This window comes from Epinephelus lanceolatus, chromosome 18 (genome assembly GCF_041903045.1).
Source record: "Epinephelus lanceolatus isolate andai-2023 chromosome 18, ASM4190304v1, whole genome shotgun sequence".
Lineage (NCBI taxonomy): Eukaryota > Metazoa > Chordata > Actinopteri > Perciformes > Serranidae > Epinephelus > Epinephelus lanceolatus.
Genome location: NC_135751.1, coordinates 28,989,559 through 29,061,647, shown reverse-complemented (window position 1 = coordinate 29,061,647; position 72,089 = coordinate 28,989,559). Strand labels below are relative to the sequence as shown.

General features: G+C 41.6%; 3 protein-coding genes across 5 annotated transcripts; 2 read left to right on the top strand and 1 right to left on the bottom strand.

The window, feature by feature from the left end:
- Positions 1-15,821: 15,821 nt before the first annotated feature.
- Positions 15,822-32,792, top strand: sgsm3 (small G protein signaling modulator 3). Of its 2 annotated transcripts, none has more exons than XM_033643945.2 (21): positions 15,822-16,021; positions 21,880-21,969; positions 22,247-22,332; positions 22,640-22,703; positions 23,377-23,588; positions 23,805-23,912; positions 26,700-26,843; positions 27,019-27,214; positions 27,459-27,604; positions 27,832-28,065; positions 28,194-28,400; positions 28,559-28,714; positions 28,852-28,906; positions 29,017-29,066; positions 29,265-29,417; positions 29,517-29,587; positions 29,907-29,955; positions 30,166-30,251; positions 30,428-30,550; positions 31,002-31,062; positions 31,706-32,792. In XM_033643945.2, the coding sequence occupies exons 2-21, from the start codon at positions 21,963-21,965 to the stop codon at positions 31,787-31,789; spliced, it is 2,292 nt and encodes a 763-aa protein (XP_033499836.1). In that variant the 5' UTR covers positions 15,822-16,021; positions 21,880-21,962; the 3' UTR covers positions 31,790-32,792. The 2 variants fall into 2 exon arrangements, with proteins under 2 accessions (XP_033499836.1, XP_033499837.1); XM_033643946.2 differs by having other exon boundaries at positions 15,824-16,021; positions 28,194-28,376.
- A 1,271-nt stretch (positions 32,793-34,063) lies between these two features.
- Positions 34,064-45,263, bottom strand: gtpbp1 (GTP binding protein 1). 2 transcript variants are annotated; one of them, XM_033645230.2, is made up of 14 exons: positions 44,831-45,263; positions 41,500-41,611; positions 41,180-41,360; positions 40,805-40,988; positions 39,604-39,768; positions 39,346-39,469; positions 38,978-39,092; positions 38,430-38,574; positions 38,131-38,313; positions 37,658-37,793; positions 37,205-37,383; positions 36,645-36,806; positions 35,346-35,396; positions 34,064-35,176 (listed from the first exon to the last, which is right to left on the bottom strand). In XM_033645230.2, exons 1-14 carry the CDS (start codon positions 45,023-45,025, stop codon positions 35,060-35,062), a joined length of 2,049 nt encoding a protein of 682 aa, XP_033501121.1. In that variant the 5' UTR covers positions 45,026-45,263; the 3' UTR covers positions 34,064-35,059. The 2 variants fall into 2 exon arrangements, with proteins under 2 accessions (XP_033501121.1, XP_033501122.1); XM_033645231.2 differs by lacking the exon at positions 35,346-35,396 and having other exon boundaries at positions 44,831-45,262.
- An 8,097-nt stretch (positions 45,264-53,360) lies between these two features.
- lgals2a (lectin, galactoside-binding, soluble, 2a) lies at positions 53,361-59,257 on the top strand. The gene is made up of 4 exons (XM_033643812.2): positions 53,361-53,458; positions 57,586-57,665; positions 58,282-58,453; positions 58,634-59,257. Exons 1-4 carry the CDS (start codon positions 53,450-53,452, stop codon positions 58,778-58,780), a joined length of 408 nt encoding a protein of 135 aa, XP_033499703.1. The 5' UTR covers positions 53,361-53,449; the 3' UTR covers positions 58,781-59,257.
- Positions 59,258-72,089: the final 12,832 nt, after the last annotated feature.

Here is a 72,089-nt window from a genome sequence, read left to right as displayed (position 1 = left end):
CATACAGACAGCTGTCATTTGAGCTTATAAGTAACAATTCGCTATTAGCTGAACTAGCGTGCGTAGTGTGCACCGTGGATGACAGACTGCGTACACAGCATATTGAATATCATTGTCTACAAGCGTACATGTTCATGTTTGCAGAACACATGTATTGATTCATTTTTGGCTTCTTACTCGCTAAAGTTTAATTGCTTTTACAGTGACATGTTTAGTTGCCGTCAACTTGAGTAATTTTCTAGTTATCTTCACTGCGTTTCCCCTGCGGCCTCTCTATTGTTCACCGACGACTCCATCTGTGTGTGTTTGTGTGTGTATGTGTGTATGTGGAGGAGGTCAGCCCCAGCACAGAGCGCAGGTGAGAGGCTGCAGGATGATGATGAATTAAGCCAAAATGTGTGAAAGAACCGATAACGTCACAGCTTTTTGATCATTTAGCCCGGGGGCTCTTTTAATACCAGGTTTCGGCACCCATCCCTGATTAGCAACACATGCATATAACGAACACTCTCCCAAATAGCCTACACAACAGTGGCAGCAGCAGCCAGCCAAAATAATAAAAGCAACTTGGCTTGACTGGTGATTTTTAAAGAAAACATGCTGAACGAAGCTGCAGGCTGGGTTTGGGGTCCAGTGGGTCTTTAAAATATATATAAAATACAAACATTTAAAGTCCCTCTTCAGTGCTTAAAATCTATTTGACATGCCTCCCCCATTTTGCACCACTTCCCTCCCCCCTCATAAATGATGAACAGTCCCTAATGCATATGAACATATATCTGGCAACACAAATATTGTGTACAAGGGTAAATATGAGGGGGAAATGCACTGAAATATGCATAAATCTCACAAAAACTCCCTTTAACAGCAGTCTTTAACAGCGCCTTTAAACAAAGTCGGAAGATTTTCAGTGAGGTTCATGTAGAGGACAAGTTATTCAAGTGTCCAACAGCTCTGAAATTGCTCCAGACAAAAGGCTGAACTGCTGGGAAGCAGAACAGTTTAGACTTCAACTGTCTGCAGTAATCGTATCACAGTATATATACTTAACTGCTAAACTGAATATGTGTCCCATCTTTACTGTCCAGTGTCCAGGAGCAGTCAGCTGCAGTCATGCCACATGTGCTTTTAATGTACATCAGTGCCAAGAGTGCATGTGTCATCCCAGTGCTGCGACTGCATATGATACATACACAATGTTTTCCCTATCTTTTCACACACGCTTACACATGCAGTGTAGACGCACACATACGCATGTCAGCACGTATCAAAAGGAAGAAGAAGAAGAGGGGTTGTATCCCCCTGATGTTCTAATCCCTGTAGGCTCCATGTTTATACAGTGCTTAGGAGGGAAAGGGATAACAAGGCGACATGCTGAGCCACAAATGTAATCAGGTCCATGTAAGACTTTAAGTTGACCGCTTGTTGATCAAATTCTTCACAGTCATAGAATTGGCCAAGGGACATTCTATCTGCTCACAAAGAAAAATGTGTAGGCTATCTCAAAAGCATTTTTCATCGTCTTTTATTCAGTGTGTGTGTGTGTAAGAGAGTGAGTGTGCATTTTTGTGTTGAGGTTTTGCATGCATGGCTGCGCTCATGTTTCCGTGTGTAACATGTGTGTGCAGCATGCTAAACTTATTTATTAAAACACAGACTTTCAATATTTGATTTCCTGTGCTGAAGCGCCAAGGCTGAATGAGGTGAAAGGAGTGCCTTAAATATTTCATCAAACCCAGGTAGCACATACTGCTGTGAAAAAGCACTGCTCGAAAAGCAGAGCTATGGCCTAATGTTTCACCAGCTAGGAAGTCAAGACATTAAACCTTATTTTCAACTTGGCTTCTTGCATTTATTGACATTACATTTTGTTAATTGTCAGATTATCCACATTCCACCAGATAAAAGGAGTGTATTTTTATCCATATTCCAGTGGCAGTGTGACAAAAACATTTCCACACTTTACACTATACACTTTAAAATGTGTTCTTAAATCATCTCAGCACCCTGCCAAGCTTTAAATTGAAAATACAGGCAAATGCAGAGGTGACCATCTCAAGAGAAAATGCAGTGCAATGATTACATTCACTACATGAGCACTAGCAACCACTGTAAGCTCTTGAGTTGGTAAACTAATCATATCCACCCCAATGTGATGCAGGTTATGGAAAGCTATTTGAGCCAGCCTCAGTGATTTGATGTGCTGCGCACTTCAGTGCCGAGAGTTCACCAACTGAGTAAGCAATGAAAAATAAAGTAAAATAAACCCTATGCTCATAAAGCTCATCGCAAACTTTGACGCTGTGAAAGATTTTAAAATAAAAGTGACTTTACACACTGTTTTCTCAAGCTGATGACCAGCTGATGACCAGTATGTACTCAATTGTACACATGACAGGACTAACGACATGTGCACAGCAATATGCACTTAATCATATTCCTGAGAGGCAGGTCGCATCTGGAGAATGAATAAATAAAACCCTTCAGCATTCATTAGTTAGCATGTAGAGCTTGTGCAAATCTGCTTTCTGAATGGAGAGAAAATCTCAGCTCATGAAGCGGAGATGTGTCACTCTTCTTAATTCGAGGTGGCTGAGGGAGAAAAGTATTAATCTAGAAATGGAATTTAACTCCAGCTGAAAACAGTGTCTCGACTTCAGACTTTGCCGCGGTGATATCTAGGTGTATACTATGGCATGTCAGAACACCGTGGCATCACTGATAGGGGTGATTACAGGTGTAACACAATTGAAAGTCTTGACAAGAGACCTCAGTGAAACAATGCAGACAAGATAAATAGTCTCACACAGGCTCCGCCCTCTATGGGATTCTATGGGTAATACTCTCCTCCAATCAGGAGCACAATCAGGACATGCCTACCTGAATACATGAGGAACCCACAGCATATAAGGCAACACATAACACTATCAGTCATCCTGTTCTCCTGAGTGACACAACCATACAATATAGTATGCCAGATAAATATTAAGTATGTCCCAATATATAGTATGTCAAATACAGTATGCCAAAAATACCAGGATGTACTACTCCATCCGGTCCAATTTTGCAGTATGCAGGTAAGCATGCTTCTCTGGCTATTCTGACCCACAATCCTCTGCACAGTAGACGATACTTCACATCAACTGAGCCCCAAACTTGACAGCTCATTGCCACTGTTTGACAGCTGATTGACAGCAAAAATGATAGATGACAGCGCATTCAAATAAATGATAACCAGTTGAACAGTAATAATAGTGTACATGAACAAAATAATCAGCAATATTACAAACAGACATAGAACTGCAGATGTAATTTAATTGTTGCTAATACAATATGTTAGAGTCTACAATCATTGCTAAGTAACAACAGCAGATCTCCAGGTTGATCTCCGTCTCTGGCGAAACTGGTAAGTGGTGTTTGTTTATCTCCAAGGTAACAGATATAAAAGCAAGAGGTTCAGAGTTGGGGGCATAATGTTATGAGAAAGTAGTATGTCCTGATTGTGTGCATGCTGCATGCAACAGAACCTACTTTTTGAGGGCAGCTGCAGTGCCTGCGAAAAGTAAACAGAGAAAGTATGTGATTTGAAACACACCCTGTGATCTGCCCACTGTTCAGCTGTGTTGCACCTGACTCCCCTCTGGACATCTTCCTGTGCTCCGTAATAACTCGGGGAATGTGGTTTGCAAGGTATGTATTGCTTGTCTCTCGACCCCTGCAAGATTAGACCATGGCTCCACCCAGTTTGGCTGCATACTACCTGGGTCTGCTGGGACCTCCTAATTCTTCATAGTGGCAACCTAGGTAATAAAGAAGTTAGCGGGCTAGGGGGACCAACCTTTAGCTAGTCAGAATCAGTTGTTGATGGGTCGTTGATATATCGCAACAAGGCGTTCATTCCTCTGGCTTCACCCACTGTATCCATAGAGTCCAGTAGAGGGCGGAGCCTGTGTGAGAAAGAACAAAGGTTACAATATTGTAACCCTAGTTCTATTAGCATAGGTGGAGTTCTCTAACTAGGGGCCCTGTTGCTCCTATGGTACTCGCTGAGGAGGGTGTAAAATGGTCGACAGCATCATGTGCTGCCTTATGTCAGACTCATTAATGCTGGAGCTAGCTTGGGTGCTTGACCCATGTTTATTATTTATTTATGGACATTCTGAAGCATTTTTTTTAGGCGGACATCTTAAAGGATAACTTCAGTATTTTTGAAGAAAAGAAAAGAAGAAGAGAAGACATCCAAACCCTGAAATACACCTCTTCCTCAAGAAAACGGCTGCCCCACGAGTAGAGAGAGCTACAGACAGAGTGGAACAAAGCTCTCACGAGATGACGTCACACAGCCCAGAGGTAAGGGAAACGCTTAGTATGCTATTTACAGAGATAGCACTGGCGATCTGAACCGGTCAGTGGCAAAAAATAAAGAACTTTTAATGTGCAGACTTATACGGGACGCATTTGCCCCCGTTACCGTTTAGCTCGTCTCACGGCTCCCGGTTGCATCCGCCTCCCTCAATACTGAACCAATTTTAGAACGAGTTGAATCATACGCACACATACACATGGGGAAATAGGGCCCAGGTTGAAAAATACCTAAGTTATCCTTTAAAATGTTTAAGGCTGCACTCTGCACTGTATGTCAAATTACGTTTTGTCATTTTTCCAATAGTATGTGTTGTGTATGCACTGATGTTTCTACACAGATGAAGTTCCTAATGGATTAATAGTTATTTTGATTGTGTGATTTGATTTTAATATACGGCGGGATCCATATGTGTTCAGGAAGGCATGTCTTGATTGGCAAGCTACTGTACGTTTATATAAATTTAAGTGTGCAGATGCCCTCTACTGGACTTGTACCCATAGAGTCCAGTAGAGGGCTCTGTCTGTACTAATAGAACTAGGGTTACATATGGTAACATACCAGTCATTTTCACTGAGTGGACACTTAAGACCTTGGCTCCCAGGGTATACAAATTATGGCATTACATCATCATCATCATCACATAAACAAATGTACACACACTGACACATGTATTAATTTGAAGACGCATACTGTAACACTATATTTACCTTTAAAATCAGGGCTTGTCTGCAGTGTCGGGACTTTGTGTTGATATTATATAATTTGCAACCACTCAGAGAGACACTGATGGAGAGTTGCAGAGCTTGTAGGGCCATTTCACAGCAATAAATAAACCATTTGCTCAAAGCTCATTGCCATGTCTCTTTCCCACACATGCACAAATACAAATGGACACACACACACCAACAGATTCTAAAGAGGAAGGATGGTTTTGTAAGAACCTGAAGAATGAGGAAGATGTTGTAGCCTACCGCAGAATTGAGCCAATGCCACTAAAATGGGGCTTGAAAAGGTCTGTTTTCATGTTACGCTTGGTCGCTTCAGTCATTGCATAACATCATGAATACATGATGAATGAGTATTATTTTATATTTGTGTCCTTCTGCTTGATCTCAACCCTCTTCTTCCTCTTCTCCTGCCTCCTCGTCTTCCTGTGATTTGCATGGGAATTGAACGTAGCTGCTCACAGATCGCCCCAGCTCACTTTGACCAATTGAGCAAATCTACCAAGAAAAATTGGCAAATCTGAATCCCAAGATTCTGATGAGCCCAGCTGTTACAGACATATCCAACAAGATTGGAAGCTACAACACTGCCAAATGTGCCAAAACAAAGTGATGACTCAGGAAATGAAACGGCTATTTCAGCAGAAATCTCAATTTGCACGATTGTTTTTCCACTTGCCATTAATTTGGAGAGTAATTAATTCATTAACACTTCATCTGTGATCCAGTTAAAAAGACACAAAGAAATAGATGTTATGACTTTACTCTGTGATTCAGGAAGTGTGTGCATGTGTGCTGAGGGATATTTGGAAGGCCACATGTGCAGCTATGCACATATTCATGAGCGTGCCCTCAAGCATACATATGTTTGCACATATTTGTGGTAACCTGTCAGTGAATATTTCTGTGTGCCCCGAAATCCATGAGTTTAAATCTGTGTGTTTATCTGTTTTCGTGCATGGTTGTGTTTCTTTAACTACTGATGGAGTTATTGAAAACTTGGAGGCATTAGCTCGTACCCACCGGGCTCTGTTGACGCAAAACAGGTTTTAATGAAGTCTCAGCGGTAACATTTCAGGTTGTAGTTGCCTCCAAATTGCACCCAGCGTTTCAACCAAATCTTATGTAGCACAATTTTAGAGTCTCTTTGTTTCTTTTTGATGATGTAGTATTGTTTCTTTATGCTGTTAGTGTTTCCATAATACATGCCTGTGATCTATGAGCTGCTGTCTGTGCTTTGTAGTGCTTGGACTGTTGAAGGCTGTTTGCTTGGTCTCTTACAGGAGCAAGATAAGAAGTACCCTTTTTACTGCGGGTCATGATCCTTGTTCCTGTATACTCCCACTCCCACTAACACATACGCATGACCATGACCTCTTATACACAGACATAACTGTATACAGGAAGACACACGCTTATATTGTCTTCATCTCCTGGCACACACTCTAAAATACCTCCATTTCCTCTCTGCTACACAAACTCTTTCTTTCATTCTTTGAAATATAATACACGCAAACACACTCATACACACACACACACACAAGGACCCAACAGCATTTATCAGCAGCCAGTGTTGACAGAAAGTAAACAGCACTGTCTCTATCAGCCAATGTGTATCAGGGCTACAGGGACCCCATTCATTCCTATTATCAGTGATTACCATCACTGAGTGCTCCTCCTGCTCCTGATTTTTATCTGCACTCGCAGGCCAAAAGATCTCTATCACAGACACTACAGTAACTACTACTAAAAGTATGAGCATTTATTTTCCAATCATCTATCATTGTCTATTAATTAGATGATTAGTTGCAGTAAGAGGATGAGGTGAATTGGGTGGGTGATGATGTCAGTGAATTGGGATATTATTGTCCTTGTGAGAACTTGCTTAAAAAATATATTCAGTTTTGCATGTGTTGTTCCCATTAGTGTCTGAATTAGTTCACAGTTTAAATACATTCATGAAAAAATATTAGAAAGAATATTTTATGGCCTCCACATCTGACGCCATGGTCCTCTGCCAGAAACCGGTGGATTGCCTTCTCTGGGTTGGGAGAGAGTTACTGCCCCAAGCGAGGGAGTTCAAGTATCTCGGGGTCTTGTTCATGAGTGAGAGTAGAATGGAGCGTGAGATGGATCGGCGATTTGGTGCGGCTTCTGCAGTGATGCGGGTGCTATGCCGGGACCATCGTGGTGAAGAGGGAGCTGAGCCAGAAGGCAAAGGTTTCGATTTACTGGTCCATCTATGTCCCAACCCTCACCTACGTTCCTGAGCTCTGGGTAGTGACTGAAAGAATGAGATCGTGGATACAAGCTACCAAAATGAGTTTCCTCAGAGGGGTGGCTGCGATTGGTTTGTTGCGGCTTCTGCAGCGATGCAGGTACTGTGCCGAAACGTTGTGGTGAAGAAGGAGCTGAGCCGGAAGGCAAAGCTTTCAATTTACTGGTCCATCTACATCCCAACCCTCACCTGTGGTCATGAGCTACGGGTAGTGACCAAAAGAATAAGATCGCTCAGCCTTAGAGATAGGGTAAGGAGCTTCGGCATCTTGGAGGGAGCTCGGAGTAGAGCCGCTACTCCTTCATGTTGAAAGGCGTCAGTTGAGGTGGTTCAGGCATTTGATCGGGATGCCTCCCGGGCGCCCCCAGTTAGAGGTGTGCCTGGCACATCCCACTGGTAGGAGGCCCTGGGGCAGACCCAGAACACGCTGGAGGGATTATCTGGCCTGGGAACGCCTCAGGGTCCCCCAGGAGGAGCTGGAAAGTTGCTGGGGAGAGGGACGTCTGGGGTGCTTTGCTTGGCCTGCTGCCCCCACGACGCAGCAATGGATAAGCGGATGAAAATGGATGGATGTTGTATTGCAAATTAATCTATCAAGCACAAGCATTAGTGGTGTGTACACTGAACATGCAGATGCTTAAGGAAGACTGCTGACCTTTAGGACCATAAATGAGAAAGAGACAGATATTCATGCCTGTCAGTTCAATGCTCCCTCCAATCACCCCACAATATTGCATATACGTAAATCAATCAATAGACAGAGTTTGCGCATATCCTGGCAAACACGTAACTGTTTTGGTTTTTATGCATGAATGATTTAATCAGGTTCTTACTCGTCTCAAGTCAATAAATATTATTTTGTTTGACGCAACAATTGGCAACATCAGACATCATTCAGAGCCATCTCAGAGGGGATCAGGTAGATTAGGCAGACTGACACAGTGATTATCCCTGGCAGAGTGTGATAAAGAGAAAAAAGGCTCGGCAACAAATAAAAAAATGAGAAAATGTAGATTAAAAAAAAGAAACAGCGGGAGAGGTGTTTGTGTGTATGGTAGGTATACGTACAGAGAAAGGGTCTCTATATATAACAGTGTATTATATAAGTATACTCTTATTTACAGTACATAATATTCAGAACTGACATGAACCAAAAACCTGAATGTAAATTGTTTTCGCTGAGACATCAGCAGCAAGAACACTGTGACAAAAGACCATCTGTTGTTTACAACTGCATTACCACACACACACACACACACACACACACAAACACACTCACACAAAGATATGCATTTAGCAGTTTAACATATAACCACTTAATTGACTGATAGTCTTTCTTTTGCATTTTCATGATCGTCCTGCTTTTTACCCATTAGCGCTTTGTATCGAGCTCTCTTTGCAAAGTGAGTGTATTGTCAAGGCAGAGGAGCCCATGTGTACTCATTATTATTATAACTGGGATATAAGTCAGCATATGGATCAAGGGCACACTGCTCTTTTATCCTCTTAGCCAGCACTTAGTGACAAATATAAACCACATAGATGTGCACACACACACATGTACACACTCACAGAGATGTGGAGACATAAGTCATGCTCTCTATTCCACCCTTATTTTTTTCCCAGAGACCTTTGCTGTCCCCTGAGTCTGTTACTCTTGCTTCCTTTTTTCCTTTCTTTAACAGAGACTAATGGGGGAGATAAAGACAACCTACAGAGGGGCCCTTTCAATGTGTCTCAGTAAATGATGTAATTAGCATACATGTCTTTTTCCGCTACTTTAGAGGGGGCTGTCCCATTCCCTCCCTACTTTGCTGTCTATCTCCAGCTGTTGTATAAATAAAGACAAAATATGCCCCCAAAAAATCATGTTTAAAATAGCTTTATAAAATCTAAACAATGAATTATTTTGCATTGTTTCTGAATTATGGAAAAGAAAAGAGCAGAAAAGACAAAGAAACAGTGTCACCAGGTCCAAACCTGGTGTTAGTATTCAACATGCATACACCAACCTCAGCACAAAGATTAGGTTGAACTTGGAGTGATAATAACAGCCTCTGTGTGGCCTTTGCCATGCTGCACACCTCCATCCATAATACACCATCCAGTGAACTGAGGTGGATAAATCTAAACCTAAGACATGCTGCTACACATCAGAAAATTAGTAACTTTAGCATAACCAGAGGACCTTTTTTTTTGTTTTTGTTTTTTTTACTAAAATCTTCTTTTCTTATTAAGTGTGGCTGAGTGTGGCAGCAGTGTAAACAGCAGAGCAGGAGCTCAGCAGTTTGTGAAATGAAAAATAGTAAAGCACGCTGTCACATAAACCCACTGTATTTAATGCTTAGCTGAATATGAAGTCTGCGGAGAAAATGGAAATTTGATGACCTATCCTATAAGACAAAAGTTTCCCAGGATGCCAATATCACAGGGTAATAATTGTGGGCTGTGTGCAACACAAATCCCTGAAGCCAATGTACAATATTATCCTCTGCTAGAATCATGGTTTACATTAAGGGAAGGGAGGCGTCCCCACCCCAAAACAACTGCAGCTTGCAGGGAGGTATGCTACAAACCCAGCTCAGCCTATAACACTCTTAATACTCAGACATGAGCTCTTACTGCATTCTCATTTCAACACTACATAAATGAGCAGCATGAATGCATCGAAATTGAATATCCAGAGAGCAGCAGACAAGCTGAGCCACAACATATGAATACAGGAGGTGCACTGTTACTCCACATGATGTACATTAGTACTTTTCAACATCATGTGCAATATTATTCTTCAATATCATGATCACTTGTGTAGTGCATATCATTCAATCATGTGCAATACTACTTCTCATTGTTATATTATATCCAATATAACATTATCGGGCGCAGTTTTGTTCTGTTTTTCGACCATTTTAGTTTATTTTTAGTACCTCTTGTACTTACCATACTCCTGTTGTTACTCGATTAGGCACTGGTTTATGCTTTTGCTCCTTGAGAACACCTCTATCTTGTATATTTGTATATTTCGCATGATATTTTCATGCATGAATTATGACTACTTCGGTCAGGATTTTTATTCCTCTTTAGGCATGAGAAACAAAAATTTGAATTTCATTTTTCATTTTTTTCACATGTGCATTTGGGTGGACAGCATGCATTTAAGTTTTCAACAAAAGAAATATAAACTAATAAAAAAAAAGGTATTATGTGAAACTATAAAAATGTGTTTTCAATGCTGTTAAACTAGAGTGTATATTTTGTATTTATTCTGATAAAATTCAATACTGTTCAATGCCTGAGCAAAAGCGCTGAACCTTGCCTCTGACTCCTCAGCCTCTCTCTCTCTCTTTCTGCACCTCCCCCTCCCTCATTCAGCTCCTTCCTCTTGACTCCTCACCCCCCCCCCCCCCCCACACACACACACACCTCCTCCATTAAACTATATATTTTTTTTCAATGACAATTTTTACAAAATTACAAACATCTTATCAAAATATTATTTTTGTCACAAACACATTGCAAGTTGCAGTCTGATAACATAAATTAATTTATTAGGGCCTATAAAGTCACTGCAGATGAGGTACTTTGTTGCAATAATGGTATTAATTGTAGTTAAAATATAGCCAGTGCTGCATGATGTCCAGTTTAGAGGACAGATGATTAATTGTAATTTCCTCCCAACATAAAATAAGTACTCGAAAAATTTAACAACTGGATTTCTTCTTAAATGTTACTTGATGTTTACAAATTGTATTTACCTGCAAGGGTCTCCTATTATAGTAGGATTGGTGATAAATTCCTGAGCTGCACAACATTTCTTGCGTTCCATCGGCCATCTTGGTTTTTAGAGATTTGTGTTGCACTTACAACACCTGGCCAAAGGGTGGCAGTGTGTGGCAAGACCCACTGGGATCCACTGATGCTATAGTTGCTACTCTCTAGTGGCAACTATAGCATCAAAACCCATGCATACACAAGAAAATGGTTTTAAATAACTGTGTCCTGTCATGACAACTATGTGTGAGAGGGTCTGTTGTTATAAAACTGGGCCCAGTGAGTGACTCGGGGGACCCACTGGTTGTTCTGGTTGTGAATTGTTAAAATTGTGGGTGCTAGTGTTACTGTAATTTGGAGCATTCTCTGGCGCAAGAATTTCCTTCGGTATAAATAAAGTTCTACTGAACTGAATTGAATTGAGTGAAAATATATTAATAGTTTAAGGTTTTCTAATATCTATATACACATTCTTAGCTCTCACTGCAGTCTGACATAGAATGAAACACTAATCTGCTAGTTTATGATGGATTGTGATCCACACTATTTTTAGACATGGCTGTCTGAGATAATCTGAGCAGGTCACACACACAGACACTATAACACACTGAGCAAGGGGTCCTAGGGTTAACAAACATTACATCCATGGTCATAAATACAAGAGGGGAGGGCCGAGGTTAGAGGGATTTATGAAGCCATAACATCCATCCATCTGTGTCTATCACTAAGACAAATAATGACTGGCCTCCCACCCAACAAATGGCCGCAGCAGATGGATAGAATGAAGTGGCATAATTGCTGTGCAAACAACATATTACTAGAACAATATCTGAGGGTTGGTGGCAGTGTCTGTTGTAGTTGTAAACACTGGTTACAAAACTTTGAAGTTTTACAAATTGCTAAACGAGTGATTGCGATAATAGAAACCACACTGTAGTTCTGTTGTTACACTGCAAAACGCAGACTTCCTGGTGTAGCAACAGCCCAGTGTTTGTGGTTTCTTGTAACACTTTGTTAAAGTAGAAATACAAACGTTTTATTACAGTGATGCATTAATGCAGCTCTTTTATATGCTCCAGAGAAAATAGCATCTACAAATTCTGCTGTGGCTTTATGATTACGATCTCTTCCTCTTTGGCTCCGCATTTTATACCTCACATTGTAAATCCATGCTCCCCTGCTCCCCTCTCCTTCATTCCAGCATTCACTACATTGGTCCCTCTTGACCTTCGCCATCATCATCACACTCACCTCCTTTACATCAACCTCCGGAGTGTGTGTGTTTGTTTAGATGCTCAGTGCATCATTTCCCAAATGACTTGACCTCAGAAAATGATAAAACAAGCTCAGACGGAGAGAATGTAGGATTTGTATACAAGTGCATTAAAGATGTCATGATACTCTTGAGACTCTTGAGATTCTTTTTATCCTTCTCTTTTCCTCCTTGCCCTTGCCACGACCCAGAAGTAAGTTACAGGAAACATGGTATTCAAATATCTTTGACTTTGCCCCATTTTGTCAAACTGGTAACACAGGTAAACATGTTTGCCCTCCTTTTTCTCTCTCGGCCCCACACACTATAGATTTAACACAGAATCATAAATAAAAAAGAGCAGCCACTCCCATCACAGCACCCAAGAGAAATCACTTGCCATTGCGATGCGTAGCCTCAGAGCCCTTGCCCTTTACCTTCAATCCTCCTCATCACAGGAGAGATCCTCTGAGACTGGGGGGGGACAGCTGCGTGAAAGCCCCGTGATCCAGCCCGAGAGACCCAGCCTGGCTTAGCCTACCCTGGCCTTATATGCATAAATGATCCCAACGGCAGAGTCCACATCATGCAGGTTACATAAACCTGTGTGCTCCGTGTTGCTTAAAGGGTGGCCCTGTGCGTCTCTGTATGACACTGGAGACGTGCAGACTTAATCATGTGCGGCTCAATGATTTCAATTTAGCTCAAATTGGGCCCATGGAAGTATTAGAAGGAGGGCTCACTCGATTTGCACCTCATTGTGATTTTATTATGCATGCTGGGAAAACATAGCACGTACATATGACATAGTACAGATAAATATGCATGCATAAACTAATACGCATGAACAGCACTGATACATGTGGGCACACAGGCCTGTTTTAGTACCCATCAGTGCACGCCTGCATGCATGCGCACATGTGGGCACACATTTACATTTATAATATAATCTACTCAAATATGGCCCACATAGAGGGTTAATTGTAAACTGACTGGTGTGATGCAACAGCGCTATCTCCTGTCCTGATGGAACACTGCAGCACTGCAGCAAATTGGCTCAATGTGAACAAGTGGTCCTCTCTCTGTCTTTCGTTCTGTCTCTCATCTATCTGATGGCAAGCTGCTGATTCATCTGGATCAATAATCCCTTTCATCTGATCCAATGAACATGTCAATAGCACTTGTGCATGTGTGCTCGTATCTGTGTGCTTGCGAGCTTTTGAGCTGACTAAAAAAACCACCCACATACACACCAAGACTGTGAGCCTGAGGTTTCTCTTGCCTCATACGAACAATATAGCAGAAAAATGCTTCTTTCAGCCCACGTCTTCTCTCCTCCCTCTCCCTCTACTTTTCCACTCTGTTTTCCACTGCTTTCTCTTTATTCCTCACCTTACGCTTGCCCTTAATTTTCTTGTGCTTCAGCCACACTCACACACACACACACACACACACACAAACACACACACACACACACACACACACACACACACACACACCTGCGTTGAGTCTCTTGCTCATTCTCCTATATTTTTTTGCTCACCCTTATCGCAGCTTTATTCCTCTCCCCTCCCTCCCTCTTTGTTTCTCGATCTCTGTCTGTCTCCTCATTCCTCCCCTGGCATCTCCCTCCTCCTCCCTCTGCCTCTGTCTGACGTCATAGCAACTGCAGTGTAAGATCCAGGGCTTGCTTGACAGTGCCCATCATTCTATCAAAACTGACGAAGACAGCCAGACAGATGAGCACTAGAGGAGGTGGAGCAGAGGGGGAAAGAGGTGCCAGAAAAGGGACTGAACCACACCCACATCACAGTGAGATGTAGGGCGAATGCACTAGTGGGGCTATTTGGCTGGCAAGCTGTGGGCAAGGTCGGCTTTAGGCTGCAGCATTTTTAATGATGTGACTCACTCTGGCATGGTGCAGCAAACTGAGCATGCAAGCAATGCAAGAGGGTTAGAGTGAACAGAGGAGCATCATGCTGATGTGTCACAGGGCAGAGGAGGAGAGAGACTGAGGGAAGGGTATGTGAGGCGAAAGAGATTTTCAACAAAGGACATACTAACTTTTCACCATATGTCTGTGAGTCAGTGGCAAAGGAGCAAGAAGAAGGTGAAGAAGACTGCAGGAACTGAAGGATAAGGTGTAATAGGTTTAAACAGAGCAACACACTAAGTGATTTGCATTCTAAAGGATTATTGACTCCTCAGTCAGGAGCTCTGCAACATGTGTTTTCGTGCACACACACACGCACAAAGACACACTATCTAATTTTTTCAGAAGAAATTAAAATGCACTCTCTCACTGTGCAAAATTTGCAGCCCCAGCATCAAAGTGCCGGCTCCTGTCACGCATGAATCATCTCATACTTTAAAGAATAGCTGATCACATGGTTCTAATGCCCATTTAGCCTGACTTCTGCTAACTAATGTGAGATAACACAGGGCACTGTCCCCTAAGGTCAGTCTGGACTGCAGGAGCACACCAGACCTCAATTAAAATATCTTATCTTAGGTGTGTTTGTGGGTGAGAGGGTTGGTGGTTGTGTGGAGGTGGAAGATTGAGGCTTGTGGGTGCTGTGATAAGAAACATACTGTGTGCTGTGAGGTCTTACTTTCAGTAGTTGAGCCATGAGTATGCCAATGTGAAAAGGCTTGTGCACTTATTGCACCAGAGACATCTTGTGGAGTAATTGTGTAAAAGCATTATGTTTTAACCATCAGTGGAACCATTTCAGAGGAAATTTGAGGTTTGTCTCAAACTAATTAAAGGAGATACAACTGATCTTCATGTCTTGACTAAAGATTAAATAGCACCTTTTTCCACTTTTGTAAATAATTTTTTTAAAAACAACATATTTTCCTCTTTTTTTTTTTAGTAATTTAATAGGGTAATTGAATTTGTATGGATGGTCTACTAATGCTCAAAATCAAGGATAAGAAAAGAAAGTATGCCACTTTCATGATCTTATTGTTTTAGAAATAATAGGCCTATGTAATAATAATACATTTCAAGTGGAAATCTTTCCAGGAAATGTTTAAGATCATTAAAAAAACACAGATTTAATGGTTAACAGCTGTTTCATCTTATTGTCAGTTCATTAGGGACACGTCCTTTACAAAAAAAACATGATTTAAGGGGTTAAACGTGTCATTCAAAACAGCAAACACACCCAACAACCAGCAAGATGGAGCCAGATTTCCATAAAAATGTGTTGTGATCGCAATAAAGTGTTCCTAATTTCATCTGACATCATCATTAGCACTATTTAAATCGCGAGAGTTTCATTTTCCTGCAGGAGTGAATGAGCAAAAAGGACGAGGAAACTAATGAATGAATGGAACAAGCAAACGTCGTGTGCCTACGTCATCCAGTCCTCCGCGGAAGGATATCTTTCAGCGAGACGTGTAGTTCCGGGATGTGGAACTATTTCTCAGGATGGTCAGGAAAGCCCTTTTAAAGGGTGTAGGGATACCACGGAGCTACACGTCGCTAGCAGGTGCATAACGCAGGGGAAATCATAAATACGAGACGAAAGATGGCATAGCATATGGCGTTTGACTCTTTCCAACGATAGAAGACACGTCCGACACAACACGTAACCTTGTGCTTTCGGTAGAATAATGTCACGGTAAGTTATGCTAGCAGGCTGTTGGCCACCATTGTGTGTAACTGTTAGCTTAAAGCGAGAGGTAGCGTGTTTGGCTAACGTTAACAGCTGACAACTCACAGTGGAATCATTAAGGTCTCTGAGACGGGTGAGTTTTATCAATTTATAGGCATAGCTTATTTTTATAGTGCACGTTTGGTGTAGTTTAGAAGTTAAAGAGAATATAGTCGGCCAAATGTGTTGCCTTTGGAAGGTTTCATTGAAAGTATTGCTCATTTTACAGTCTTTTGACTGCATTTGACGTCAGCTGGGGTTTGACGTAACCACAATTCAGCTAGCTTCATACAGAAAATCACGTTGTGATTTATTATTCTGACGTAATGCACACACACACTTGCATACAAGTACGCAGTATACTTTTCATAGCAGCTCATGTGATATTTTGCTTTGGGTCTAATGCAGTGATGTAGTGATAGGTGATGAAGTGGGTGCACTAAGGTAAATGGGTAGGCTACAGAGGAGGAAGTGGACATACTCTCCAAAAAATTCCAGTTGCTTTTCTGCTGATAGGTTGGGACACTGTAAACGGCCAGAAAAAGAGGTGGGTCATACCCTGTAGACCTGTCCACACCCTCCACTGGTCTAATGAGAAACGTGCACAACAGGAGCTTTTCAGCATACAGATGGTGCACATTAAAAACATGTTTGTGGTACACCTTAACATGCATTACTATGTGGTGTGTGTGTAACCACAAATCCAGATGAGTCACTTGTTGCTTTCTGTAATCTACTGTCCTTTGGCTTGTTACAAATAGGGGTGGGAATCACCAAAGGCCCAATGACACGATATTATCATGATGCTTAAGCCACACTATATTATTGTAATTTTAAACATATTGTGGCATGCTTAGTGTTGTGATAAAATATATTGTGATTTACCACAGCTGCAAGGAAATCTTTGTCAACATCTGTATTATCCAACAAGGTTAGGTTTTCAGTCTGTTCATCTCACTTAAGTCATTTTTACTGCAGCAAAGTATATCTAGTGGATCAAAAAAGCAATCCATTTTATAATTCTCATAGGCTTTCAAAAGTTTAATTTTTATTTGCAATATTAATCATTTCTTTAAGTAAAAAAATCAATACTTGTTGTCCATGCACTGACACAATATTGCCACTTAAAAAATATCATGATACTATGCTGTATCAATTCCCCCCCCCCCCCCCCCCCCCCCCACCTTTAGTTACAAATAAAGCTGTGGTTCTGTGAATTAGACAGCTTGGCATTGATTAGGAATACAGGTGATGTTGTACCTGCTAGGCTTTTTGCCTGCCACACCTCCTTTAGTGCCTTCTGGGTCAGCTGCAGGGTCGTCAGCTGGAATAAACTAAAATTATGAAGAGCTGTACGTTGTTTTAAGTACTTCCCCCTGCAATATTGTTCCCTTAACTTCCTGGAAAGCATTGATTTAGGGGTTTTACAATATCTTCTTATTCCCCTGCTCTTGTAGAAGCCACATTCCTGTTCACCACGGTGCCACATGCCTCTGTGTGTAACCGAGAGTGTGAATTGATAGATGTGACGTGTGGCTGTGTATGTGTGTGTGAAAGAGAGACAGACGGAAAGACACAGTCTGCCAAAGAGTACAAAGAACTGTCTATCATAATTCAGCCAAAGCGAACTTGGCAAGGCACGAGCCGGTCCTGTAATTCTCTGACATACATGGCCGTGTAGGTGGGCGTCTTCACGAGAGGGGAATATGAGTCACCATTGTTGTGGCTACTGTGAGAACAACTGAAGGAGGTGTTTGGGAAGGAAGGGGGGTGGTGTTGGTGGGCCTAACATGGCAACACAAACTCAATTATCAAAGTAGAGTTGAGAACTTACTCTACTGATGTAAAAGGAAGGGTCTTGCTGTGTGTACACATGCACACACACATGCTGTGTCTGCGCAGCAGGATGTTACTCTTTGCTTTACCTGCGGCAGGGAGTTGACCGGTTTGTGCAAACACAGGTGAGCACAGCCGCACCTAAACAATGGAAAAGATCTTGTGTCAGAGTAAGAAAGAGAAACATCCCATTATATAGACGCAGCCAAAAGTGATTTTAGTTTTTTTTTCATGGGTGTTTCAAGTAGTTTTATAATCAGTATAAGGTTGGATGATGTATATTGTAAGATCATATAAATTTGTAACATGTTAGTCCAAATCCAGGTTGCTGTCTCTGCAGTATTTCTGATTGTGTTGGCAATTGTGAAGTGTTGTAAATCAACAATTAGGCCTGCTTTATAGCAATATTGGATTTTTGAGTCAATGTGATAATGTACAGACAGTCCTGTCTGGTCATTTTGTTAATCCATAAACATGTTCTCAATTGACTTTCTACAAAGTTTACTATTGCAATATACTATATATATCTCATTATCATATAAAAAGATCTTGATATTGGTGTTGAAAAATTTACACATTTTGATTTACAGTATATCCATTTATTCTTTTTGACAACACCCCAACTGATAAGTGGATTTTTGAGGTAAAACTAATATTGAACTTTGATAGTGAGGATAATAATACATAATCTAATATTTTATTTTACAGAAACAGTTTTGCTAAGGACCCCTCAAAATTTCTTACAAAAAAAAGTGACTAAGGATGCACTAAGACAGTTAACTTTACAGTTGAACATTAGTAGAATTTAACATGGTAAATATAATAAAAAATATGTAATTATAAAAACACAACAAGTAGGAATGTGCTGCAATTTCCTATATAGGCCTTTATATAGCTAGCATGATGATGCAGTGGTTAGCATTGTCGTTTCACAGCAAGGGCATTCTTGGTTCGCACCTAAGGTGCGGGGTTCGAACCCCGGGGTGGGGGAGCCCCTCCTTGCAGAGTTTGCATGTTCTCCCTGTGTCAGCATGGGTTTTCTCTGGGTACTCCAGCTTCCTCCCACAGTCCAGAGACATGCAGGTTAGGTTGGGGACTCTAAATTGTCCGTAGGTGTGAATGTGAGTGTGAATGGTTGTTTGTCTCTATGTGTCAGCCCTGTGATAGTCTGGTGACCCCACCTCTCACTCAATGTCAGCTGGGATACGCTCCAAAATGAATGAATTCCTAAATATAGCCAATATGAAGTGACTGTGGTAGCCCAGTGGCTGCAATTTATATTGGTTGGCCTCTATTCTTGACATTAAGTTGTTAATGGGCGATTCTGTTTACTCCAGGTTAACCTCAACCACAGTAACAGCTAATGCCTACAGCTAGCTACTTACTATTACATTGTAAACGACCTAGTTGTACACGTTTGCAGTAAGGATCGTATCTTAGTTTAACTCTGAAAATAAGGATTCAAAATTAAATTTTTTCTAGAAATCACTTGGTCTTTATAATGTCAGAAAACTTTAGAAAAGAAAAGAAATACCCTTATCATCTTCAATTTATATGTTTTTGTCAGACTAACAGTATACTATCATGAAAGACAAAGACAAGTAGCACATCCCCACATTTGACACACTGAAACCAGCGTTTGTAGCCTTTTTTTTTTTTTTTTTAAATATTTAAACAATTGACCATCAAAATAGTTGCTGATTATATTCATGTTATTAACCAATCGTGTCTGGTCAAACTTTTGCTTCCTTCTGCAGCAGAAATTTGCAGTTAGGTTCGTCAATATGTGCAACAGTTTGCAGAAGGGGCTCAGTCGTGTTGGTTTTCTTGGCAGGTGATTAAACTGTTTGTGTTCTTGTAAGGGAGTCGCTCCAAAATCCCAGTACTCCCCTGAGCTACACACAGAGCTAGCCTGAAAGTACTTGGCCATCCTCCAAACCTCAAATTGATTTCTCATCTCTCTTAAGTCCTAAATCCCTCTTCAGATGCTGCAAGCCTGCTGCTGGAATAAATCATTTTGGCAGGGTGTTTGCATGCTGGTGAGCCTCTTTTGCAGGTTACGGTTGTTGGGCTGTTGTGTCTGCCTGTGTATTATTGTGTGTGGTGTATCGGTGCTCATGTTCCAAATGGTGTCTCCTCTTAGGATACTTCATATGAGCCTGATAGCAAGATGTCATGACCTTAGAAGCATCCAAATTCCTCTTCCCTTACTTTACTGCTTTATTGACTCAGAATCTGAGTTTTGTGCAAATAATTGGAAGTGACTATCCAATAATCAGGGGATTTGTGATTGTTCTGTGTGCTCAAAACATATTTGGACAGCAGCATATTTGTTGTGGGTATATCAGATTATTTGGCTTGGACCTCCAGTTTTAATGTGTTATATGCAGCATGAAATGGTGATTGGAGTGTATAATAGCCTGTAGACCAATAGGCTGAGCAGAAATTGAACAAAAAGAAAATCCAGTGACACTCTAGTTTTTCACTTGTATTATTATGTTGAAAAACTCTGTCGTGGCATATCTGCTGAACTTTTGCACACAGAAGAAAAAAGATGAAGAGTACAAATCTGCTGTCGCCGGTGTGTTTTATTTTTAGTCATCCGTTTCAGATATTCTCCAAGCATTGGCTGACTGATGCACCTGAGATACTCGTTTTTTTAAAGGTGACATAACTGGAACAAAAGTTGCGAGCGCTCTGGATGGCTGAACAATAGCCAGAGCTGTGATGTCACCATCAGAAGAGATATGGTGATTGGCTCGGCAGTGCTGTAAACGGTTATATTTCCTACTTCCTGTTTGTTCGCTTCATTATTTATGTAATAGAGCTGCAACGATTAGTCGACTAATCGATGACTAATCGACTATTAAATAATCAGTGACTATTTTAGTAGTTGACTAATCAGTTTGAGTCATTTTTCATAGAAAAATACTATTAAAGTACCCCAAAATACTCTTATTGCAGCTTCTTACGTTCAAATATTGGCAGCAGCTTTACACACTCTCCCATGACGGTGAACTAAAACCCTTTGGCGTGAGTACAAAACAAGCCATTAGATGACATAATTTTGGGGTTTGGGCGAGACAGACAGACATTTTTCAACATTTTAACTCATTTTTCAATAAAATGATTAGTCGACTTATCGAAGAAATAATCGAGAGATTAGTCGACAATGAAAATAATCGTTAGTTGCAGCCCTATTATGTAATTGCAGTTCTAATTAGTTTTCCAAATGAGTCATTGGAATACTAAGAGACACTTTTCCATCAGCTTTGTCTACAAGAAAACTAGTTTTTAAAGTAGATGTGACACAATAAAAACATACACACAATAGAAGCAGGCTATCCAATACAGAGCCTAGCAAATTAAAATAACTACCTACCTATTTTCATGATCATCTATTAATAAACTAGCCAGTAGAACAGCATGCAAAGTTGTCAGAGCCCTTGTACGTTTACAGCCATTTTCAGAGCTGCTCCACAGTTGGGCTGAGTAGTTATCTAAGAAAACTACCACATATGTGATGCATAAGACCTTCCCAAGTAAAAGTAGGATAACATCCTCAAAGAGAAAAAGCTGAATTCTCACAGAATGTCTGTTAATTTAGCCTCTGGACCTTTTAACTGTTTAAAAACAGAGCAGCAACACACAAAGTTAAATAAAGCAATTAGCCTCTGGTTAGTGCAGCAGTCATATGGCCATGACAAGAGACACAAGAATGTCCTCCCTTCTCTCTCTCACTTGCGATAATTGTGTCGAGCCTCTGAATCTCTCCCATTAGTAATGCTTGAAGAGGAAATACTGCTGTGTTATGGAATAATTGGACTTGAGCTTGGACTATTGTGGAGGTACTTGCATAATTTTTGAAAAATGGTAATGATGTGTACAGCACAAGGGCAGGTTTAGAGAATATAAACTGTTATAAGTTGAAATCAATGACGGGATTGAACCACCAACCTTTTCTCTTCCTCTGTTTGTCCTTTTTACAGAGTGGGTGCTATCTGCTGACCTCCTTCCTCCAGAGTGACTGTGGTGTTTGCGTGTAGAAGCCTTTCACTCTAATACCAACAAAATGTCAGGTAAAAGACTTGTATGCATTTTATGCAAAAGGCTCTCAATTTAAGGGGATCTTTATACATTTGTTTCTGGTTATCAGAGAAACGTATTCATGTCCACAAATACACGCTGACGTTGGAGTGCTGAAATTACATGGCATTACTCATTACTCTTTACTTTGGATACATCTTGATACCTCATTTGTGGGTTTAACCGTCTTGGTTATTTTCGAAACTCCACGCATCATATTTTCTGTTTAAGGACCAGTTTTTCTGATTTCTGTATCCGTCTCTGTTTTAGGTACTTACACACCAGCCCCTGGTGGGCCGTTCTCTGCTCTCACTCCAAGCATGTGGCCTCAGGACATTTTGGCCAAGTACCATCAGGTAAGATATGACTTCATGTGGTGTTTATGTGCAAACCCTAAGAATCTGTGACATTAAATAGAGACTGAAGACAGCGACTATTCTGGAACGAGGGGAGAAAATAAAATAACAAGCTACGATGACTCATCTGAATTGCGTGACAGAATATAAGAGACCAGAATGCCTCAAGAGCTCCATGTGACACTGACACCTGATGTGTTGTGTTAACTGGTGTTTAAGACGCTATGAAAAGCTGCTGTGGCCATCATCGGCAGGGCCTGTCACAGTCTCCTTTCCTCTGCTAATGACATGCATGTTGTCTCTGCAGAAGGAGCCCTCAGAACAGCCTGAACTCCAATATGACGAGTTTGGCTTCAGAGTGGACATTGAAGGTAATGTGTTCACTCACAATGACACATGCAAACATGCCCACTTCTTCTTGCTTCACTCTATTTTTTCCACACTGGTAAAGTTCCTTCATCCCAGTTATGAAGCATAAATGAAAATCTCCATATCTTTGGACAGCAGCTGCATTATGCACACAGACTAAGGGCATGTGATCTTAGAGTTATGACTTTATTTTTCTTGCTTTAGGCTGGGAAAATATTTTGTGCCACTTTTGTACCACAATGTTTTGTACATTATTAAAGGTCTGTTCTAGCGTAGTGGTTCAGAAGGCTGTTTCCTGTCCTTAAATTATCTTAAATATTGTCTGGCAGCAGTATATTCTCCCCATTCAGCTGGTTGTTGATGTATTCATGTTGGTTGTTGTTTTTGCCTATTAGTAATCATGCACATAATAAACAATCAGCTGGAGTACAGTGTGTCTCCCATTAAGGGAGTTCTATTTTTGGCTTTGTTATTTAACCACTTGTCTCTTATCCAGACACATTTCCCCACACTCCCCTCCTTCCCCTTTCCTACCACGTCACTGTCATGCATGATTCCATTACATTTTATAACACCTCCCCTCAAGAGGTGAAACTGGGGTTTACTTAGGTTAATATTTTGAAAACAAAGAACACGAACCACGTATCTTGACATCTTGACTCTCTTCTCACTCAGACGATGGGAAGCCCACGTCCTGGCTGGGCTCCGAAGGCTCACCCCAGCGTGAAGACCCCCAGCAGCGATTGCGCTGGCAAGCCCACCTGGAGTTCACCCACAACCACACGGTGGGCGATTTGACCTGGGAGCTCATTGATCCCGTCCTCCCACGCTCTGAGCGCCTGCGTTCCCTGGTGCTCGGTGGCATACCTCACAGCATGAGGCCACAGGTAAGCAGACCCGCTCAGCATGAGGGAACATTTTGTGTCATTGAGTAGGAGTGGTACACATAGGGCTGAAATACTGCCCATGATAGCTAGTCAGTTTCTTTTTATAAATAAATAAGTTAAAAAATAAAAGTTAAATTTGTGGCTACGCTTGCATTTGATATTTACATTTTTTTGTTATCTACAAAGTCACAGAACAGCACTTATTTTGTTTGTTAGCTATGGATGCGTCTGGCTGGAGCTCTGCAGAAGAAGAGGACCTCGGAGATCACTTACAGAGAAATCATTAAGAACAGCTCCAATGACGACACCAGCACAGCTAAACAGGTAAAAATCCAACACCACTGTACACATAACCAAACACAGTCCCACAGCAGAATTCCAACCAAGCATTGTACTTCTTGAGAACATGCATCCATAATTGGTTGATTAATCAATTAATAATTAGAAACAGCTATTAAATGGAATCAAAGAATCTCTCCTGGCATATGTATGTATTATACATCTGTGCATTTTGATTCATTAAATGTTGCACAGCCCCAAAATACATGAATGAAGCAGCTATTAATCTGCTGTAGACCTATAGAGGGGTATACACGTGGTGCCACAGTTCAGGGAAGATGAAACAGTCAGCTTTTACCATGCTGCATTCACATCTATCCTGCAGTTGACTGCACAGTCAGGTCTAGTAAGAATTTAGGTGTAAGTTGTGTTTGTTTTGGCAGCCAGTTGTGCTGTCACATGAAGGTGATAGTGGTGCAACTTTATAGTTATTTTTGTCCCTCACTAAGATACAAATAGACAGATGAGGAAGTTGATGGATCAGGTGCTACCATGGTGTTATACAGTTAATACTATAAAGTCGAGGATGATTTTAAGACCCAGTTAATTGAAATAAAAATACCCTAGAGATTCAATCTTAGATAACAGGTTCGCACATTTCTTTTTCCTTCTTTCTTTATTCCGATCTCCATTAGCACCAGCATAAGCTTTCTCTATTCTGCCTGGGGTCCACACACATACAGTCACACACACTATAACCACAAACAGACAAACACATTAAACCAAACGCAAAATTAGTCAGACTGACTAATTTAGACATGAATTAGTCAGTCACAGCTCCTTTTTCTCTGCTTCTTCTTTCAAACAAATATCAATTCCTAATAAACATAAATTCTTGTCTGAATGACATTCTGTGCTTTCACACATTTAATTCCGAGAAAATAGGGAACTAAAATGCATTTCTCATTATCTACCCAGGGGAATTTCCCTTTCACCTTGGTGTACTTTTTATTCCTTAGACCTTTTTCATAGTTTACACACACAATTCAATTATGGTTCCTGAAATGTTTGGAGATAGAGAAAGTTTTGAATGCATATTTAATGTTCTCTAAAACACTATGCACCAGAAATGAATTTCACTTTACTGTGGCTGTGTACACAACAGTTTTCTCTATCATACTTTTTTTTGCTTCAGGGGTCCGTTTCACAAAGCAGGTTTAGTGAAAACTCAGAGTCTGTTAACCCTGAAATGAGGGAAACTCTGAGTTTTCCGTTTCAAAAAGGGAGGTAACTCAAACCAGAGAAAGAGGTGTAACTCTAGCCTGTTTCAGAGAGAGAGGTAACTTAAGCTCTCGGTCAGTTACCGTAGTAACAGACTCTATGAACCTAACCTGGTCGGGACCAGGTTTTTCTCAACGAACCTCGAGTTTCTCTCTGTCTCCGCCCTCTTTCAGAGCCACACACTCCATTTGATTTCCTCATTCATTCAGTCAGCAGGTGAGTTTTGGCGTAGCCTAGTTCTGCCGTCTGTCTTTTAAAAAAATCATTTTAAAAAATCAGAGTCAGTATTAGAAGTCCATTAGGCACAGTAGGTGGCGACTTTTTTCACTAACATGGCATGTCCTTTTGATAACGATCCCGTGGGTGAAGGTGCAGCATTACTGCGCAGAGAATTAAATATTCGTCGGGAGATGTTATCAGACCGCGCATAGATGTTTTAGCATTTCCAGACAATTATCTTTTTGAGCGGTACCGTTTCACGTCACAGTCCATCATCTACATACACAACCTAATCCGTCCTTACATTTGCAACATTACTAATCGTAGTCATGCTCTCACATCCCAGCAGATATTGTGTGTTGCGCTGCGTTTCTTTGCGAATGGAAGTTTTTTGTACAATGTCGGAGATGCTGAGCACTTGAGTAAGGCAACTGTATGCAGGGAGGTCAGAAAAGTGTGCTCATTTTACGGGCATCTGCCTTCTTTCTGTTGGCTGAGTAGAAGTCTGTGTTAGTTTAAATAGGCTTAATTAGCCTATTTAACAGAACATGATATAGATGAGAAGACATTTATGTGTGTGAAAACAGCATTATGTTGGGGATAAAACAACTGCACAGTCAAACAGCCACTTAATATTTACTTTACAATGTATAGCGTGATCAAAATGAGGTACCCCCATGAGATTATGCCGAGGTCTTACATGTTTGAACAATGTTTTTATATTTCATCCTAAGCTGCTGCCAAGTGCGCTTCTCCCCCGCGGGATTGCACCTAAATGAAATAAATTAATAGGCTACCATTCAAGCAGTTTTCCCCTGTAATATTATTGTGATTGCAAAGGACTACATATGAGCGCATTAAGATTTCTAATTCTAGTGGGGTGAAAAATGCAGCCCTCCTCTTCCCTGTTGCCATGGTGACTCATCGAATCGGGGCTCTATTGATGCTGGCTTTTTATAGTTGTGGTGCACGTGCTTAACTCCAGGTGAAACTACTCCGAGTTGATTAAACTGATTCAAATCAGCTGTTCTGGAACCAGAAACTCAGAGTTTCCTATCTCAGAGTAGATCAACTCAGAGTTCAGGATTAGACTCGGAGTTTGTTGAACCTGCTTTGTGAAACGGACCCCTGGTGGCCCTTCTTTCAGTTGTTTGTGTTTGTGGTTACAAACTGAGAGAATAACCTTTCACATAATACCTTTGTTAATCGTGTCACTGGTACATTTCTGAATAATTTAACAAGGCATTAACAGAAGTGATTGTGAGGTCTTTATTGCCTTTTTTTCTGCTACTATGTTTTGTAATCATGATGCGATCATCCTTTGTCCCTCAGATAGAGAAGGACTTGTTACGGACCATGCCAACCAATGCATGTTTCAGCAGTCTGACCAGCGTTGGAGTGCCGAGGCTAAGACGTGTACTGAGAGGCCTGGCCTGGCTCTACCCAGACATTGGGTACTGTCAGGGCACTGGCATGGTGAGAACACGCACATACAGTACCTCATGTTGCCACAAACAACTACATCACACCAGCCAGCTGAATACATGTACATCCATACACATCCTTGTGTTTTGCTTTGTCTTTCTTCTCACCTTTTCCATCTTCACTGCTTCCTGTTTGACTGCCCTCACACCTGCCTTGATCCCTCCAGGTGGTTTCCTGTCTGCTGCTCTTTCTCGAGGAAGAGGATGTGATGTGGATGATGTGTGCCCTGATTGAAGACCTCCTTCCTCCATCCTACTTCTCCTCCACTCTGCTGGGCGTCCAAACTGACCAGAGGGTTCTCCGCCAGCTCATTGTTCAGTACCTGCCAGCCCTCGACCGTCTTCTGCAGGAGCATGACATAGGTAAGGATGGGTGTTATTAGGAAAGATGGTGCGAGTGTGGTGCGTGGCATCAGAGAGGAAACGGGCTTTCAGTTAATACATTTCAACCTTCTGTTGTGCAGTTTATAAACAAACAAATAGAACTGTTCGATGAAACTAGCAAATGTTGTTGGTGACAAATCATCCTCTGATACAGTTAATGTGAAAGTATTTATAACCTGTATGTAGCATACAGCATGTAATCCCCTCCCTGTTCTACATCCAGAGTTGTCGCTGATCACACTGCATTGGTTCCTGACATCATTTGCCAGTGTGGTGGACATCCGTCTGCTCCTCAGGATCTGGGACCTGCTCTTCTACCAGGGCTCATTGGTGCTCTTCCAGGTCACACTGGGCATGCTCAAGATCAAGGTATATTCACTATTCAGTTATTTTATTAGTGTAGTCACTCCATGTGTTTTCTACGTTAGAAGATGATGATAATAGTTTCTGTTTATCCAAAGGTCATGTTACAGCGACTATGCCAACAATTACACACTACTACAGCCAGAAACCATGCCATGCCAACTATTCACCGCCTACTCCTCCTATTGACAAAAACTGTATTAATCCTTGTGAAATTTACTCCCCGACCCCAGGAGGAGGAGCTCGTATCATCAGAGAACTCTGCGTCTATTTTTAATACTCTATCGGACTTGCCAAGTCAGCTGAGAGATGGGCCTGCAGTTCTCGGGGAGGCTATGAGGCTAGCAGGGACGCTATCCCAGGAAACACTGGAAGCCCACCGGCACAAGCACCTAGCCTACATCCTAAATGAACAGGCGCAGCTCAACAATGGAAACAACACAACACTCAACACCAATCTCAACAAGGTCAGTCGTTGTAGCTTTTTCAAAGTCAGTGTGCTGAAATATAACATACTACTATATTACATATATATGTTTTTACTTTAGAAATGTAAAAAATAATAATAATTTATCATGTGTTTGAATGTGTTCAGGTGGTGAGGAGACAATCCCTGCGCAGGAAGTCCACCCTGAGCTCCCTGCTGTTTGGGGAGGATGAGGCAGAGGCCCTGAAATCCAAGAACATTAAGCAGACAGAGCTGGTGGCAGCCTTGCGGGAGGCCATCGCCCGCACTGCAGAGCACTTTCACTGTCTGGACCCACATCACTCCAGCACTGTGAGTTCACACACTGCAGCACAGGTAAAGTGTCATTTATGCCCTGTTGTGGATTATGAATCAACCTCCTTTAATTTCCTGGCGTGTCAGAATTTAATATTGTAATACCATCATAATGTAGCATTCAGTATAGATTCCTCATTGCTTTTCATTCACTCTGTCCCCTCCCATCTTGTCTCTAGGACCTGACTCCTGACTACTCCATGGAGAGCCACCAGCGAGATCATGAAAACTTTCTTGTGGTGTCTCGCAACCGACGGAGGCGGGCGAAGGCTTTGCTGGACTTTGAGCGACATGATGATGATGAATTAGGCTTCAGGAAGAATGACATCATCACTGTGAGTCATGACTTGCACAGAAGTGCACAGACAACACTCGGCTTCTTGTTTCCAACCATGTACCCACACTGTACTTACTCTTTACATACCCCCTTACCTCTGAATCTAACAGCTGTATTTTTCTTTTTCTCTTTCAGATCATCTCACAGAAAGATGAACACTGTTGGGTCGGAGAGCTCAACGGCCTTAGAGGTGTGTCCCTTGTCTCATCAACACCCACTGTTGCCCTCTGAATAATTGATTATGCTATAATCTGTCTGACAGCTCATTTAACATACATTCTCTGCGGCTCTTTGTAACAGGATGGTTTCCAGCAAAGTTTGTGGAGATCCTAGATGAGAGAAGCAAAGAGGTATGGAAGCAGTATAATATCATCATAATTAGGATTAAGTGTCTGTGCTGACTTTGATTTTACAGCAGATGAACCTTTAAATATTTAATTCATGTGACATTTGTCAGTTTATATGTTTGTTTTCTTCCCCTTTCAGTATCTTGGATATTAATTAATGGTATCCTTACCAATGTTTTTTGTTTGTGTGTCTGTCCCCAGTACTCATTAGCAGGTGATGACTCAGTGACAGAGGCAGTCACAGACCTGGCCAGGGGCACGCTGTGTCCGGCCCTAAAGGCCATCTTTCAGCACGGTCTCAAGAAACCATCTATACTGGGAGGGCCTTGTCATCCTTGGTTATTCATAGAAGAGGTAGGAGAGTTTTTCTTTGAATGGCACCTCATTGCACGAAGCCATTGTATCACATTCACCATAGCTTTTATCATTCTTTGTCTTCTTGTTTTCTCTCAGGCAGCCAGTAGAGAAGTAGAGAGGGACTTTAACTCCGTCTATTCCAGACTGGTACTGTGTAAAACTTACAGGTAAAACTGTCCTTATGTTTTCATTTGTTTGTTAAAATGTCTGCTCATGTGATCCTTTAATATGGCTTTGAGGGATTATATTCACATGGAAGTGTTTTTGAGGACTGGATCATCCAGACACTTTCATCAGCAAGAAAGTGTGATGAGGCTTTGAAACACGCCTGGTTTAAAACACAAACAAACTTGGGATCTGAAACAAATGAGATATTTACTCAGTAAGAACTGAAATGTGTTTTGGCAGTGAAGTGAGGATCCACTTTTAAGGTATACGCCTGCAGCATTTTAAGGTAACAAGTCCTCCCTCTCTGATATTTACCAGGTTAGATGAAGATGGGAAAGTTCTAACGCCAGAGGAGCTGCTGTACAGAGTGAGTAAGCATTTACTCAGAGGACTTAAGTAAAACATTTTAGATTATAGTTTGGACATGAGAAGTTTGTTCTAGCTTTCAACAATAAGAAACCATAATAATTCTTGAAAGTAGTGTTGTGTGGTGAGGCCTAGTCATGTCTTTAAAATCAGCCTGCAGGAATGAATGTTAGTAGGAAGTGTGTGAGCGCCCTCTGTCTGCTCTTCCTAGGCGGTGCAGTCAGTCAATATGAGCCACGACACAGCACATGCACAGATGGATGTCAAGTTTAGATCTCTTGTCTGCGTCGGACTAAAGTGAGTTTTCAAGAGTGATACACACACACACACACACACATACACAAGCAGAAAATGAATTGTCACAGTTACTCTGAACATGTTATCAAACAGCAAAGGCTTAAATATGTGCTCATTATGATTTTACACACACACCCTCAGGCAGTTTGATTCTTAATGTGTGTCTGCCCCTCCAGTGAGCAGGTGCTGCACCTGTGGTTGGAGGTGTTGTGTTCCAGCATGGCTGCTGTAGAGAAATGGTATCATCCATGGTCATTCCTTCGCAGTCCTGGATGGGTACAGATCAAGTGTGAGCTCAGGTATGAAACACTGAAAAACTGCAGCCAGTTTTGACTTTATCTTACATTTAGAGAACATTAAAATCTCAGACAGCACATTGAAAGTGGTTAACTGTGGGAACTTTGGGTGCCCTGTAGCTCAGTAGTTAGAGCAGGCACCCCACATACAAAGGCACTGTCCTTGCTGCAGTGACTTTGAGTTCGAATCCAGTCCATAGCTCTCTCTACCTGTTTCATGTTTCAAACTGTCTTGCCATTAAAGGGACAAAGCCACTCCAAAACAAAAGATCTAAAAAAAAAAAAAAAAAGAACTGTGGAAACTTTGACCAAAGAAAGACTAAATTGAATAAGCTGCTGCCTTGATGCTGACTTCCTGATGTTGGCTGGCAATATTAACCCTGTGAATCAATATAGACAGATAATCTGACTAATCAAACAAATAATGACTGTTGTATGTTTGTCGTCTCCTCAGGGTCCTATCAAAGTTTGCCTTCAGCCTCTCCCAAGACTGTGAGCTACCTGACAAGAAAGAGGTGAGTCAAGGAGATAAACCACAGCCTCCTCATATAGAGCAGTAGTAAGCAAGTCTTACTATTCAAAGACAACATGTTAGTATTCAGGGGAGAAAAACTGTATGACTTTATGCTGTTTCAGAAATCTGCAATTCTGAAAGCAGAAGTTATGGATGTGCTGGTTCAGCATCACCTCTTTAGTTGGGACCTCTAGGTAACATGTCACATCTGAGAGTGTACATGCTTTAGTGTAGCCATTAGGGACAAGTTTACTTACCTGCTGGTGTGAGACTGCTACCCTACCACACAAATCAACTCACTCTGTAGTTCCCGTCCTTACCCTAATGTACCTTTTTTTTTATTTGAGCTTTTGAAAAAGTGAAGTTACATTTCTAATGATCGCTTCATGTTGCTTATGTCCCTCCAGTACTTCTCACTGCCTTAGAGTCTCTGCTGTTACAGTTATTAATCTCCATGTATCAGCTCGATCTGTAAATCCCCTCTGGCCAGACTTCAGTCACGTTGTTAGCAGCACTCAAAGTGCACTCTTGAAAGCTGCCAATTGCTGTTTGGTCACATGTCTAATATAATTAAACTGCCCTCTCTGGTGTAGTGTTTACTTTGTATTCAGGTAAAAGCTTTTAACATTTCCTTTCTCTTCCAGGAAAAGGAGCAGAGGCCGCTGAAAGAGGGAGTGCAGGATATGTTGGTGAAACATCACCTCTTCAGCTGGGACATTGATGGATAGACCCAAGCACAACACGGCTGAATCCCTCCCTGTCCCACGTGTCTGTGTATATTTGATGTCTCTACCTGTTTCTTACAGACTGTCAGTTATAAATTAGACACTGTTGTCTGCTACAGTAAGTGACTACTTCACAGACTCCATCTGTCACGTCACCGTTCAGCATTGGACTAAGGTTGACGAGTTTGTATGTGCTGAGGCATGTGTGCATTAAGGTGCATACTTTATTTTAACTCAGCCCCAGTGTAGGAGGCTGCACTATATATATATATATATATATATATATATATATATATATATATATATATATATATATATATATATATGCTGCTGTACAGTCGTCTGTACCCATGGGACTGGAGCACTCAGTGTGTCCTAACAGTGATTATTTCTTCAGTACTTACTGCTCTGGCAGTAGTGAGACGTACAGTCCGTTTCTTTCACACCGACTGTGTGTGTGTGTTTGTGTGTGTGTGTGTGTGTAAAACACAGCAACAGGTCATCACCACGACAAACACTGGGCGTTTAACACGGTCCTAAACGCCACACTACCCTGTATATTCCCAAATATCAAGACCAAAACAGAACATTCCTGAAAACGGAGCTGTAAAGTTACAAATTATTTTTTGAGAGGAATGCTACTTACCTCAATATCATGAACTCCACAAGATATTTCATTAAACACTGATGTTGCACATGCCGAGTAAAGCCTTTTCAAATTGTGATACAAGACCATGGCTTTGTGTGCTACCTAAACACTGGTAGTAAACAGTCTGCACTTGTATGACATAATGTAAATGACGCAGATAAATACTTTTTGTGTTACAAAAATCTATAGTAAATAAATGTTACATATTTGTAATGTTTTTGTATATAAAGTAAACACTTTGCTTGTGACTAAATGTGCCCTGGAGAGTTAAAACGATTCAACATATTCTGACCTGTAACTGATTTCCAAACTGACCTTTAGTTCTGACTTTAAGCTGCAAATACATGAGAAAACACAGCTTTGTCTGTTGATTTATTCAAACTGTTGACCATTCTTGATAATGGTAGACTGTCATTGAGGACTTGAAGGTTAATATGCTAATTTAAGTTGTGAAATATTTTCCTGCGCATCACAAAATATACTTTTCTGATGGCAAATATTTCATTGTATAGGATATGACTGCCAAGCTAAACAGATCTTGCAGGTGTTACACTTCAAACTGTCCTGTAATTTCAGCTGAGAATCTTTTTGGACTTCCATTGTTAACCGTAACTTCCCCGTGTGCAGGAAACACAATCAACTTGGTCTTACATGATGGTAGCTGGTGTAGTCTGTGTAAATCACTTTGTAATGATTGTAAAAAATCACAATTGAAATACACAAGTATATTCTGCTGTCTACTCAAAGACAATCTGGTTAATAGTTGCTGCTTTGCATCTGTAATGTGACACTGATGAGACAAAGACTACTCAACAACACTCTTTAAGCTTAAATGAGTTACAGTATATTGGAGAAAAAGAACACTAAACAAAATACAAACCATCCACTCTCTTGTTAAATTATTTTAAGATATTTTCTTCACTCCTAACAAATACATAGTATAGTATTTAGTATGAATAGTATTTTTTTTTAATAATTTTTACAAGTATTTCACCTGTAAAATGACCATTTGTGTATCAGTTACATTTGCTTGTTCATTTCAATTTGTGAAGTGAACACATGCCTCCACCTTGAACAGAGAATCCAAAAAAAGTAAAGCATTCTTTGTGAATCTAAGTCATTGGGGACCAAGTTTAACAACAGAAAAAACTATATCAAAACATTCATTTACAAACCCTGGTACACCTCGTGCAGTGTTATCAAAATCTCATCTATCCAGTCATATGCTCAGTACTTCCCAAAGACATACATTTCTGCTAAAACCTCACAATTTGAAACACTCCCACATACGAGTTGCATGCCCTGAGCATACCTGAGCACGCTACTTGGCTGTGCATGAGACTGTCTGTACTGATGTGTTTTAAATCATAATCTTCTGATGAAAACACGTGTTTGGGAACCTTTGAGCGTATGACTGGATGAATGAGACTTGGATTATACTGCACGAGTTGTGTGAGTTTGTAAATGGATGTTTTTATATAGTTTTGCTGTTAAACACAGTCCCGTTCAATCCAAAGGTAACTCATGGAAACTGATATACAAATGGTCATTATGCCAGTGAAGTATTCCTTTAAGATGTTTAATATATAATTTCAGAAAAATGCACACATAGACAAAGAGACACTGTTGAAAAGTTCAGTAAAGCCTGTTTATTTATGGTCAGTTTTTCAGCGGCAAAGTGTGTTCAAAATGTCACAACATGTTAACAGCGACAGGCCATAACGCATGGGGTACTAGAGTTACAAGTAGCACTGCAAGTACTGCATGTCTTTATAATCATGAGCAACTATTGGAGTGACGAGATGATGTGCTGTATTTGTTTGTACTACCACTATTTGTATAAGGTTTGTAACATGGCTGACTGACGGTGGAAGCATGATAGATACTACTGAGTCTAAGAGTGCAGGTGAGAGTAGGTTAAAAGACATCCAAGAGTGAACCTTCTGCATGTATGCCAAATAAATAACTGACAATTATAAAAAAGAAATGCAACAGCTTATATTTTCCATATGTAGAATTTGAAATCACTATGTGCCTTCTGCTACATTCATTTATGATTTGCATACATTTTTGTACAATGGCATCAGTCCAATCAGAGCACAACTAACAGCTAATTTACATATGCAGTATAAATAGTACATGAACTGTTTTTCATTGCAAATACACAGGGAATGCATGGGGAGGGGGAGTTTCACGTATAGCTGCTCGTATTGGTAATGGACCCTTGTTTTCAGTTTAAGCCTCCCTCCCTGCCACTGACATCCAGCCAGAGGACTGAACTGTGTATTATACAGACATAAAATATGGATAAAATTAAATAAATCATCCTCCTGAGTGAGGCCAACCTCAAAAACCACACTGCTCTCCATCACCCAAACCATTCAAGACAGTAAAGGCAGCTGACGTTAAAATGCATGAAGGGTGTACGCCTTTAGGTTCAGGCATACCCCTTTGTGTTCCCTTTAAAAATAATAACTATAGGACCTGGTGTAGAAAGGCAAAGAGTAATAAGACTGAGGAGAGTGTCTTGCTCCGAACGTCTGTATCCTTCATGGTTAATGGAATGAAGACACTTGGTGGAGTGATAGCAGAGAGGGAGGTTCACAAGGGACAAGAGGGGCAGTTCAGCAGCCTCCTATTCCTGCTGAGGAGGGAGCTGCTGTGGAGTTGGTGCTGCTGTTCTGGCCTTTTCCTTTGTGCCTCTGGCCACCCCTTCTCCTTCCACCTCCCCCAGACTTTGGCTGCGAGGGGGAGATAACAAAAACACTTGATAAGGCACCTCCATGACCAGAAAATATTATTTACTTAAAATTTATCAAGATCGCCAGGCTATGAACTCAACCGTCTCGCTTAGTAAAGCACAATCTCCTTTTCGGGTTTGTGTTTATTTTTTTTATTTACCCATTTTACCTTGTTCTCTTTGTTGCCCTCCTTTATCTGAGGGTCTTCCTCTCCCTCTCCCTTTAGGAGGCCAGCCACGCAAGCAATGGGGGGAGAAAGAGTGTGAAGGAGTGATGTGGCATGACAAAAGTATAGAATGAAGTGAGACAAAATCAAAGCAGGATGTAGTGAGTGGTAGGTAAGATATGGCAAGAGAAGAAACAAAAGGGAGGACGACAGAGCAGTTAACAAGTTAGAAAAGAGCAGCAACATTAGGGTAAGCACACAGTAACTGTGTTTCCATTAAAGCATCAAGTGAATTTTATGTGAACTTTTGAAATTCGACAAAAAAGAAATGCAAATTAAGCCCCAAAGTTGTTGAAATATAAGGTGTGTTGATGAATTCACGTCATCAACTCGTACATTGAGTAACATTACACGTTAACGATCCACCTTAAAAGTTGCCAGCAGTCTGCCCGGTGAGTTAAGTTTTGCCCTGAGCAGAGTGACAGTCTGCTGTTGACCTATCAGACCTTTTAGTACCAGGTCTGTGTGCTAGGTACCCCAACAGAGGGGGGACCAAAACTGGGGACAGTACGGAACGGTTCCATTGGTACCATCCACAACGCTTCACAGTGGAAACGGAGAAAATGCGTACTGAACTGTACCTCACAGCTCGGTGGAAACAGGGCTTTAGATGCATTTCCATCAGCTGCTTTGGAGCAAATAAACCAGGCTTCACAAAGCATAGTTGGCAGTAGAGGCTACATTTTACACATGGCCGTCGCCACTAAACAGTAGAAGAAGTAACTGTTGACAACTGTAAACAAAACAAGCTGCCTTGTTCTTGTTCTTTCATGTCAGCTAGTACCAGTATGGTTATTAATGATTCTGTAAGATATTTATTCTTAAATTTAGGTTATACTACTGTCGTGGTTCACACTGGTTCAGACTATGGAGTGTCTGTGTTTTTGTTTTACCATCTCTGTAAGTATAGGTGCAGCTTATTATAAACTTTGGCTACAATTCTAACGCACAGGAGGACGCAGTAGAAACAGCTCATCAGTTCTGCATTAAATGTTTTGTACATCGGAACTTATTCAACAAAGGCGTTTCCATAACCCATTTATCCCAATAACTCTTTTTCGAGGCAAAAACCACCAAGCGAGTGTAAATTTTGCCATTTCCATTCTAATGCAATACTTCAAAATGCACAAGTAAATATGTTCATGTGAACACAGCTAGTGACGGGACAGAATCACGAAATCTAAAGACAGTCTTTACCACACCATATAGCATTTTATAAAATAACATCTTTCTGGGTCTCACCGGTTGTGTCGCGTTCGGGCCCGCTGTCTGTGCTATCGTTGCTGCGTCATCGCCGGCTGCTGTTGTGCCGTCCTCTTTTCGCAGCGGTGCCTTCTTTGTGGACTGCATTTTGATTTGTGGAGGTTTCGAGTTTGACGGCAAATTGTTGGTGGATTGCAACAGCTGAAAAGAATGGGAGTCAATATTTGATAAGATTACAAAAAAATCACCTACTCAAGATTTAAAAGCTCATTACAGCAGCAAATTCTACAGATATCAGCCTGATATGTTTCACAAGGGAGTAGGTAAAGTAATTACCAAATTGTGCCCTTAATTTAAATTCTTTCCCACAAGTATAAGTAAGTCTAGAAACTTTTTGATCTTATACGCCAATTTCTATTCTTACTCATCAGCTTTACAGATATTGTCCTGGAAGTTACTCCATTTAATAGAAGTAGATGCTGGCCAAATAAAAATGATACATATCTTTACGTCTGTTGGACAGTACTTTGCCCTCATCACTTATGTTAGTCATTTCCAAGAGTAAATTGACACCTTGATCTTCCACAAGGCTGTGTTACCTTAGTGATGGTGCCCACAGCCTTGGTGCGTCCCTCCCTGAACACCAGCCTCTGGTCACAGTGCAGGTACTCGGGGGTTTTGATGAAGCGGAAGTGGACTGAAGCCTTGTCCCCTGTCCGTAAGCAGTCTCTGTTCATAGACAAGATGGTGGCTGTCTGTCTTATGCTGCCACAGTGGACTGATGGGTGAATGGAGAGAGGAAATGAAAAAAGAGATGAGGGAAAAATGGGTTTATGCGTACTGCAGAGGCAACGGTGAGTCAACGAAATGTTTTCTGAGTGACATCTAATCATTTAAACCAAACGACACTTAAGAAATATTAAATGGTATTTGGAAAGTTGCCCACAAATCTTCAAGGCGCTCAGTCAATAACGTAAAGCTACTGCAAAAACCCACAGAACATTAATTGTTGTTTGAACTCCCTGACACTTTTCTGTGTCACTGTCACCCACCCATGGCCTGGTATCTGGGGGATATCGTAGTGGGATGATGCAGAACCAGGATCTCAGCCTCAAACTCCCAAGTGGCCTGTGGGCACAACCTTGGAGAAACCATCACCATGCCTTTCCTTATGGACGAGCGCTTGATCTATACAAAGACACAGGCAGAGGAACAAAGAAACGTTTCAACAAAGTCGTACTCAATTCACAGACAAAGTCTTGCATACTGTTTAACTTGCCAACAAAACATTTATTGCCAGGTTTCGGTAACTAGACCTTCATCAGTCAGACTTCCTGCTTCTTTGTACTATCATTGATCATTTCTTGAGATTAGATGTATTAGATCAGTAGAGCGTGATAAGAAAAATGGAGGAAACGAGGGAATTAATCATACAGTTTGAGCAAACGGTTAATTAATTCATCACTGACAAAAGTCCCAGTCCTAAACTTTTCGATGCTGCTGTGGGAGATTTTTCCCCTCCTACCTTTTTGAGAGCAAATGATGCAGTCTGGCCACCTCTAACCTCCTTCACGGGCATTCTTTTGCGATGGATTGATTTGACAGCGATGGGGATGAAGCTGCCCAAGGGGTCCGGCCCCAGCAGCATCGTATCATTCAGACGTATGAGTCCACGTAAAGTAGTCCCTGATACGACTGTTCCAACTCCCTGAGACATAAACAAAAAAACAACCAGTGCTTTAGATAGCACTTGTGCTGTTCTGTATGATGTGTGAGGTTTGCATCTGTTGTTCCTGACTTAGAGTTTGTCACTTGTCAGAGTACCGGTACAGAGTAGGTGTCGTCTATCTGGAACTCAGCGGGCTGGTCGTCTCTATAGGAGGTCCTGGAGGAGAGCAGGTTGAGAAACATCTTGAGCAGGTCCATGTTCTCTCCAGTCACATTGGAGATCTGAAAGATGGGACACATCCTGAAGGGAGACAACAAACACACAAAGGTTACCAAGGAAACGTTTTACTCTTAAGCCTCATTTTCACCCAGCAGTCCAGTTCGGTTCAGTTCGTTACACATTAGAACAGCTATTTCTGTGTTGCCATTGTACTAAACACACTGATACAATACTAAAAGGTGGAGCAAGAAACCCTGCAATCCGTTGATTGATCAATAGAGAACAGTCACTCTTGCTTCACTAATGCTAAGAGGAAATACAGTGAGTGCTAGACGGAGTAGTAAAAACCCCGCCTGCATTTAAGAGTACTGTCTATTGTGGAAATGCCAAACAGATCAAAGGCAAGGGAAGATGACCTTACAGGTTGTGTGTATTTGGTGTAAATGCTTCTTTATTCTGAATCTGACTGGAACGGACTTCATACCTCTCCGAACTGAAGTTTGAAGCCGTGACTATGACGTCGTCCTTGTTCTGTACCAGGACAGGGATCTTCCTACAGCCAGGGGACTTCAGTAACCTCTGGAGCAGCTTTAATGTCTCTGTTATGAGCAAAGCAAGACCACAAGAATTATAGCATAAAGCCAGATCCTGGACATTACGTACTGGACCTGCTAACAAAACCTGACATTAATTATTAATGTCAGGTTTTGTTAGCAGGTCCAGTCAGAACTTAACATATTGACAGAGGAAGCCTTTACACATACTAACTTAGCTCTACTGTCATATCATGTTTATACATGTAAGAGAGAAATATAGTAGAAAGGTTTATAAAAGGGACTCTAGAGGACTGACCTTGCAGGATGTTGGCTGGACACATGTCTATCTTGGTTACCACTACAAACACAGGCACATTCAAGGCTAAGGCCAGGCCCAGGTGCTCTTTGGTCATCCCTACGATACCAGCATTACTGCCCACCTGGAGAGGCAGAGACAGAAATTCAGTGTTGAAATGTTTCACTGCATGTGTACAGATATACTAGTGAATAGACATAGACAAAAACAATACATACAATACAGGCATGTTTCTTCCCTAACACCCCCCATTCTCACCATGAGCATGCAGAAGTCAGGCAGGTGTCCAGTCATCCCAAACACAGTGGTCTTGAGGTATTTCTCATGTCCAGCCAGGTCTATGAAGGTAATGACCTTGGAGGACTTCTCACAGATTTTGGTCCAGTCCAGGCTTCCTCCATGACTGTCTGGTTTGTTCACCACCTATGGAAAGATGGTCGGAAATGGCATTATGTCTGCATGATCCAATCTGTCTCCACCTCTATGTGCCGCTTCATAATAAGCTCAGTAAGTAAGCTGTTGCTTCCCAAAGCTCTAAATGTATTTATGGTGCTACTACATGCTGGTGTAATTGGATCACCCTACAATTACTTCTCTTTGTTTTAGATGCCATTCGCTGCATTCCTGTGACCTTTGCTCTTTCATCTCTTGTATGGATTAACCTGCTTCGCTTCCCTAGTTACTGTCAATATTTCATTTAGAATGTCAATGCATTTGAGAACCTCATTGTGTGGCACAAAATTCAATCAGATAAACTGTATTAATTCTATTCTTACAACACTTCTTAACATTGAATTCAAGGACTTATATTTTTGTGTCGAATCAACGCCATAGCCTGATGTGCATCTCTCCAGAAATGTAACTACACTTCGCAGAGACACAGACCTCTTGTCTATTTTGAAAGCTGAAACCATTTCCCTCAGTGGAAATGCAGCTTTTATTTACTTTAATTTCACAGAATAGAAACAATAAATTGTGAAGGCAGTAAAGCCTCCACAGAATAGCATTTTAAGTCTCAATCGCAAGGCTAATTTATACAATGTAAAATGCCATAGGCTCGTGCTAAAACTTTGGCATTTTATATTTGTGGGGAAAATGTGTCCTGATAAAGACAAATGTTTGTTTGTGAATGCTGTGAGTTATAGTGAAGCTGATTTGTGTACTTGTGTTTGAAGCTGTCTTTATTAAGCCATGTTTAATGTGTGTTTTAGGTGTGTTTTGAATCAACTAAACTTCACAGCACTTCCTGACACCGACTATTGTTTTGGAGGTGTAACTGCAGAGTGACAGCCACACCACCACAAAAGTAAAAATGCTCACACACATAGGCCACTTGAGTAGGTTACGGCGTAGGCTCTGTATAGAGCTGACACACAAGTATAAATCCAGCTTTAAATTCATGAACTTTCAAAGGAACCCTGTCTTTCAGAAGCCTCTCTGCTCTGCCACCTCTTCTCACCTGTCCCTCCTGGTCGAACCCCAGGATATCGTTGCCCACGCTGCTGGTCCTCCCACTCTCCATCTCGTGTTTGTGTCTGAAGAGCTTCTGGCGGGCAAAGCCCCTGCCATTGTCCAGTTCTCCGTGTGTTAACACTCCCAGCAGAGTGCTCTTACCGGCATCCACGTTACCCACAACTGCAACCCTGAGGGACAGACAAGCACCAAGATATTAATAAAACTGTAAAACGTAAGTATAACTTTGACTCATTGAAGAAAATGGAACCAATGTAATGAAAAAGGAAGGATCTATCATCATAGCCGCAGGTACTGTGAGTGGGATCTATTACTGTATTGTAACAATGATCTCTTTTTATCCTGATCTCTGACCACTCACCTGACCTCCAGGAAGTCCAGCTCACCCACACGTCTGCGGATCAGATAGTCGCGTACCAAACCAGCAGCCTCATTGCGCTCCCGGAGCGTAATAAGGTCAGCATCCACTTGCTCACACATGGAGCGCACCGTGGCTACTGAGGCCTCCATGTCCTTCTCATCCAGACCCCAGTCACCACCATCTACGACAGAGAGACGGAGGAGGGAGAAGAACAAGAGGTAAGAACACAACAACAATCACCTTACAGTTTGTCCAGGTTTAATAAACTGCTTTGACACAGTCTGAAAAATAGTGTGAAAAAGTGCATGTGTTTTTCTCACCTGAGCCCATCCCAACCACGTAGATGGTCTCTCCGCACCCCTCTTCCATCCTGTCCCGTAACTGGCGAAGTAACGAGTCATACTGCTCTCCGTTTGGGCTAACAAGTGCCAGCTATTGGGTTTGCATGCAAGAAAGACATAACAGAAATTTGTTTTTTGTTGGAGTTCTAACCCTGGCTGGATGTTTTTCTACAATAAATTTAGAACCAAAGCCAATTCTTTTAATAATTGTAATCAGTGACAGTCATTAACTGTTCAAAAGTTGGGTAGTGACTGCCCAAGGTGTGGTTGCTTTCGTAAGAGACAGCGACTGGACTTCAAAGTAAGCATCACTTTGGTCCATTTTTCCCTCAGCTCAGATGACTCTCATATTCAAAATGTAAGCCACAGTTGAAAGCAAACCTAGAGGGAAGTTTGAAAGCTGCTCTTCAAACACAGTCACAGCTGCTGGTCTTCCCATGAAAGACCTCAAGGTTACATGTGAATGCAGCGCTATTGACTGACTAAGTAAAATATAACCAACAGCACTGCTCACACCACTTAATTCAGTACAACTGCATTTTATACTGTTGTCACCATGCATTATTTTATTTCCAGGAGATCCTGGTCAAGACAGGATGGAAAAAGAACAGTGGTAGACAGGCCACACTGGTCACATCCATACACACATTCCACTTAGATTAAAGGTTGTTTAAAGCAGTGACGTGTTTCCTTAATGGCAGTTTTTGCGCAAGCTGTTTTACAAAGCTCCGAGGGCAGCCTGAGGACATTTAAAAGAATCCGTTGTTCAGAACAAGTGCCACAGTTGCTGGTATGGAAGCATAAAAGCCCGGAGATATAAGGAGGTAGTTAACCTAGTAATGCCTTTGCAATAAACTGCAACGTGTGCATTTTCCTCCTCTGATACAGAGAGAAAGCACATGAGCCTATGTTTGTAACAAAACATAATGCGGCATGATAAGAAAGTCCAATTTTTAAGTAGGGATGAGGCTTAATGTATGTAAATCCCATCCCAATGGTCGAATACAGACAGACAGAAATGAGCATTGTACAAATTTCTTTCTGGCCTTTTATGGAAAGCATTTCTTTAAATGAAAAAAAAAAGCTCAGTTTTGGCTGTAAGCTTTTTAATAGATTTTCAAAATGCACATTAAAAGTCAGCTTTTCGAATCACATGCCCAAATATTTGTAGGAAGTGACTCTTGCTATGCACATACATTCTTATGTTGAGATAGTGGGATCAGCTGCCTTGGAGCGAGACTGGGTACAAGGCATATATTTGTTTTGTTTTGTTTTCTTTAAGACCAGTTTTAATTTTAATCATAAAAGCTGCAGAGCTTTACATTACATATTGTAGTCCACTTTGCTAAAACATGTTTTAAATTGCTTCTGGCTGTATGACATTTAAATGGGACAAATTTCAAGAACTTAACTGTCATTATGCAGGCATAACAAAATGGCAAGTGTGTCATCCTCAAATGGTGCATACTGTTTCTGTCTTAATATTTAATGCAAACTGATTTTGGCAGTATGGCTTAAAACTGGACAAATATACCCTTCTATTGTGGAAGTGTGGTTTAGGTTTTGTTAACAACTTCTAACTTAGGATGCACTATACTGAATTTTTCGCCAATGCCTACATATATAACTCATTAAGCCAATAACCAATGCATATATAGACATGTCAACTTTATTCCCCATCTAATTTTAGTGATTATCAACTCTCTTCTGTAGTGGAATAAACATCATATAACACATGCATGCTCTTCTCGTGATGGCCCACCAGCAGATGGAGACATGAAATACAATGCTTTTCAATGTATGCACTATTAGTTCATTGTGCAAAATAAGAAAAAGCACGTTGGCCCATTGTGAGAGCTCATTTGAAAGCCAATATTTGCAGATACCAATGTCTTGCCAATATTACTGTGCATCCCTACTCATGACATTTTATTATGGCTGCAATTAAGACAACTATTTACATGAGAATGGTGCATGTGTTAACTTCTATTTCACTTTTAACATAAATTGTACAGAAATGTCCATGGAAAACCTGGTTATGATTGTGTCATAAATATTCAGGACCGGGCGATATGTCCTGACATTTATATCACGATATTTTTAGGCTCTATCTCGATACACAATATATATCTCTATTTTTAGGCTCTATCTTGATACACAATATATATCTTGATATTTTTAAATCTCCTCAAAAGTACTTAATTGGTGCTAGGACTTGGAGACAAAATCAAACGTAATATTTGTGACAAAATACTCTCTCTGATGCAAGAAGTTGTAAGGATGACTATTTCTTCTTTCATAAAATATTAACACAACGAGATTCTTCAATAATCATCAATAATATGGATGTAACAACTAAGTGGGTTAGGGCAAGTGTTAAAACAAATGAAACGTGTGTAAAGTTGATAAATGTATATCACTTTACTGTAATTCAGACTGTAAAACAAGGGGAAAATAACATTTATGCCATATGAAGATACAATATCCAATATGTAAGACGATATACAGCCTAAATCAGTCAAAATTGTGATGTTGCAAAAACAGTATCTGCATAAGTAAATCAAAGTTTCATGGGGTGGACACAAACAGATGATACTGACAGGAGCCACAGGTGATAAGGACTGCCTCCCTGATGCAATCATATGCAACCTGTCAATGGGAATAATACTGTACCATTGTACTGTGTAATTTGACCCCTCCAGACACAAACCACAGAGTTTATGTCACTGTAAAACTAATTTGGCAGCTCTGCATATCTAATAGCTGGCTTTAATAATTCAAAATAGCTCTGCAGCCTGATCCTCCTTTCTTTTCTATAGCTGTAAGGCATGTCTTACTCATGACCATTTGCTCTGCATTTCATCAGCCTGTGAGTGCTTGTGTTGGGGTTAACGCACCATGCCATGTCAATGTTGTGGTTTCTTTGACAACAGTCTTCCATGTTGCTCTGTCCTGCTTCACACAACACCAGTGTCCAATAGTGGAAAGCTGCACACTCCCAGTATCACCAGATATGGTTAGCCAGAGACATGTTACGGTAGCATATGGTGCAATGTGCACTGGCTGATAAGCAAATAATGTTAGCGACGCGCTCGAGCATCAGCATTAGCATTAGCAACAGCTAGCTATTTTATTCAACGTCCGCAAAGTCAGTCCGGTACGAAGGGTAACTTACTCAGTAGTTACAAAATGGCGCAGCAGGCAATGTTTGGTCATAACATCGTTATAATACACGCAGTACACACGTTAGTTTCATTCATTCATTCCCAGCTAGCGTTAGCTTAGCAGCGCCATTATCACAGAGGCCTACCTTGTTGGTGAAGTCAACCCCGCGGTCCTCGGGCTCGCCGTTGACCATGTCCCCGTCATCGAAGCACTCGTCCCCGGCATCGTCCCCGCATCCTCCCCGGTCCGGAGCGAAGATGCTAGCGGGGACTAAAGCATCAGCCAGCGGTATGGAGCCCGGGGTTATACCTGGCTCATGCGAGGCTGCTATTGATGCCATGTCTATGCCAGCCTTAAAGTAAATAAATTTCAAGCTGCCCCAATTGTTGTGAAGACGGCTGGCGACCAAACACGCATACACGCTCGCCTGTGCACCACAAGCCCTAACGTTACACACTCACCTCCGTCAGCTACAACACAGACAATATAAGTTCAACTGCTTCACCTCACTTTGGTTAACATCACATGAAGGTGCTGCTTATTTATATGCACTCAGCTTGCATTCATTCATTCATTTAAAAATAAAATTGCCACCACTTTATTAATATTAATAAGGAAGGCGTGGCTAAGCTGGTGTACCTGCCTTTTTACCTCCAGCTCACCAATAGCACTGAGTCAATATGAATATGTTGACAGAGGACCAATACCAGAGAGGGGGCTGTTCATATGATTAAAAGGTGAGACAGGCCCTCACACAGCAGCAGGGATGGTGTCTGTGCAATGGTGAAAGCACTGTGTAATACTCCTGTTGTTGTTGATGTAATGATCATGGTAATAAATTAGAAAAGAATAAGAGTGATGCTGTTTTGGTAAAGTTGGTTATCATATTTTATGCCTAAATACATTTCCCTGTACCTGAAACACATATTTGCATGTGAAATAATCACTCCCCTGGCCTTAAAATAGTTTAACATAAGTTTATATCTAAAACTTGTAATGTTTTTTTTATTAGAATCAGTGACAACAGGCTGCACACCTGGTTTGATTTACCCAAATTATCATTAAGACCTGTCAAAAGACTAAAAATTAACAATGATGTAAACCGGCATGAGTTACAGCAATCAGTCTTGTGTTTGGAAGGGTCAAATTACACATAATACAGACATAAACAGATTACACAGGGTTGCATCAGAGAGGCAGCTCCTTTTTCACCTTTGGATCCCATCAATTTCCTCAGTTAGTGTCCACCCCTGATAAGTTGTGTTGTGCAGCTACTTTGATTTACTTGATGTAACATCACTGTTTGCCTTTTAGCACAATGATACCGAGCCATGATAAGCCTCAGTAGCGCCATCAATTTATTTCCAAACAGAGCAGTCAATCTGTGGCTTATGGTGCAATGTGCACAGGGAAAATTGCAGTAGTAGTCATTCAAGGTTTTTTGAAATCTATTGGGACATCCAAATTGTATTAAAACTATACCATTAGATATTTAGTGGATCAAGGTAAACTTAGCATCACACAAAGAAGTGCATATCTCTGCTTCTGAACATGATATTTTCATATAATTTATGCCTAAACAGTAGTTTTCAAGGATGTTCCTTCACATATTACCATCAGATACCAACCATCCAATTTCCCATAATGTTTTCGAGCATTACAAATACAAGTTCCACTATTGCACCATATGTGGTTCCTATCCCATCCCATGTAAGACATGCAGGATGTCTTTTTCTGGTACATCATCACGAGGAACAGTATTTCATATTGCTTTGGCAATTTATGTAAATTTAAATTATTTGTTTTAAGTGACTGAAAAAAATAATAAGACAATGACAATAAGAGTAAAGATGCTCATAAAACCAGTCAGCTCGCACACACTTTGTATCTCCATGTCAGTCCAACCTTTCATCTCCGCTGCACTACAGTCCCCTACATCACTCTCAAACTTACAAGGAATGATGACGTTATAGATAGGAAATATATATATGGAATAATTTATACCCAGTTTAGGTGCAGATACACCCATAGGAGCAGTATGGCACAAACTGTCAGTGGGATATTTGGCAAAAAAATGGGTAGTAGTACCCGAAATATAGGTATAATACATCAGAATATCCTCTTAAAATGTGTTTTATTAAAAAAGACAAATGTGTTGGATAGGTGTACATAGACCCTCCAATATTAACATGATTTCACTAAGACCATGTAACTGTAAAATGTTAAAACTTTGCTTTTGACTTTGATCCATGAAGGTATAACTTTAATACACAATGCAGGAGGGTATCAGAACCAATGCAAACTATGAAACATTACTATTGCAATTTCTCCAAGGTTGGGGCTCATTTTTGAGTCAGACTGACTGGACTAAATGCAGTTTTAGAAGAAGAAGACATACTTTACTAATCCCCGAGGGGAAATTCAATGTTTTTCACTCTGTTGCCATGTACACACAGGCCCGAAATACACATACATGCACAAACAGAACCTAAGCATGCATTAAGTAGAGAGATGTCAGAGTGAGAAAGCTGCTTTGGACAGGTGCCCCGGGCAGTTGGGGGTTTAGTACCTTGCTCAAGGGCGTCTCGGCAGTGCTCAGGAGGCAAACTGGCACCTCTCCACCTACCAGTCCACGCTCCATATTTGGTCCGGGGACTTGGACCAGCAACTCTTCAGTTCCCTAACCAACTGAACTACTGCTGCACCATTATAGCATGCTTTTATAGTAATACCACCGTCATAACCAGGTTTTCCAAGGACACCTCTGTACCATTTATCATACAGTAAAATATAAAGGTCACATGTAAAGTAGTTTCCTTCATTGTAGCCATACTCTAATACCATGAGTGGTTCGCAAAACTTAAACCACACCTCCACAATAGGAGGATACATTTGTACCATTTAAAGGTCATACTGCCAAAACCAATTAAAATTTTGTGCTTGATTTGTAACGTGTGGTAAAAGCAGCATAAAAAGCCCTCACAACAGTTGTAGGTTAAGTGGCATCAACAATGCTGTTGGTTGTATTTTAACATAATCCTAGTATAGTACTTCCTTCTGGTGTTGTCACGCTACCAGGATTTTTAACTGTGACACTAGTATGAAAAGAAACCATAATCTAATCTCATGAGTAGTGAAGAGAAGTTAAACCAGTTCTCCACAATAGGTGAAAAAAACAGTGCCAATGACAGAGTGGGAATTCCCAAATGGTTTGCTTCTCAGTCAGTGTCGTTTCATCATCCTTCTTCACTAACATTGCTCTACAGGTTGAGCTATTTTGTGTGAGGGAAAAACAATGCACACGTGTTGATTATTGCCTCTCCTGTCTGGGACCTTATGGTGTCCAAAACTAGGGGAACACGTTCTATTTGACCTGTACTGGTTGTGATCAGCTAGACAGGTTGTAAATCACCCATCTAACCCAACAAGTTACCCCCAACACCACTAACTAATGTTTAGAGTGTTGATTTTTTTTCTTCTTCTAGTTATTCCCAGTGCTAAGTAAGTGAGAAGGGGTTGTCTGAAAATTCCACTTTTCAGCCAAATATTTACACGAAGGACCCAGCTCTGTTCAGTGAGTACAACATATGTGAAATATTCGATAGTACAAACTCAATAGTCTTAAGAAGTTTTGTTTGCCATAGAGACAGAAAGAATTCAAATTAAAAGTTTTAAACTGTTGCCCACAGGCCCTCTCTGCTGACGCACAAAAACACAGTGATCCTTTATTTCATCTGAGAGATATGGAGGATATCCTCAACAGACAGCAGCACTACACAAGTGCTCTATGGGATCATATTAAATGACAATAAAACAGTGAAGCTGTCAAAAGCCATCGTGTCATAACAGCTGCCTGTTGTTTACGAAGGTCTGGACTTGCTTGTAAGTAGTGAGAGCATTTCTCTGACAATAAACAACAAACACCCTGCAGGTTAGACATGTAGTACACTTTAAAAAGGGCAGATCGGGGGATGGAGGCTGGTGGAGCAGGCTCTTCAGGTATCTGACTGAAATGTGAATGAAAGTGCTCATGTTATGTGTTTTTACCGCAGTAGCAGCACGGCTCCAGACTGGGCATTGTTCATTGGCCAGTTGCAGAGGAGGAAGAAGTGTGGAAATAACCTAATAAAAGTCCTGCATTCAAAATTTTAATTTAATCACTATCTTCTAGAATTGATTTTAAAATCCTTCTATTGGTTTATAAGGCTTTTAATGGCATGGCCCCCTCCTATATAACAGACTCCCTGTCACCATATGTCCCTCCACGAACCCTGAGATCCTCCACAGCTGCTCAAACTGTCCTTAATGTCACTACAAAAACCTTTGGGGATGCTTCCTTTAGCTACTACGCCCCAAAAACATGGAACTACCTGCCTTTGAATATCAGACAATATGGCTCAGTGGACAGTTTTAAAACGACGACCCAAAACATGTCTTTTTAATATAGCCTATAAGCAGTAGCTATCTGTTTTAATAATATCAATCTGTATTTTTTATTATTTAATTGATTAATTAATTGATCGATTAATTTATTCTTCTCTTCTCTTACAACTTTTGCAGAAAAATATTTATATACAAGAATCCATTTCATATGTGGGAGACCCAAAAGAATATTAAAAACATTGGTGCGCTTTATTCTACATCCAGTTCAAGATTCCACTCAAGATTTTTGGTGTCCTCCCATTAGCCTGAGGACTGAAAATGCTGTTAAAAGTAAAGTTGCAAAATACCAGCCATCTGACAGCCTCAAGTCTTGTGGTGTTGCAGCTCCTCACTGTGACCACCGGAGGGCAGTGAACACTCGTGTTTCTAAATACACTTAGGTCAACTGTTGGCTCTGCCTTTACCACCACCAAAGAAGATGTGAAGTGTGTGTGTGTGTGTGTGTGTTTGGGGGGGTAATGTTCCTCCTCTGTTTATGTGAAAGATCTCTGTGTGATTAGATCTGCTGACTGTCTTAAGACTGGCTCTTGGGGTAAGAGGGAACATAAGATCACTGTGCTGCACCGAACTTCTGATGCAACAACCACATCTCCTGGTGAACAACTCATATAAACATAGCTTCCCAGAAACATCATGTACCTAAAGACATCAACCATTCAATTGAGCCATTATGTGGTGAATGATATGATGAGGAATGTACCTGTCTGTTGCGGAGGAGGTAAATGTAGTTAAAGCTTTGGCTCGGACACTGCCAGTTCCTTGGTTTGTTTATAAATGCCGGTTGTTGGACATGAGAACAAACCACACAGTGTTTGTGAGCGAACATTCAGCGAGAACAGCCGAATGAAATTTCACAGATGTACACTTGCAAACTGGAGTGTGATTGTGAATGTGTGCTTGTCTCAGCAGATGTGATGTTGGTAATCAGCAGGCACACAGGTCAACCAAAGGCAACTGCAGCCACATACATTATGTTATCTTTGGGTGTGAGTGTGTGTGAGAGAGAGAGGAAGAGAGAGATACTTTTTTTTTCAACAAGTAGCAAATCCTTGTGGTGACCAACAGTGGTGCCCCCAAATTTTTACATAGGCATGGCCAGATGGGGGCCACAAAAGCCATGACTAATTATCAGATTTTAATGTGTTTTGTATCTGTGTATGTTTGGCGATTCATCGTTCTTCAAATAGGCTGGTTGTCCTTTTCATTAAAAAGACAAATACGCAGCTATAATTTGAAGGAGCACATTGATTGTAAGGGAACAAACATTTATTGGGGGCAAGCCTTCTCAAGTTTAGGGGAGACTCATGGGTAATTGTAGAACCCATTATCATGCAGGTATCTTGAGCTGAGAGTTCAACAGAGCCCTTTGAAAACAGCCATGCCAGTTGTTACCTCACAAAAATTGAGTCTAACTTTGCAGCGTTATTAATGCCCCTTCCTGAAAACTATACCAACATGGTTGGAGGCTGGATGCCCTAGATCAGGAGTGTCAAACATACAACCCAGGGGCCAGAACTGGCCCATCAAAGGGTCCAATCCGGGCCCATGAGATGACTTTGCACACCTGATATTGATGCACTTGTGAAGGTTAAGAGGTGTCAGGTTTCAGGAGCAAGTTAAACAGTGAGTGGATACTTAATTTAAAATGCTGCCTCAGAGGCTTACTTACTTACTGTATTTAAAGATATTGAACATTGTGCAATGTATTGTCAACCAGCAGCATCAGTACAACAGAATCTGAATCAGCCCTCTGTCTTTAAACAATATGGGTGGGGCCCTGTTGCTTAAGCACTGACAAAACTTCAGATTTGTAAATAGGTTGAAAGTCAGGGGATGACTTATCCTGCTTCTTCAACAGCTTCCACTTCAGTGGGAGTGAAACATTCTGAAAAAAATGCACATGCAATGAAAGTGAGTAGTAGTGTGAAGTGGAAAAACTGAGACATACTCTTAGATTCACACATATTTTCTTAGGATATTGTGGGCTGTTCATCATTTGCTTCTTCAATGGATTAATGTTTTCAGAATGTACTAACTAACAAAAGGGGAAAAAATTATTTATAGGTTATTATGCAGTGGTTTTACTAGTCCGGCCCAACCGAGATCAAACTGGGCTGTATGTGGCCCATGAACTAAAATGAGTGTGACACCCCTGTCCTAGCTTGTTAAGTTTAACAAGATAGTGCTTGTGTCCCCCAAACCTTACCCTTCATAACGCTGTAAGATCCCCATCTAAGATCCACCCACAAGAACCACACCTTGAGGACTAAACATACTGTAGGTATGCAAACATATTTTATGCTGCCAGTATGTAGACTTGCAGATGGCATTTTCTCTGTCAAACCACCCCAGGTTTTCCTTTTAGCTCCAGTCAAACATCTACAGTGAGCATATCCTCCTGAGACCCCGTGTCCTCACATGAGGACATTGCATTCTGCGTTTGCTGTACCTTATACTTCTTTCTACTTAACTTAGACCTGTTGTCCTCATTCGCGGACACTTTTTTTGTGCCATCTAGTGGTAGTAAGAGCACAATACATTAATCCATGTAAAAACAAGATGGCGGCCATCTCTGCCAAGTCAGTCTGCAGCTAGTCTGAGTGGGCGGAAGTTCGCTGCATAGATCAGCCTCTCATTGGGCAGAACGAGCCACCCGCTGAAGTCCCGCCCTACCACTTCCGGTTGTCATAATCGACAAACGTCCTTTACTAACTTTTGCGGTGTTTGATCTTGCGGGGATGTAGCCATTTTTCTGCCATGGTTCGTGTCCTGTAGGCGATATTTTTGTGGGCGTGTTAAACCAAAACCTGTTTCCCCCCGCCGATATTTTTGCAAGCGCACCGTTGCTGTGGCACCGCCCAGAACGATTGTGATTGGTTGAAAGAAATACAAGCTGCCGGGGCGTTTTTTTCTCCAATCTTAAAGTGAGAGTCGGCCCAGACTAGTCTGCAGCCAATCCGGACACAACAGTGGAATAGGTCTAAAACCTGATCACACTTTATGGCTGAAACGTGTATTTATGATTAATAATGTTTGTAGTTTGATATGCCAACAAATTTGACCAATTTTAGCAACAGTAACAAGCTTTTATAATCATCTCGTTTGAGGATGTTGGGACTTGGAGTATGGGTCAAGGAAAATTCATGCAGAGTTTCTAAATGAACGAATCACAAGATTTTTAGATTTGTTACAATATTTTTAATTAAATTTTTTATGTTCAGATTATCAGTGTTAAACTTACTCACACATTTGTGACTATTAAGATAAACCCATTGTCCCCATATGAGGACATCTTTTGTCTTGTTTAAAGACACTGTTCAGTTTTTTATACTTATCAAGTCCTACTGATCCCACATAGCTAGGAGACATACCAAACAGAGGCTGAGGTCTCAGGAGGATATTATGGGTTGTTTTTTTTTTTTACTCAAAAGTGAATGGTTTCAGTTATTTTCAAAAAACGAGCCACGTATGCAAACATTTGCACGCAGGCACCATTAACATATAAAGGCTATTATTAACAAAGAATGATTGCAAGACAGATTTTATTGCACACATCCCAAGAGAGATCTAACCCAATCAGATCTCTATCAAGTCCCACCACACAAATTGGAAAATAGTGTAGAAAAGAAAGAACACATATCCTTGACAGTTGCTCCTCGTGATTCTAATCTAAATTACATAAGGGTGTGTTACACAGTAAGTGTGTGGCTCATCCCCTCATTGAGTCACAGCAGCTGTCAGCTGTATGTCAGCAGATGGAAGTTCCTGTTGCTGGCTGGGAGTCAGACATTCAGATCATTTTGAGGATTTGACTCAGTTTCAACATTTCACTTTGGCCTCTTTCTCCCCTAACTGAGGCAGACAGTCTGCTCTCAAATGCTGCCACTTGATCCTACTATAAGCTATATACAGTAAGTGCGCATTAAGGCTATTGGCTGTGCCAAATATTTAGTTGTCTCCCTGGCAACAAAAACATTGCTATTTCTGTCCGGCCCTCTGGCCTGTGTCCCCTCTCGCAGACAGACTCCACAGCAACAGGTTACAATGTAACAGCCTCATGTCAACAAATCACTAATTATCCTCACTTCACTAAGGTCTGCAAACACTTGTTAAGCACTAAATTAGTTATTTACAGTCTGTAACAACACTTTGACTTCATTGGTCGCTGCTGTCTGGTGGCCTGATTGCATTCGCTGCTTACAGTGTCACTCAGGCTGCAGGACCCTCCCACACTGCATATATCTGGCAGGGTGCAGTGAGGCGAGGCCCTGCAGCATTCTCACTTCTCCTCAGCTGGACCTGACTGACTACATCTGCAAAGATGATGAAAGTAAGTGCGTTTTTTTACAACAATATTGTGCTTGTGTTGCTTTTACTGTCTGTATTTTGTGCCTCAGATGGACGAGCAGTGTCAGGTCATATATTTAACAGTGGCACTAACAGCTGGTTGAGTGTCAGCTCACTCTGCCATGCTGATGAACCTGAACAGCTGAGCTCTGCTTTACCTAAACCAGCTTTTAAGTTCAACTGTATTTTGCTTTTAAGAGGTCTTGCCTTCCTAGATTGCCTTTTATGGTCAAAGTATTCACCACAGAGCACACGTACATGCTCATCAGTCACCTAATACACGTTTTTTTCAAGAGCTGCAAATGCACAAAAGATTACTCAGCTGCTTAGGTTATTACATTCTTCCAGCAGTAATTGTATTACACTGGAACAGAAATGCTTGATAACATTTGTCTATTTCATTCATTCTCAGTCTCGATATCCAGAGCCAAACGCTGGCAGAAATGCATTCTGGTCTCTTTGGACTCATAAACTGAGTAGATTACAATAAAGGCCCTGTATCATTCTGGCTTTTTGTTGGCTACAGGGGTAACACATGTTCAGAAAGGACACAGCCAGGTCGGGGCAGCGGGTTTAAATCACATTTAAAGCTAAAATGAAATAAAGGCATCATGTGGAGGCTGGGATAGATGCTGGCTCTGCTGTAAGTCCCAAGTTTTCCTCTTGGAGTGAAGAAGTCAGCAGTGGCACATGTAATTCTATCAGGGAATGTCTCTAACACTGTAAACGCTCAATTTTGTATTGATATCACTCAGATATTCCAGCAAGGTGACATTTATTTTAGATTAAATAACTCATACCTTTAAGTATTTGTAGTTAGCTGGATGCCAGATTCTGTCCCTCAGTCAGTGAGAGGTGTGGTGAAGTGGCATCCCTTCCACAGTACAGTAGGCAGATTCCTTTAGACAGCAGTGTATGGGAGAGATGCAGGGTGACTGCCAGCTTCGCCCTCAGCCCAGCCCCGCACAGCTCAAGCCCCAGTGCCATGTGTTATCCGGGCAATTTACAGTTGGACTCTAACATGGAAAGAATTTCGTACCCTTGTCATTCTATCCCTTTAGCATGCCTTTCTTGTCTGGTTGATGATTCAAATACAATTTTTCTTGGGTGGGTTTTACTCCAGATGTATCTTCTCATGTTCTGCCATAATCAACTAACCGTCACCAACATGGCACCATATCTGCCTGAGGACTATTTATAGAGGTGTTCAGATGAACAATATTACTTAAAGTCACTGGGAAACAATTCCACTTCACTTCCTGTGCAAGTGTGCTGCCTGGCCATGTTAATCATTCTGACCCTGAACTTTATCAGCTAAATAAACTGCCTTTAGTTATTTTTGGTGCGGAAGTTTGCCCTCTTGTTGACTGTCCAGGGCCGTAGCAGCAAATTCTGGGCCATATGAATAAGCAGTTTCTGTGGGTCCCCCGCCCTTCCTCCCTTGATCCATGTTTCGCTTGCACTCTTTTTTTTTAATTCATTCATTTTCTGTAACTGATTATTCTGTTGGGGGTCGCGAGGGGCTGGAGCCTATCCCAGCTGACACTAGGCCCGTTTCCAGTGAAGAAGTTCCTGGAACTATTTGGGGAGCAGGAACTACTACAGGAACGTCCTCTCGTTCGGCCCTCTCAACCGCCATGTCTCCACTGAGCGAAGTACAAGGAAGGTTCCTGTAGAGTTACGGGCTGCTTCTGGATGTGAGGTAATCGTTGTGCGACCATTTTGACCGGGGCGACGTAGGGACGCCGTTAGCTGTTAGCCGATAGCTAACAGCTAACGGCTGTTAGCTATCGGCTAACAGCGGATATCTTTCCAGCGGATATGTTAGTTACAACATGATTGAGCTAACTGGAGTAGTTTCATGTCATATCCGACAATGGGAGGCTTTTAACAGATGACGTCCTGATGTTAGCTTTGCTGCTGCTGTTAGCTGTCCCTGTCAGCTGATGCTTTCTAGACATCGTGATTTCCCAAAACTGAATAAATACCACACATAGCAACACAAAACTGCTTTGCTAGCTCAATCATGTTGTAACTAAGATATCCGCTGGAAAGAATAATTTTTTCACAGGCCATTTTGTGAGGTTTTTTTACATGGCGGTGAAAGCTATATGAACGAGCTAACCCTCGTCTGCTGAGTTTTAAAAATGCCGGCTATTTTGTTGCTTTCTGTTGACGTCACATCCCTCCTTGAGTATATCCAGTCAGCACCAAGTAATCCCCAAGCCCCAGCCAGGAGTCTTTCGGGGCCGTTTTGAGTACCTACTCCGAGGCAGGGACTTGTTTAGCCCCCGTAAAAGTTCCGGAACTCTGTCCTTCGGGGGTGGTTCCTGCAGTGGAGACACGCACCAACGGCCCCGGCCCCGTAAAATTACCCCGAAGTTCCTGCGGTGGAAATGGGCCTATTGGGCGAGAGGCAGGGTACACTCTGGACAGGTCACCAGACTATCACAGGGCTGACACATAGAGACAGACAACCATTCACACTCACATTGACACCTACAGCCAATTTAGAGTCACCAGTTAACCTGCATGTCTTTGGACTGTGGGAGGAAGCTGGAGTACCCGGAGAAAACTGAAGCTGACACGGGGAGAACTCCACACAGAAGGGCTCTCCCACCCTGGGCTTCAAACCCTCCATCCCGGGCTTCGAATTAGCGACCCTCTTGCTGTGATGCGACAATGCCAACCACTGTACCACCGGGCCGTAGCATCGCATTCTGGGCCCTATACATTAGCAGTCTCTGCGGGCCCCCCCGCCCTTCCTCCGTTGATCTGTGTCTCTCTCACGCACCTTTTGAAATTTTTTTTTTTTTCACAAAGCCAATTTGGAACTGCAACTTCCCTTTCTTGATGGCAAAAACATGACATGACAGTTTACACTGGTGCTCCAGCAGCATAAGCAGTCACTCACTCTGCTTTAGCTGTGTTTAGAGACGAATCCTATAGTGCAGGAGTGGACTAAACCATTTTAAGGGGTGAGAGGGGCCTCAGAGAACTTCCATTATTTTTTTAATACAAAGTTCACTTTTTCAGCTGATTTATTCCGCCAATTTTAATTTGGTTATGGCACTGATTACTTAGAAATTACCAGGCTTCTCGAGGGCCCCCCTTGAGACCCACTTTTCCCTCACTACACTGCCACTGACTGTATCTAACATTGAGATTAGCGAGGACTCTCTCCAACAGCTGCAGTGCATAAAACTCACAGGTCATTAAAATTTTTGCTACTGTCCCCTGAAACGTTAGCTAAAATCAACCTCTGAAAGGCAAGTAAAAATCCCAGGTGTTGTTTGTCATATTTTCCTCAAAGGTAGGTGCAAATGATAAAACACTTACAGAAAGACAAATCACAGAAAGCTGTATTTGTGTCAAATCATTTCCTGTTCCCTTGTCACATGCTTGTATCTCGTATTTTAGACGTCTTAGAACCGAGTTTTTTCAGTGTCTCATAACCCTCTACTTCTTCACATGTTTAACTATATGGTGAAAAAATGTAAACCCTCACAGGGCTGCTATATTTGTACTCGTTGCCTTGGTGACAGTCGCAGTTCCCCAGACACATCATTTGACAAAGTGACAGGATGTTAAAACAGCGGTGATCTGTGTTTCACAACCCTATAATAGATTGCTCAAGTATAATTTCCTAATCGTGGCACAGCTCAGTATTCCCCTGCCACATGTACAGTAGCAACCGAGCTGAGGATTTCTGCCGCGCTCAGCCTTTTTTTTTTTCTTTCTCCACCGTGTACTTGACATCCAGCATTGCACTTAGGAAAATATTACTCAGTTGAACATTCGTCCCTCATCATTTTACAACATTTTTAGCCTCTGCCAAAATCTGCGCAGAGAAAAAAGGGTCGTGGCAACGGTGAGACAGGAAAGCGCTGGAATCTCTGACCAGTTGGCCGATGGGAGTGTAATTGAAAACACATGTTGGGTAATTTCAAAGGATAAAGTGAGGATTGGGGAGTTCACTGAGGCTGCTGCTGGTGCTGTTTTTTGCCTGGAGCTGCAATAATAGTTAGATCTAGTAAAATCCCATGCTGTTTCCACACATCCACACAATAATGCACTGTATCACCATCCCACCCCTCTTTCTCTTTACAGGGTATGATCGTCAAGAATATGTCCTTCAAGGTCGGACAGAAAATGACCATAGTTGGAGTCCCCAAGCCTGACGCTACAAAGTAAGTAGTAATCAGAGAAGTAAGAGAGGGTGGCTGAGGCTAATAAAACATGGTGGTCTGTAAGAGCATTTGCTTGGTTTCAACATTTGGGGGGCACAATTGAAACTGGGGATTTGGGCGTCCTCCCCCACAAAGTTCTTGCAGCGTCCAACTTTTAATTTCCTGCATTCTGGTGAAGTTTTGATGCATCATTTTTTGCATTTTCTGCATAAATAAATGCTGTAAGTTTAATTTCATCAAAATCAAGCAACGACAAACACACACTCTAAATGTTGAGGCGAAAATCCCCCCAAAATCTGCACTACTCCTCTACTACTTTCTGCACTCATTCATTTTCCCCATGTGGAACACCATGACTGAGCTCATCACGTCAGCCACTCTTTATAAACACAGAGATGGAGGTGGAATCTGTAATCAGTTACAGTCAGTGACCACCTATTAACTTCCCCTCAGTAATGTGGGGGTGATGAAGCTGATGGTTACCAGGTGAAAAGAGCAACCACACAACCGCTGTGGTTGTCTCAATAGTTTGTGCACTTTGTGTCCTCTCGCCCGTTTCAAATGTAAGCACCTACATTAAAAAGTAATGATATCTTTTTGTTTCTTTGTGTCGCAGTTTTGCGGTGAACATTGGGCCCAATGAGCAGGAGATTACTATGCATATCAACCCTCGTTTTAACGCCCACGGAGATGAGAATACGGTGGTCTGCAACTCTTACCAGGGAGGCAACTGGTGTGAGGAGCAGCGTGAGACAGTCTTTCCTTTCCACCAGGGAGAGGAGTTCAAGGTGAGAGGTTGTGTGTGTGTCTGCAGGTATGTCCCATGCCTCATTCTGTCTGTTAGTGACCTCTGTTGGAAAATGTGTGTCACTGTACCTTTGATAACAATCATCTCAGCACCAATTGATGTCACTACAGAGATCTGTAAGAGCTGCATCTTTGAATTCTTTATTCTTTCTACCGTCTAGATCGTCATTGAATTCACCCCTTCAGAGTTCCTGGTGACTTTGTCAGATGGCTCTACGATCACCTTCCCCAACCGCATGGGTGCTGAGAAGTATTCCCACATCAGCTTTGATGGGGAAGTTCGCATCATAAGCCTTGAGATCAAATAAACCTCCACCCTTCCGGCAAATTCAGTTTTTCTTTTTCACTTTGTCTAGCATCAGATTGCATATAGCCCCAGCTTTTAGGTTCCTGAATACCACGTATCAGTAGTGCCTTACATGTTTACTGTTATGCAAGAATGTAGTTGACACAACATGGATAAAGAAGATAAGCAAATGCAAGTCAGATTTACCCAAAGAAACACATACAGTATATTATAGCTGCACGTCCTCCCTGCACACTTGACAGACCTGCCGACTGACAAGCAAACCAAACATGAAGTAGTCCAAAGCCTGTGTTATCTGACTGTTATTTGCTCTGCAGTTTGCAGCGTTTAGGTGAAAAGTACCAGATAAAATGTGATCCATTGTTCTTTAAGGTGCCTTGAAATGCTGCATGCTCTCATGTTTTCCCTCCCAGACATTCCAGATGTATGACTGAATACAATGCTTGCCTTTACAGTATTAAAGCAAGTCCTTGATAAACATGGTCTTTGGTGACTTATTACACTTGTTAAACAAGCATGTTATCTATCAAAAAGCCTCTTCTCTGCTCAGCAAAGACACTCTATTTGTGCAACACAGACATTGGTGCTCTATAATTTAAAGGGACAGTTCACCACAGAATCAAAAATACGTATTTTTTTTCTCATACCTTTAGTGCTATCTATTGATGTAGATTGTTTTGGTGTGAGTTGCCAAGTATTGGAGATATCGGCTGTAGAGATGTCTGCCTTCTCTCAAATATAATGGAACTAGATGGCACTCGGTTTGTGGTGCTTAAAGTGCCAAAAAATACATTGAAAGACTCAACAGCAATGTCTCTTTCCAGAAATCATGATGCAGTTACTCAAGATAATCCACAGACTTTGTTGTGAGCAGTTTCATGTAGGAACTATTTTTTCTTCTACCGAACTACACCTGCTGAGTGTGTCACTGCGCAGAAGGAAGCATGCATTGACTCATGGACGAGACACTTGTGATAGTGCAAGATGTAAACATTAATAGCATCCTCCTCAGCTGAACTGTAATGTTAGCTAGCTTTGTGGCGCTAGGTGAGCTAGCAGTAGATGCACATGCCTGTCTGCGTGGTGACATTGTAAGCGTAGCTCCGTAGACAGAAAACAGTTCCTACATGAAACTGCTCACAACAAGGTCTGTGGATTATCTTGAGTAACTAGGTCGTAATTTCTGCAAGGAGACATTGCTGTTGAATTTTTCAAATGTATGTTTTTGATTCTTTGAGCACCACAAGCTGAGTGCCATCTAGTTCCATTATATTCGAGAGAAGGCAGACATCTCTGTGGCCGGTATCTCCAACACTCAACAGCTCACACCGAAACAATCTAGATTGATAAACAGCACTACGGGTAACAGTAGAAATATGTATTTTTGATTTTGGGGTGAACTGTCCCTTTAAGATCACTGTAGTGAAACATGTACCACTATTTACTATATTACCTTACATCCTACCTAACTGCAACAACTAAAGTTGAGCTCTTATTTCTCTGCTATGAATTCATTTGACCAGCAGGTGTTCTCAGTGAACAAGACATGAATCCTCATGCGACGAACCTAATTTCAACACAGTTTGGCTTGAAAAACCTTGATGAATCAGCAGGGCTTAATTTTAGTCCCCTTTCTTGTTCTGTAAATAGTTTTTGCTCATGTACCTCAAGTCAAAAAATAAATAAAAATCAGTTAACAATTTCAGCCAGTAGATGTCACCATTGCTAAAGTAATGCAATTACTTTAAGGACTGTGGGGAAAATGTTCCAGAGCACACACTGGTTACAACATCTAAGTGACTCTTGAACCTATGTCAGTGTTCTCTGTGAAATCCAGCCTGTGGAACTGTTTGTGTGTGCAGAAACTGTCTGACCTTTTTTTCCACCATTGTGTCAGAACGTATGATTCTGTATTGATTAAACATATTTCATCCATTTCTTGACAGTCGTGAAATGATATAGATGTACAACAATTAGGAGAACCTAAAGACTTCCTGTAATTGTGCAGAAGATGGTTCGACACACAGCCGTGAAGAAGATAGTGAAGTGATATCTCAAGAGAAAAATCCTATAATCTGACAGCTCTATTGATCTCCTGCTGACCAGCATAATGCGTTCAACGTGGATGTGATGTCACGGTGATGGAATGGAAAATCTGAACAAGGCATAAATCTCTGCAGAGGTTTTAACCAGACACCATTTTCATATGTGTGTGTGTGTGTGTGTGTGTGTGTGTGTGTGTGTGTGTGTTTGAGAGACTCGTGAGTATTATTATAATCTAATCTGATGTAACAGAAGGCAATGTGCGCGAGGCTGATTTTGGGAGTGATGGATAGCGAAGAGGAGGTGAAGAACAGAGTTTGTGTGTGAGAACAGGTTCCCACTGCTCTGATCCTTCAAGACAAAGACTGATGGTATCATGCGGGATGACCTTTCCTTTCTCTCGTTTGTCAGGACTCATTAATGGCAGCACAACGTGAGAGTGTCTGCGGCTTTGATGCCGAGCGTACAAGTGCGTGTTTGTGTGAAGGAGTGTAAGTATGAGGTAATCAGTGCTCTGAAGCTACCTGGCGGTGTCAAAGGTGCTCTCTGGAGGGGGAGATTCAGTTGCCGTGATGACCACAGTTCAGTCCATCTCTTCTATTTCCATCCCCACATCTCTTTCCATCTCGCTCATGTTCTTTTCACCTTCTTCTCTCTCTTTGAATCTCCCTTTTTACCCACATCTTTCCCTTTTCTCTCTCGTCCTCGTCTCTCTCAGTCATCCCTCAGCTGTAACCCATCCCTCTTCCCGCACTCTTAATTGGAAATAACTCATTTTAACACTTCCCCTCTTCATTATTTTGTGGCAGCTGAGATCGATACCCGGGGCTGTGTTGTTAGTGTACCGGTGTGTTTGTGTTTGTTCTGCATCCACTTAGATAATTTGAGCGAGACTCACCTCTACCCCTGACTCCTTTTGTTCAATGTTACGCATACTGATAACAAATAAGAAGGTCTCTGTGTGTGTGTGTGTGCGTGTATGTGTGTGTGTGTGTGTGTGTGAACCTGATTGGCCAGTATATGTCAAGAGACAGGTAAGTGTATGCTGTTTAGACACTGTGTGTGAAGGACAACCCTCCAGCCCTTCCACACGCATCCAATCAATCATGTTAGGGCTTTGATTAACACATTCAAATCACCTTGTTTATAGTAGGCCCTGGAGGAAAACACACACACAAACTGATTCGTATAAATGTGTGTGATTTCAGCAGGCAGACAGCAGGCATATGCCATACTGTCAGCACTCTGAATCTATCTCATGCGATGAGCACTGCGGATGTTTAACAGATCCCGTGTTTCCTTCATCTGTGCCATGTCACTTATTCAGTGTGTGAATAAATGCACTGAAATGTTGTGGAATGGAATGATTCACCTCAGCTTACATAAAACCTTTGTCTATATTTAGCGCCAGCATGACTCCAGAATTCTGCACCAGAAGCTATCAGCCACACATTGAGATGTGCGTGGGCCCGCCCTGAGCTGACTGCGGTCCTGGCTTCATGTTCTGCGTGCCTGCCTCACCTCAGGCTCTGGTTTTTTCTTCATCTCGGCAACATGATAATACATAAACTCAAGAGAACCTGTTGGGTTACAGCAACGTGTTGGTGTTACCTTCGGGAGTTTAGATAAAGATTGGAGATTATTTATTTGTACAGAAAGCTTCAAATGAAAACAAAGAAAGAAAACACAGCAGCTGTGCAGAAGAAGACAGAAACACGGGTGGGCTTGTAAGAGCTGTCCCCGAAGAGCGGTGAAAATCAAGTCCCACACAGAGAGGCAAGCAGCAAAAAAACAATAAAAAACAACAAAAGACAAATAAATGTGAGTTCCCTGTGTGTGGAGGGAAGGCAACTGAGGGTAAGATGTGTATGATAAGGACACGAAACATCCTCAGACACTTGTCTGCAGAGATGTTGGTTTATGGAGATTAGAATAAGGAGTGTGGTTGATGATTATATTATACAACAAACAAAGATTTTAAATGCAGACACCAGAGAAACAGAACAAACACAGACATTTTTTGGATTATCTAAATCAGTTTTGTCATTCTCTACAAATCAGTTGAAAGCTTGTGCAGTCTGTCAAGGACATCTTTCCATCTGTTATAATACCGATGCAAAGAGTTGACTCATCATTAATTAAAGGTCCAGTGTGCAGGACTCAGGGGGACATTTTGGCAGAAATGGAAGTATTTTTTGTTTCAGTGTGTAATCATCTGCAAATGAGTGAGCCATTTATATCTACATTGGAAGCACGTCCTTGTCCATGTAGCCCACCATGTTGCACCGCCATGTTTCTACAGTAGCCCAGAACGGACAAACCAAACATGGCTTTAGATAGGGCCATTTGCATTTTCTCATTTCTGTGTCAGGCAAACAGGGTGGCTACATACAGACACATGGCAGACAAAAGTAAATGTTCAGTTGATGGTAATAAACTTTTTCTTAATTCACATGTTGCCTGTCATTTTTTTTGCTCTCATGTCATCTGTAATATGGTATTATGTTGTCATGGTTAGTTGCTGTCCATGTAGAGTGACTTACATTAGTTAGAAAAGTAATCTATTAGCATTAGTCAAATAAAGCAATATTTTAGTAGCCCAATAAATAAAATTAAATGAAAGTCTTGGACAAAATCAAGCTGTAATATAAAGATCCACACTGTTGTTTAAATGCTCTGAACAATAAAATACAACATATTTCTCTGTGGCGTCAATGGTGTTTCTACATTACAATTTAAAGGGGAACGCCACCTAGATTGAAATTTCCAGTATGTTATTTCCATGGCCTTGGAAAGTCCAATCAGTATTTGTTAACGTGGGCTACTCTCTCCAAACCATAAACAAAAGAAAAAAGTCTCACCTTTGTGATGTCATTGGGTCTGAGCTGCTCCATAGACAATACATGGTCACCTGATTTTGTGGACCCACAGAATTTGTTTCCTTTTTCATACCCAAATGAGCTTCATTCCATTGTACTGTTCTCAGTTCTGAAATAGGAAATGTACCTTCATACTCAGAACGTTCCCCTGGGTGCTCACAGTGTCTTCTATAACAGTGGTCCCCAACTGGTCCAGATTTCACTGGGTCAAGGTCCACACAGTTTAATTCAGTGTCACACTTGTGGCTGGCCATGTCACCAAGCAGCTGTCCAGTATTCACTCACTCTACAACATAAAACAGCACTCCAAAATAAAAGCTCTGTGCCGGAAATTTGCTGCACTTGAAAATAAAGTGTGTTTTTTGACAACCTTGACATATTTGCTTGTCACTTGCGGTCCATAAAGAATGGACCTGCGACCCACTTTTGGACCATGATCCACCACCATCACAAATTTGAGTTTTAGCACTCTAGTTTTTGGATTTGAGAGAGATTTGCTCATGTTTATTAGTTTATTCATATTTTCTGGACTGTTTTTTGGACCATAAGAATAAATGGGTTTAGTTCCCCTTAAACACTCATGCACACTGTGGTGGCAAATAATGATGACAGACCAATCAATACGGTTCAATAGTATATTTATTATGTATTCAATGATATTACAATAGTTGGAACAAAGTACATATACTTGCAGGTTCAAACCATAGAGTTAGATGAATAGATGAGAAGAAGACTCGACCAGTCTCCGCCTGTGTCTCTTATATGCCAATTTGATCTCCTACTTACTGTCTTCAGCTGGGACATTGTTTCCTAATAAGGAAACATGCGGTGGTCGAATCAATCACAGTACACACTCAAGTATCAGATTCCAACCTTTACATACTGTCTGCCAAAACCCTTGAGCAATGTCAGAGTGACCCAATGAGGAATGATGAGGAGGAGGTCATTGTTGCAGTGTGTGTGTGTGTGTGTGTAGTTGTTGTTAAAGTAATATCATGTATTTGGCTGATTATGTATTCTAAAGCACCTGAACGCAGCACACATTCACTGGCCAGGTGTCAGGGGGTGTGTCGAAGTTATCAACTAATGAACGGGACCATAAAGCACAGCAATGCATTTAAATTAAGGATGACATCATGATTAGCTTTTTTTTTTAAAAAAAAAAAAAAAAAAAAGGTCGCATCTAGGTTGATCACTGACATTTGCTCCACCCGGCCAGCAGGCTAGGTGACCCAAATCAAACACACCCATGAAGATGCATGCTGGGATTGGTTAAAACAGGCTATTAAATGCTTCAAAGCTCGTGGTGGTGGATTCAGGTGACGTCTGCTGCGTTCACTGAGGAGCTTTTACCTGCTGTGAGGTGTTTGAGGACCTTCTGCTGTGTGTGACAAAAATCTCACTCAGCTCAAAATGTTTGAGGGACGCAGAGAGGCTGAGTGGACTGGTTACACTATGGTGCAAGAAGCAATGAGCCAAAGTTGAACCTGGAGCAGATGATGATGATGATGATGATGATGATGATGGTGCTCCATATCCACAGAATGACGTTCATCCAGATGAGTAAAACAGCTTCTTAATAACTAACTCACTGTGCAGAGCTGCATATCCAGTGGTCATGGCGTTGTGTGTGTTTCTGTCTTTACACTTTAATGTGTGAGTCTGTGAGCTGCGGCTGCTGTCGACTTGATGTTGTCTTTGATGTTACATCTTTGTGTTTGCTGCTGAGAAAGTGGCAGGGTGTTTAATTAACAGTGCATTCACCCTGCTGTCCAAAGCTCTGTGTTTATTGTTGGACACTGTGGTTTGATTTTCTGAGTTTTGTCCTTTACTCTGGTTGAGAGAACTGGCTGTTTATTTAAAGCTGATCATTTGTATGCACAAGCTGCAGATGTTATGTGCTTGCTATCATGATTAGAATATGTCCTGTGTATGAATATTAGTGTGTGATAAAGCATTTTCTGTTCAGCAATTTTGTAGTTCTCCACCTGCAACTTGATATTCAAACTGGTATGACTGACACTGATATTCTTTGCTTGTGCACTGTTGCTGATAAAACCTGAGCTGAGCTGTGACCCGGACACACAGCTTGATTCTCAGACAAGTACCATATAAAATGTCTATCTATAAATATCTGTCAGACGGAGAAAGTGCCATTGTACACTTATCTCTATTTGGTGACATTAAAGGGCTTCACTGGGATCCAGCACTGGATTGCTGCTGCGTTTTACCTTAAAATGATGCTCCTTTGGTTTTGTGCAAATGTGAACATCCAGAAAAGAAAAAGAAAAGCTTGTTTGTATCTGATTGGCTACTGTATTTTTGAGGAATGCAATGTACCAGTCGATCCGCAGAGGTGAAAACCCGAGGGAACTTTCCGTTTTGTCCCGGGCAAACCACAGAACAGCTCTGACAGCTTGGAGAGTATGCTGTCATTGACCTGCCCTGGAGTGACAGTGCGTGTGCGTGTGTGTGTGTGTGTGTGTGTGTGTGTGTGTGTGTAGACGTGTATGCACAGCAGCACAGGTGACCTTTTACACAGAGCAAGCCCTTTCAAACATCTAGTATCACTCCCCAGCCGCACTGCACATATCTGGGTTATATTTGAAAGCTAATGGTATCAAAGCGGCTGTTACTGCCTGCAGAAGCAGCTGAGTGAAATAGGTGAAGCAGAGACAGCATGATATATGTATCTCATTTTAGTAAAAAAAAAAAAATGCAATCTCTGCCTGCATTCCTAAAAATATACATTCAGTAGCTACTTTATTAGGTACACCGTGCAAGTACTGGGTTGAACCCCCTTTTGGCTTTGTGTCATAGATTCAACAAGGTGCTGGAAACATTCCTCAGAGACTTTGGTCCATATTGACATGATGACATCACACAGTTGCTGCAGATTTGTCGGCAACACATCCGTGATGTGAATCTCCCGTTCCACCACATCCCAAAGGTGCTCTATTGGATTGAGATCTGGTGACTGTGGAGACTATTGGAGTACAGTGAACTCATTGTCATGTTGATTTGAGCTTTGTGACATGGTGCGTTATCCTGCTGGAAGTAGCCATCAGAAGATGGTACACTGTGGTCATAAAGGGATGGACACGGTCAGCAAGAATACTCAGGTAGGCTGTGGTGTTTAAACCATGCTCAGTTGGTACTAAGGGGCCCAAAGTGTGCCAAGAAAATATCCCCCACACCATTACACCACCACCACCAGCCTGAACCGTTGATACAAGGCAGGATGGATCCATGCTTTCACATTATTTACACCAAATTCTGACCCTACCATCTGAATGTCGAAGCAGAAATCCAGACTCATCAGACCAGGCAACATTGTGTGACAGACTGAGAGAGAGAGAGAGAGACTATACTCCTATGATGCAGAATCAATCCCCTATAATCTCCAACCAGATTTGTAATGCACCTCACACATGTTGCGCCAAAGTCACTCACCTTATTTACTTGAGTTGTCTCCTGGGCTGGAAAAGCTCATCACCATAGTAACGCTAACACACGTGGACTGACGTTCTGGCCGGTGTGATTTCAGAGACTTTTACAGTAAATCGCAATCTAAAGCACACAAACATCAAGGCCACAGCTGTAATGCTGCAGGATAAACTGAGATTGACCTTTAATATCAGTGTCTGAAAACCAATCCGTAAGACCTGATGTTGAATTCTAAAGTTTCATTCTCGCCTGACATTGTAGGTGAAGGTGAATGTTTGCTCTTGCTCCTCACCCTCAGGCTGTGTGTGCAAGAAGCTCTGACTTGGCCGCTCAGCCAAATCACTGCAGGCGTATCTCACCACTGATGATTAACTCTTCTCTGTAAGTGTACCAGTTTCTCACAGCACTTAGAGTTATCAGCCAGTGTCCCCTGTTTATGCCTGAGGCGCATTCATTCATTTTACAAAGTCACTTTGGAGAAATGCGTCCGCTAAATCCCTAAATTCTAAATTGAATTTGGGCCAGAGACCGCAGAACAGAAATAATGGTTTTGTAAGTCAAGCTTCCATTACAATGCATTGATCTACATTCATGTGCAATCCAATGGGACCATAAATTTACCTCTGCTAAGCATGTAATGAGTCACACGGGCCATGTCTTGGTAATATAAATGCCAAGTCCGCCCTAAAAGAGAATTTGCATTTAATGTCCCCATAAACCTGGACAGCACAGTCACGATGCTGCAATATTTTCTATGTGACCACCTCTTGATTCCAGTGAATTAAACTACTGATCTATTATATGGTCCATCAGGCAACTATTGATGCTGAACAGAAAATTACATTTCCTAAGTGCTTATTTAAGGCTAGTACTCACAGTCACCAAATATTCTGGGGAATTTTGATGTACCCTTAGCATTAAATAAACTGTGGGCTAAAATTGTGGGAGTTGGATGATTCATATTTGAGATGCGTCTGTAAGGACAAACAATATACTCCTCGTCCAGGTTCTCCTCATTCTAACAGTTCAGGGATAAAAGAAGATGCCTCATAAACTTTTTGTTGTTGTCTTGAGACGTTGTGAGAGCAGAGCTGTCAAACCAAACATTGTTCAAAATGACAAAACTACACTGACGGAGCTGACAAAGAAACACATTGTGATTGTGGGTGTGCGTCAGTGATAAAATAAAGCATAAGGAACCCTAAGCTGCGCGGTGGTGTTAATCCAGATCGCACCCTCGTTAGTTTGCTTGTTGTCGACTGCAAACACAGCGAGAGAGTTTCAAACTGAATGTTCTCTGACATCCTCTTCCCCATCTGTCTGTTTAGTCCAGTGTTAGCTTGCTTTGTCTGGCAGCTTGCATGCACATGTCTTCCTTATTGTCTCCCAGTTGCTTTCATTTAAAGTCTCTTCCATCCTCTTGTATTACAGTGAGCTACATTCAAAGGCATTTGGGTGTTTAACCTGTTTAATCCTAAATTTTTCCCAGATGTGAAACTATCCAAATCATCTGTCTTTGATAACCCTTTAAAATTTTTCATGGAAAAATAGGTGAAAAATGTGTGTTTCATGGTTGGTTACTGTGGGATAATGTGTTGTATCTACCATTTATTGACCAAATTAACATAATCTCCTATGCAGTCATCAAAATACTTATATATAAAACATTTAAACTCTGTCACAGGCAGAGCATTGCCACTAGAATGCTCTATCACCAGGAAGTAAAGAGCTCTGGTCATGTGACAATTTACACCAAACATGTGACACTGCACATATTATTGAGACCCTTTATTATTTCAGCTCTTGCTGGAAATGCATTGATACATCATTTGGTAACATTTTTAGAGCCTTATATCTGAGAGATTTTTTTGCGGTCACTATTGTTACTGGTAGGATTAAATGGGTTAAGTGTATGCATGCATGTGTGTGACAGTCTCCTGTGGTGAGACTTTTCTTTAGGAAATTGAGGTTTTACTTAGGGACGTCAGTTTCGGTTAATTTGCTTTTGATAGCCTGACACCCATAAACCTCTAACTAACCGGGTAATTTTTAAGAATGAGTAGCCCACTAGACCTGGTTGGTGCTCAGTACAGTGAACTGGAGAGTAGCAGACTAAAGGCCAAAACACACCGGCACTGTATGACGCGCGTCAAAACAGACGCCCCCATTTTTCTTTATTTACAAACCCACACCAGCGGTTTGTCGACGTGATGCGCTGCAGCACTTCTCGCTATTGTCCTATTTTCCAGTGTCACCACCCTTGAAAAAGCGCTTCTTTTTCAGAGAAAAGCCTATTTTGTACTTCCCAGCTCCCGTAGTAGCAGCTCTGTTGAAGAACAGAGAAAAAGAACTTTGGCGCCATCTATTGTTTGTTAGTCATTATTTAATTATTAGTCGTTAATAACATATAGACAACTATAATAAGCAACTCACATTGGTACCGTCGTTGTCTGGTTGTCGTGGTCGTCCTGCATTGTATGTTTTCTTTCTCTTCCTGCATCTTCTTCCTCGTCTTTTGTTCTAATCGGCGGTTGGCAACCAGCTAGTCACATTACCCCCACCTAGCAGAGTGGAGTGCGCAGTAGAATTCCGGTTGATGCTCCTCAAAGCGTTTTAGCAGCTTGAGGTGGCTTTTTGTAAGTGTTTTTAATGAGAATGAAGCTTTTTGCTCACTGTTTTTGCGTTGCGACACACCTCGCGTTTCTGCGCCCCAGGCACCTTACGTTTTTGCCGGAGCACTCTGAACTCCTCGAGTTGAAAAAATTTCCACTCAGGGTAGAAAAATGCCCGACGTCATCTCCTTTTTCCCATTGTCCAATCAGATGATTTGAGAGGCGGGCTTTCTGTGGTGGTCATGACAACAAGTTTACAGTTGGTAAACGATGGAGGAGAAACTGGTCGTAGCAGTCGCTCGATACCCAGAACGGCCCGACGATAGACAGCAGCATATGCCTGGAAACAACCATCATTGACGTGAAGCTCCTGGACCAACAGGTGGTGCTCCCCATGATCCACCCTCTTTTTTAGGGTCTCATGTACCCACACAAACTATTTGCTGACAGCCTCTCACCCTCAGCCAGAGCTACAGCAAGTACCCTCTGCCTGAACATTTTAGGAACTAGATACTAATAACTGTGAAATAAAAAGATAAATAAATGGTAGATTGATCACATTGGAAGGTTAATGTAAGGACGTGATGCGCATCAAAACAGCCGCCCCCATTATTTTCTATTTACAAACCCACACCGGCAGCGGCTCGATGCGCGTCGGCGTGCCCCACCATGGCACTTTACACTATTGTCCTATTTTTCCAGCGTCGCCGCCCTTGAAAAAGCGCTATTTTGTACTTCCCAGCTCCCGCGGACTGGAGTGTGCAATAGCAATCCAGTTGACACCCCGCAGCACAACGCTTTTTGTGTGTGTTGGGGGCGGCACTTGACTCGCGTCATATGACGCCGCTGGTGTGTTTTGGCCTTAACAGTTGACATTCTTGGTTCCTAGTTTAAAGCATGATAATCTAAACGAATCAGTGTATTCTTCATACTCAGATCACATGTTCAGTCCTCTCTCTGGTCGCCATGTGCTTTTTTATATCCTCCTCTTTCAGTCGTTTGTGGTCACTGAGCCTATATTTGGTCAGGAGCTGTCTTTGCGTTTTATTTCTGACAGAATAAACATACAAACCTGATACTTATTTTAAATCCAGGTGGCAGTGATGAATTTTCTGTGTCATATTTTTGTGCTCCCCTGATTGTATGTCTCCTCCACGCCCTCCCGTCACCTTGACTCCTTCACACCCCTCTCCGAACTCATCTCTTCCTTTATCCGCTCTGTTGCTTCACGCCGTCACCTTTCTCTCTCCCCTCACCCTCCATCTACTAACGTCTCTGAAGAAATGTCCCTTATAATCTCTCTCTTTTTTCTTCAGGTTTACTCACATTCATCCCTCAGGCAGGGTGAGTCAGGTGTGACCACATCTCTGGTCAAGAACTGCTTGGGTTAAACATCTCACACACACACAAACAAATCCAATCTCTATACCGTATGACACACATTCCCCAGGTTTCTCATTCAGATATGGGTTTTCATATCTTGTCTGGCTCTTGCTCCCACACTGGCTGTGCTGTGGTCACCATCCTATCAGTGCACGCATACACATACACATGCATGTGTGTGTGCTTGTGCATGTGTATGTGGCCGGTCTCTGCTCTGCTCAAATGATATGCCTGCTGTCAGTTTAGATCAGTGTGCCATAGAGCTCCATACACCCACACAGTGAGTGTGTATGTGTAACGTCGGGGCATCAGAACACTCACACGTGCGCAGTCTTGCTCGGGAACACACAGGATAAAATGATAGTGTGTTTGTGAGATGCCGTGGCTATCAATCTGGGTGACACTGGTTCATGTTTTACAGGTGGGAGCAGATAGAGCTCTCTCCTGCCTTTGTTATTTCTATCTCCCCCATCTTCATCCCTTTATTTCGTTTTTTCCATCCCTCTACCAAATGCACCCCCTCTCTCTCCCACTTTTTCCCGCCTCCATCCTCAAACCACAGTGGCCTCCGCTGTGCTCCACTTGCTACTTTTCTTGCATGTCTCTCTGAATGTTTGGATCGATAAGAGCCGGCTGCGTAATAGAATTAGGCTCTAATGGAAAGTACAAACTAGCTTTCTATTTACTAAATCCCTCCAGGGGGGTTCTGGGTAGGTAAAGAGCAGACTGTGAAATGAGACTGCAGTCGAAGACCGACGTGCACGATGGTCATGTGCATGGCTGTGTGTGTGCGTGTGTGTACATGCCCGTGCACGAGGGGAAGGGAGATACTGTAAATAGACTTGAAATCAAGGTAAATTGGTTTAAGTTCTTCAGCTGATGTCTCAACGTCAGGTACATGGATTTTTCCATTAGTGATGAGTGTGGCCGAGGACAGCAGGCGAGA

Bases quoted from the DNA above. Each gene is read 5' to 3' on its own strand.
- sgsm3 (XM_033643945.2), top strand. The intron at 26,844-27,018 runs GTGAGAACACGC...TGATCCCTCCAG, and splicing joins ACTGTCAGGGCACTGGCATG to GTGGTTTCCTGTCTGCTGCT. The intron at 29,418-29,516 runs GTAGGAGAGTTT...GTTTTCTCTCAG, and splicing joins CTTGGTTATTCATAGAAGAG to GCAGCCAGTAGAGAAGTAGA.
- gtpbp1 (XM_033645230.2), bottom strand. From the start codon at position 45,025: ATGGCATCAATAGCAGCCTCGCATGAGCCAGGTATAACCCCGGGCTCC. The intron at 39,769-40,804 runs GTGAGAAGAGGT...ATCTTTCCATAG, and splicing joins GGTTCGACCAGGAGGGACAG to GTGGTGAACAAACCAGACAG. The intron at 35,177-35,345 runs GTAAAATGGGTA...TCCCCCTCGCAG, and splicing joins AGGGCAACAAAGAGAACAAG to CCAAAGTCTGGGGGAGGTGG.
- lgals2a (XM_033643812.2), top strand. The intron at 57,666-58,281 runs GTAAGTAGTAAT...TTTGTGTCGCAG, and splicing joins CCCAAGCCTGACGCTACAAA to TTTTGCGGTGAACATTGGGC. The intron at 58,454-58,633 runs GTGAGAGGTTGT...TCTACCGTCTAG, and splicing joins ACCAGGGAGAGGAGTTCAAG to ATCGTCATTGAATTCACCCC.